The following is a 62,315-nucleotide window of genomic DNA, read 5'->3' as shown; positions in this document are numbered from 1 at the left end:
TTTTCAGTAACCATGCGTACAATGTGTACTCTTGAGTGTGCATGAATTGTGTCTGTGGGTCGATCAGTTATTGGGAAATATTTCAGATTTAAGGTGAAGTGGCGTGAGAATTGGACCCATGGATCTCTATGTCTCTGTCTCTGTCTCTCTCTCTCTCTCTCTCTCTCTCTCGTTCTCTCGCTCTTTCCCACTGCCAGCATGCACTATGGCCTGCCATTGCTGATAATTATTGTATGAAAAATAAAAGAACAGAAAAAGGTATGGCGTTTTTTCTCTAATGTGAACGGTAAGTGTGCGCGCATACTTGTGTATCTGAATGTTGTGTGTGAATTTTTCTCTCTGTCTCTGTCTGTCTGTCTGTCTGTCTGTCTCTCTCTCTCTCTCTCTCTCTCTCTCTCTCTCTCTCTCTCTCTCTCTCGTTTGGTCACCGTATAGCACTAATTTTGTTTTCATGCGCAAACGAAATCACGACTAACAGGCCCTTGGTGTCATCGTCACAATCAAAACATTACAAATGCATAGATTATTTCACTAACTGGCTCGCGCACTGTTTAATCACTGTGAAGCACTTGTGCGAACACACATGCACATTCACGTGCACACACAAGCATATGCACACACGCATACGCGCACGTACGCGCGTGCGTGGTGCGCACACACACACACACACACACACACACACGGGTGTGAGCAAGAGATGGCATCCAATACCCGTTCTGCAATCCCCCATCCATATCTTACTGCTAAAACCACCCGCTTCCCAACATGACATTGCCTCACACACTTCCAACTCTGTTTATTTATTTATTGTTGCTGGTAGTCCAGCCGACGCAGCAGGGCCATATCTGGAGTGTGAAGCCATACAAATAGCCAGCCGCGTCAACACGAAACAGTCACATCTACAAAACAAGAAAAGACAAACATACAAAACAGTTCATGACACAGTTATTATCCTAACCATTTAGCCCCTTAGAGCAAATAAGACTTGGCCATAGGGCGTCAGCCCTTCCGATCAATTTACCACTCCTTGATCACTGATAAAAAAAATCTTTTTTTTTTTAAAAAAAGAGAGAGAGAGAACGACACTTCAAAGCCAAACAAAAATACTTCTTTTTTTTTAAAAAGGCAAATTAGGCAAACTGAACTGCAGAATGGACATAATATGAATATTATTTTCTTGGGTAACTGCGAACTATTCAAAGACATTAGAGGAATTCATTCACAAAATTCAACTAATATTCCTTCCAATTACTGTTAAACCCAGTCTGTTCATACTGGAAGAGACAACTTGCAGAAACGTCAAGGAAAATTGATGCAATTTCTTGTTCTATTTTGTTTTATTCGTTAATTTAATTTCGTGTGTGTGTGGTATGTGTGACGGTTAAACTTTGTTAAGGTTTGGTTGACAAATTTGATTCTGATTCTGATTTCTGATTCTCCAAGCCCCAACACACGAACTAACCCTCTTTTCTTTTCCTGCGATCCGTCGATGTCATGCTGTTTGTGCCAAAGACATGCCCTCTGCCGCACAGTTATCGTGAAACGTGCAACACGTTTGCTCCACAGCGCCTGAAAAACGGTTTTCACAACGAGTTCTGTTCATGAAACCCACACACATGTTCATCGTTCAGCTCAGCTGAGGTGAGAAAATCACAGAATATTTTTGGCTGAGGTTTGCAAAGTTACGCATTTTCTTTGGGGGTTGCATGTTGATAAGCGACTTCGGCTGTTGTCTTCTCAAAGGTGAAACGACAGTTGTGACAAAAAAACAAACAAACAAACAAAAACAAAAAAAAACACCTGAAAACATTGATTCAGTGTATAAGAAACATCGTTGACAGCGTCTACATATACAGACTTTGTGGACAACAGTGTGTGTGAATCGGCAACATACACGCTAATAGCAGATTTTTCATTGTTTGAAAGCAAACGCGAAAAGAACTGGATGCGCTCATGCTCCGGACACCTTGATTTGGTCAGACACCGATTGACATGTGCAGTTCTGGGTCGTGTGCTGTCTACGAGATGTGTGCATTTATGGAATGCTTCGGCAGTGTCCACAAATTTCTCCCTCAACACGGAATGGTGGGGGAGTGTGGATGAAGATGTCAGTGCCTCTGATTGAATTTCAGTGTTCGTTCTGGGGGATACTGGCCATGGTGAGTTTAAACAATGAATTCAAATGTGCGTGTGTTAGTGTGTTGTTTTAATATGGTAAAGTGCGTGTATCCTCTCTCTCTCTCTCTCTTTCTTTCCGTTCACGACCAACATCGACTTGCCGATGGCTCTGTCGTGGTTCATGCATGCTGGATATTTTCCATAACCCACATAATACTGACATGAGTTACAGGATCTTTAACGTGCGTATTTGATCTTCTGCGTGAGTATACACACGAAGGCAAAAAAAAAAGAAAAAAAGAAAGAAAACTTCCGTTCTCTCTGTGTGTATGTATGTGGAGGGAATCGGGGTTGAGTACGAGAGAGACAGAGTGTGTGTGTGTGTACCTCGCCTCTGTGTGTGTCTGTGTGTGTGTGTGTGCCTCTGTGTGTGTGTCTGTGTGCGTTTGTGTACGCGCGGTTGTGTGTGCATGCGTGTGTGTTGAGTTTTGTGTAGGTACTAGCAGGTCTGTAATATGCTGACCTGGGAGATCGGAAAAATCTCCACCTTTAACCCGCCAGGCGCCGTTACCGAGATACGAACCCGGGACCCTCAGATTGAAAGTCCAACGCTTAAACCACTCGGCTATCTATCTATCATTCTATCTTTCACTTAAAAAAAATGCAACAACAAATGTTTATCATTTTGAACCCCTTCATGGTAATGATTAATTGAAGCGTATTGATAGCCTTTGTCCGCTGCTTGTTCCTCATAGTCCTTATGCGGATAAACGAACGAAACGATCAAATATCGTTTATAGCGCTTTCCTACTCAACACCAAAATATTGCACCTGTTGTGTTGCGTGGAACGAAGTATTGATAGATATAGGTGGATAAATAGATAGATAGATAGACAGATACATAGGTAGACAGATAGATAGGTAGACAGATAGATAGATAGATAGGTAGACAGATAGATAGACAGGTAGATAGACAGATAGACAGATAGATAGATTGGAAGGTTTACATACTTGAACTTGCTTCCAGATCCTCCAAATTTGAACACGTTACTCATCTCTTCCACTATCTTCACTGGCTACCGGTTTCAAAAAGAATTGAATGCAAGCTTTCTACTCCGACATTTTCTGCCCTCTCAAGCTCTGGTCCACGCTACCTGTCTGATCTCCTTGAAGCGTACATTCCAACTCGTCACCTTCGTTCTGCTTCTGATACCAGGCTTTTAAAACTCCCTGTTGTCAAAAAGAAGCAACGGGGTCAAAGGTCTTTTTCTTTCCAGGCTCCGTCATTGTGGAACAAATTACCCGCAGAACATTTGCGTCATTCTGTCTCTGAAATCTTAAGTCTGCTATGAAAACATCTTTTCCAACAGCAGTAACAGCAGTTTTATTTTATTTTTTATTTTTTTATTTTCTTTGTTGTTGTTGTTTTTTAATCTTAGTGTGATCTGGTTTTCGGTGCATGTTTTGTTGTGGAGAGGCTGTTTGCCGTGTGTGTGTGTGTGTGTGAGTGGGGGGGGGGGGGTTATGTTGGTGAGTGTCCGTGCGTTCGTGTGCCTGAGTGCGTGTTGCAGGGATGCATTTTCTGGAGGGCGTCATAGGTGCGTGGGTGAGTAGTTTCCAATGTTCAGTTGCGTGAGTTTTTCACGTGCTTCCGTGTGTGTGAGTGGGTGGAGGTAGGGGGTGGAGGGGAGCATTGATGGGGGCGCGGGGAGTGGGGAATGAAATGTAAAGTGCTTTGAGCAGTATTTCTGGAGAAATGCGCTATATAGATGTCCATCATTATCATTATTATCATGCAGTGCAGACACTACTCAATGTTGACGAAAAAGAAGGGACATCAAAAAGGCCGCGAGGCCTACTTCGTCCCTATTCTATACCTATACCTGTACCTATACCAATTATTATTCACCATACTCCTACTCAGCACCGAAATATTCCACCTGTGTGTTGCGTGGAACACAGGATAGATAGATAGATAGATAGACAGATATCAGATAGGTTTACAAACTTGGACTTTCCAATGTCACATTCACCATTTGTATTTGTATTTGTATTTCTTTTTATCGGGCTGCTCTCCCCAGGGAGAGAACGTCACTACACAACAGCGCCACGCTTTTATTATTTTTTTCCTGCGTGCAGTTTTATTCGTGTTTCCTGTCGAAGTGGATGTTTCTGCAGAATTTTGCCCAGGAACAACCCTTTTGTTGCCGTGGGTTCTTCTACGTGCGCTAAGTGCATGCTGCACACGGGACCTCGGTTTATCGTCTCATCCGAATGACTAGCGTCAAGACCACCCCTCAAGGTCTAGTGGAGGGGGGAGAAAATAATGGCGGCTGAGCCGTGATTCGAACCAGTGCGCTCAGATTCTCTTGCTTCCAAGGCGGACGCGTTACTTCTAGGCCATCACTGCACATGTCCACTGAGTCACCGCTCATTCCTTTCCCTTTCTGCTTTCCTGCAAAGCTCTTTCATAATTTTGGTCAGGTTTTTTCTCGTAATGTTGACTTGGAAGTGGTTCGTTAAAAGACATAATACGTGTTTTCCGAGGTAACCGTTACCAGGAAAGACTATGGTGTTCATGTTAATGCACATGGGTGTTTACAAACTTTGTAAAACCGCATTCCAGTTTCACAAAGAGTATAATCTTAGTAATTAATCTTTTGTTCAAGGAACACGGAACTGCCCGTCACTTAGTTGCGCACACGCGTTATACACATTCGCGCGTGTGCACATTCACGCACGCACACACACACACACACACACACACACACACACACACACACACAAGCAAGCAAGCAAGCGAACGCACGCACGCACACGTGTGCACGCGCGCCTACACACACGTCCTCAGTCGTTCAGTGTTATATGTGATTTGTTTTTTCGTGTTTATTTAAACAAATCCGACGCAACAGATGTTTGTTTGCCCCTTGTTCATATGAGCTATGGCATAATGAATGAATCATCACTATCCCTATCGCTATGCTGTCGTCCTCGATTAACCAATCGCCGCCGTTTGTTTTTTGTTGTTGATTTTTTTTTTTTTTTTTTTTTTACGAGGGAGAGGGGGGAGGTGGGTGTTAAAGACTAGCACGCTCAGCGTATAGCAATGAGGCCCAGCACAATAACACCACAACTGGGTGAATCAGCTCGAATTCTAACTGGCCCGTCGAGTGCAACACGGCAAGCAGCTGTCTGCAGCTTGAGACTTTTCTGTATGCTGCTTACCATAGTAACAAAAACATGTCAGAAATCTTAAGTATATTTTAAAAGCATCTATGGCGGCGAAAAGAAAATCTCACACAGATGCACACCGAACAGTTTGGGTTTTTTTGTTGTTTTTTTTTGTTTTTTTAAAGGTAGTGTGGGGTGCTTTATTTTTAAACGAGATGTGTGTGTGTGTGTGTGTGTGTGTGTGTGTGTGGTGTAAGATACGTGACTGGAGAATGATGCCCAATACAACTGAGTTAACTGGCTACAGTTATTTTTTTCGTTTTTGTTTTGTTTTGTTTTTTAACTGAAGGATTTCTGTGCAGTCGTAGGTTGCTGATGATGACATTCCGATGCGACAAGATGTCTGCAGTCCAGATCTCTTTGAGGCAGAAGGTACCAAACGAATCACCTATAATGTCAGGTTCTGGGAACGATTGTTCTCTGTCGTGTTGCTAAAACAGTTGACGGTGTTTGTTTTGTTTTGTTTATTTGGTTGGTTGATTGGTTGGTTTTTTGTTTGTTTGGTTTGTTTGTTTGGTTGGTTGGTTGGTTTTGTGTTTGTTTGTTTTTATTTTTGTTTTGTTTGGGATTTTTTAATCACTATGATTGGACTTAAACATTCACGGACAAATTGTCGGCATTAATCGATACTGTCTTTTCCGGAGCATTCAAGTCTTCGGATTTATCAAGGACAGTAATTAAGGGTCACATTTACGTCAGCACTATCGTCAAATATGTTGATACACACAAGCGACAAATAAATCCGATGTGTTAATCGAATCAGATTTTAAGTCTTCATCTTCTTTTATGCGAGATGGGCTTGAGCGGCTATACAACGTGGGGCAATACATGTATTTTCTTCTAAATTTTGGTGGATGAGAATGTAAACGATACTATTATGGAGGTCCCTCACATAGATTTGGGACTAGTAGGCTGTACTCTGCGCTTCCTTTCATAATGTATCCTGATGTTCGAGGTACAGGTACCTGCAGTGTTGGCCAAGCAACATTTACCAAAAGTCACCCGTGAAAACACAGCACAGGATACACGACTGTGTGGTTTCAGCCACACCCTTTGAGCGCATTGCTTATTCAGCTCTGGGAGACAGCCGACAGCAAAACTCTGCAACATGTACCTTTGGTGGGGTCACGAACCGCCGTCGCCAATCTGCGACGTCTGCTCAGTCCATTTCCTTTTGTCTGTCAACAGGGTTATGCAAAAAGTTAGTTGTAGTAGCAGGAGGATAGCGACAAGGCAAGCTCTGAAGCTTTTGATAGTCCCTTCTTTGTTTCACAGCATTATTTTAATGGAAATTTTGGTCAAGGTTCAACGCTTCATAATTCAGTTTATTTATTCGTCAAACTTTCTAAAAAAAATAGTTGAGAATTTTGTGGAACTGTCCCGTTGATTATTGAATGAATTAGTAGATGGGGCTTGTTTTAGGTGAGGTGGCAGTTCATGCCAATCATTAGTAAATCTGTTACTGAGGCAAACCTTTCTTGTAGTAGTATTTGAACGTTGCATTCCATCTGTGTTTCTTGTGTAATCGTACTGATGTGCAGAGAACTGATCCCAAGATACTTCAACATGACCGTCATAAAGTTTACATCCCTCAGTGAGATCACCACATATCCTTGGGAAAAATAATTTTAGATAAGATCATTATAAGTCATGTGCCCACATTCGTGTACAAGCTTTGTGGCTCTTCTCTGCACCATCTCAGTTGCAATAGGTTGTCGCTTCAGACAGGGGGCATCACACAGTGTTTCCTTACTCCAAGTGAGGTCGCATTAGACCTTTGTATATATTTACAACAAAAATATAACGGTCAAGATAGGTAAAAGCTCTTTTAATTATTCCAATCACTTAGTTTGCTTTCTTCATGCATTTCTGAATGTTCTGGGAGTTATGTGTCAATTCCTTGAATCTTTGTGATGAGTCAGTTATGGGCGAAAGATCGTTTAGATTTTAGGGATTCTTCGGATCAGCATCCGAATCATTGAAAGGTTTTGATGGATTCCTTACATTTGGGAGGACAACTTTATGTAATTGTCTATCTGTATTTTTTTTTAAATTTCGATACTATATTCGGATAGGCATCTGGTGAAGGGAGTTTTAGGACATATATATATTATTGTGTTGTTGTTTTTTATACTGTTTTTGATAGGCCTTAAGTGGGGAGACTGTGTAGTCGGCAATATCCACAATGTTTCCACTCAAGACGAAATGAGTAGTATTCAAACAGTGCGTGGGCGTGGAGTGGACAGGTCTCCGGGCCAAGACCGAAGGGCGAGGTTACCCCGACAGAAACCCCACGAGTGCTGAAGACGGAGGTGTTGGGCCGCACGGCGCACTCCAAAAAACCACAACACCACGCACCATCACCCATGACTGTGTCAGACTGGAGTGGAGGGGATGAAATGTAGCTTGTGCCCAGGACTAAACGGCAATTTTGAGCCTATTTTGAGAAAACTTCTCCATGAAATTTTATCGAATCCCCAGGGATAGCGTTGGCGGGGTGAGCACTCCACAATGTGCCCACGATTCTTGGTTATAGGTGTGATTGTTGAGTAGATTATTCTTTTTCACCTTGGACTTTTTTTTTCAGGAAGGGGAGTGTTCTGATTTTGTCTTCACCGGCAGTCAGTGTTTCCATTGAACCTAAATGGGCCACTGAGCTGTGTTTTCTGGCAGAAATGTGTGCAACACATCAATCGGAGGTTGGTTGGTTTGTTGTTTCTCTCTTTCTCTGTGTCTCTGTCTCTGTCTCTCTCCCTTTCTCTGTCCACATGACGAGAGTCTGAGGGTTCCCCCTGTATCCAGGATTACAGCTGTAGAGGTGCATTCCATCCTGATGCGTCTCCTCTGGAGGCTGTCATAGTCTGCTTCAACTCTGTACAGCAAATCGGCAATGCAACAATTCAATACATGACACAATGAAATACATTTCATCAAGTAAACAAATAAATGGATATTTCCTAAATATATAACAAAGCGCTTTTTTTTCTTTTCTTTTTTATATAGAAATAAACTGGTATGAATATTCATTAAATATTGAATCCCTTGTTCATCATTATGGAAAACTTTTTTTTTCTTCTTTTTTAAATCTACCTTTGTATTTGTTTTGTTTTTTTTCTCTGTGTGTGTCGGTCACTGGTGTATTGTCAGTTTGATAATTGGTCAGATGACATAGATGACGGGAATCGCAAAGTGAAATAAATATAGAAAAAAAAATCTGAAAGCACACGAGGCCCTCCAGGAACTGTAACCATAAAAGTTTATATTGACATGTCACCTTACCTCTTGGGATAACCAGACTGACCAGTCCGCTGAATGGTGATGCCGTGAGAAAACACAGAATGAACTGCCATGTATGTGCTTACCTGGTGCCGGAGAACGGTGGTCTTGCACGTGCAGCTCGTGGCGCGGAGCTGGCCTTGATGACAGGTGACACTGTCCCGGATCACCACTGACTGTCCTTCCCTCACTCGCTTCTGCAGTCAGCACTGACGTTCACTGGGTTGGTCCCCGTCACTGGTGTCAGGGGGGCGGGTCTCTGTCTGACTGTGCCAATTCAAAGGTCTGCCCAACAGTATAAGACAAACTGAATAATAATGATAATGATGATAGTAATGATTATGATGATGATAATGATAACTATTTAACCATTATTATATTGGGCATCATCTTGCGACACGAAACACTTCCCATCAGTATAATACTCAACTGGAATTAATAAATAATAATAATAATAATAATAATGATAAATCCATTCAACCGTCATGACCGAAACCGGGGTTTCTGAACTCATACGACATTAAGGAGTTGTACTAAACACACACACGCACGCGCACGCGCGCACGAACGCGGGCATGCGTGCATACATATTAGTACAACTTAATGTCGTGTCAGTTCAGAAACCCCTGTTTCGGCCATGTTGAGTGCCAGCGTACAAAATTAATCTTTCGCGAAGTAATCAAAGGGAAGTAACCCCATTAATAGGTCAGCCCGGTGAAGATATATCAGTGTTCCTTCCCTTTAATTGTTCCAAGCAATTTTTGAGGGGGAGGGTGTGTGTGTGTGTGTGTGTGTGTGTGTGTGTGTGTGTGTGTGTGTGTGTGTGTGTGTGTGTGTGTTATAAATCCCTGAAGTTTACAAACACGTTTTCCGCTATCCACTGTGTGTCATGGACTGTCATTCCAAAATCTGTCTACTAGTCGTAACTGTGAGTAATAAACGTATATTTTCAGGTTGATTACATACTGAAATGTTTTGTGGTATTTTTGTAGTTTCAGATTTTTTCTTTTTTTTCGAATATCACCATAACAGTTGCAAACATCAATCAATCTTATTTTCACATCATAGCCTAGAGTATAAGAAAAGATAGAGCCCAAAATTGGACATTTTAATAAGTGAGCCACTAAAGTGAACAGTTTAGTTATCCTACTTCACATAAAGCAACATTTTGCCCTGGCACACATTACTTACAAAGAATAATGCACTGTGGCAATAGAGGGGGGCTTAATTCACCTAAAGACCGGCAGACACAGGAAACGCTCAATTTGCCTTGGTGTGAAAATAAGTCTGGAGTATCGTTTTCCTGAAAATCTCTGTAGCAAGATGCATTAATTTTTTTCCCCTTGCAATATATCTCTTCGGAGGAAGAGTGGGGAGGCAGTATTCAGTAACAGACCTAGACCTACTGAAATTCGCATTGAAATTCTTTTTTTGCTAAATGTACTTGATGGTGCCGAAGATTGGGAATGCACAGTTGACCTACCAGAGGGGAAGTGAGAAACACCCGGAAACCATCAGATGTAAGAGCGGCAGGAGACCTGACATAGTACTCCACTCCAAGGCAACGTCGGAAACAAACGATTCTGATTGAGCTCACTGTGCCATACGAAAGCAGAATGGAGGAAGCCCACATCTACAGGAATGAGAAGTATGCTAGTCTAGCCAGCAGCCCGAGAGAATATGGCTTCCAAGCCAAAGTCGGCTCGCCATAGTGATTGGTGCAAGAGGGTTTGTGGGCGCATCTGCCTATAGCCTCATGAAAAAGCTGTCGATTTCTGCCAGAGAGAGGACACGGGCTCTCAAAGCAATGACAGAAACAGCAGAAAAGAGTTCCAGCTGGATATGGTCGAGAAGGAATGAAAGTAAACTTCATATGGGTTAAATTTCCCTATTCAAACTTGGCGTACGTCTGCCAGAAGAGGTGACCGTCAGTCCTGAAGTGGCGACCACCCTGGAGGCGCAGAATCGAACCTGCTGAGGACCGGGAGGGGTGGGGGGAGAGAAAAATAGGCGGCAATACAAGCGCATCCAGGAGTCATGGCCTGGGTGCGACCCGGTCCCTAAGAGTGTAAGGAGTTTAGGGCTAAGACTGAGGGGGGTTTCTTCTCTGAAGACCTTGCACTGTCCAGCTCTCCTTAGAGTTTCTTATCACTGCCGCTGATTTGGTTATCATACCAGAATGTTGTCCAGTTGTTTGAGATCTTTGATGAAGAATGGGAGCATGTAAAATAAATGTAATATTAGTAGCATGTAAATTAAATGTAATATTAGGAGCATGTAAAATAAATGTAATATCAGGAACATGTAAAATAAGTGTAATAGTAGCATGTAAAAGCTTCATGGCACATTGCTGTCCTCTTGCTGCCTTTAAAAACAGTTTGTCAGGGGAAGTAACATCGATTGTTATCGATCGGAAGATGAGGAAGAGTGACGTCCCTTCGGACCTCCCCTTTTTCTTTCTCATATATATATATATATATATATATATATATATATATAATTTTTTTTATTTTTTTTTTAAATAATAAAATGGGAACACACTTTCCTAAATGTTCCGATCCATAAGACATTCGTTGTTACTTCCCCTGACAAGGAGACATAAAAGATCGAATGATCTTTACAAGAAAAAAGGGAGTGGGGAAACGCATAACAGATCGGTTTTCAGTTTCAGTTCCTCAAGGAGGCGTCATTGCGTTCGAACAAACCCATATACGCTGCACCACATCTGCTGATCAGGTGCATGACCAGCAGCGTAACACAACACTCAGTGAAGCCCTGTTGTGTGCACTTAAGCACACGCACACACCGACCCAAGCGTGAACACACCGCACGCGCACTCACTCACACACACACACACACACACACACACACACACACACACACACACACACATGTGCTTTTGCCATGTTATGTATGTTTCATGTGAAGCACTTGTGGGAAGTTCGGGTTATATTTTATAAGTATGTAGTATTTGATGTTGACCTTCACGATGATAACAAAAGCAATTCTTGAATGTGGAACTGGATGGCAGTTATCTTTTAGACCTTCCTTTATTATTATTATCGTTATTGTTATCATTATTATTATTACTATCATCATCATTGTTATTGTTGTTAGTAGTAGTAGTAGCAGTAGTAGTAGTAGTAGTATCATTATGATTATTATGTTTATTATTATCATTATCATTATTACTATAACCAGTTGTAGTAGCAGTAGTGGTTGTAAGTAGTTGGTGTTTTTTGTTTGTTTTATTGTGCCAACTGCTGTGCAAGGGAATAAAATCTTGTTTTACTCAGGTTATTGAGTTGGAAACAGAGTTGTTTCCCTTACACCACGCATGCTCCGTATTTTGTCTTGTCGCGAAGGAAAACTAAGATGGCGGCAGGCTGAGCGCTCTCGGTGTGTCAGTGGGGTGTTACTTTTGTTTCATTAGCAGTTACAGATTCTGCCCATATGATGGTCTGATTGTTTATTATGACTGGACCCATTTCCTGATTTGAAGAAGAGAGGTGGAGCTGACCTCGTTTGATTTGGCTGTTGAATAAGTCGAGTAGGTGAGCCATTTCATTCCACATCTACCAGCGTAACATTCATTTTGTTTTGGGCAAATGATAAACTGTTCGATTGAATTGCTTCATCTTTCCATTCTGTATAGTATTTGATGTAATTAGATTATTCTCTACTTGAAAGTTGTTGTGTGTTTTTTTTAATCAGAAATGACATGTAATGTGATTTTGTTGTCTTCATTGTTTGTATGATTTGTTAATAGATGTTATTAGTGTCAAGAAAATAGCATGCAGTATCTGCTTCTTTTTCCATATGTGTCAAGCTTTTATGTACACATTTTCTGCACACAGAGCACACACACACACTCAAACACACACACACACACACACACACACACACACACACACACACACACACACACACACACACACACACACACACACACACACACACACACACAATGTTCATGAATACAAATAATGAAAATATTATTATCTCTTCTTCTGAATCTTTGGAATTGTCCATCCTGAAGAAAAATTATGCATAAGCTTGAGAGAACATAGCTGTTTAAGTGTGACATTTCTTCTGTGTAACATGATTATGTCAAAAGCATTGCAAATATTTTTTTGTTCATTACAAATCAAAGTGTGTTTATATATGTAAATAGTGTTTGTTTTCGTTGACCTTCATGATACAACTTGCCCTAGCAAAAGCAATTCTTGAATGTGTGGATCTGGACTGCTGTTAATTTCCAGGTATAATTATGCTGGGAGATTTTGGCTTTGTTTTAAACATAACTATTTGTGTGTGTGTGTGTGTGTATGTCTGTGTGCGTGTCTTTGCATACATGTTTATTGTTTGTCCATGTTCTGGCAACACTGATGAACACATTTTGTCATAGGATATGAATGTATACATATTTGGGGCATTTCTATCTAGACATACACTGTTTGTAGTCTTATTTTTGTTTTTATTTAGCATTACACTATTACTGCTCCACCTCCCTCTCTACTCTCTCTCTCTCTCACTCTCTCCCCCCCTCTCTCTCTCTGTCTGTCTCTCTCTCTCACCATTGATAAAAAAAAAGAGGTAGAAATAGGATGGAAATGGAAACAATAATACTCTATATTATAACAAAAATGCCTAGGGGATGAATCAGCTTCCTTGTTAGTCAGGCGCTCCTGTGGCATGCAGTGAACGTATGAGACATGGTATTCCACCATGTTCAGTTTTCAGCCGTCTTCTGATGTCACTCCAACTCTGTCATGAGACAAAGGGCCCAGACTACCTTCAGAGGGTCACTCTAAATTCTAATGCTGCACATTCTGATCAAATATGCTACACACATACAAAGGCAGGCATGCCTTCTAGTCACAGTCATCTGGATTTCTAGGCCAAGAGGTGACAAAAGGAAAGAACTCCTCTCTATATTAATTGATTGTGAATATAGACTCAGTGATTTTTCGCTTTCTTTATGCATTTTGTCAGAAAATTATGGAATGTCCCAGGGACCCATTTAGTGAATACCCAGCATGTCCTTTCCTTGTTTAAAGCATCATTCATCAAAGCCCTTGGACCCATGCAGCTAGAAGATAGTGGCTGAAACAGACATCTGCTTGGATCTCTGTCCTCGTTCAATACCGTTTGATGCCAGGGATCTTTTCAGGCGTACGGTGTCCAAGGCACCCAACTTCTTGTATGGTTTCAGTTGCCACGTTTCACAGCAATGAAGGGGTTTGGATAACATGTTGGAGTTGCAGAGATTTATTTTAGTCCTGAGAGTGTTGTTCTTGCTGTTTTCAATCTTATACAGTTGTTTAAAATGCTGCTCATGTTTTTTGGGTTTTTTTTAACAGTCTAGCAGATTAATTCATGGTCAGTGTTTCTGTCTGTGCTGATGAAACTGCAAAAAATTGGAAGTCAATTTACTTACTTATGTGTAACTTATGCGTAACTTAACAAAGTTGTATTGCTGTTTCCCCCCACCCACCCACCCCACTGCACCATTTCACTGGCCATACTCCCATGCTGCTCATTCCGAGTCCCCATGCACAGCCACACACAGGGTCATCTGTCAAAGTCCCAGTGTCGGCAATCCATAGGGAATCATCGAGTAACTTAATATTGTCACTTTTGGTTTCTCTGAATGGTAAAACTTTTTTTTTTTTTGCCTCCACAGATTTCTTAGCAGAGTGGTGCCACAATGTTGTCCAGAGCTCATCTTCTGATTGAAAAAGAAATCCAGAAGATAAAAACTTCACCTCCTTGGGTAAGTGTGCAATATGTGAAATAATGTTTACATGTTTCAGACTTTAGAAAAAAAAAAAAACACCATGTGATTCCTTGTCCCAAAAGTGGCACAGAAGGCAGAGTTGGTTTTAGTACATGCTGCAATTTGGATAACTATAGATGAAGATATCTGAATAAAAGAAATTGAAAATGAAAATTATTGACAAAACCTTTTTTTGTGCTTTCTGTCGTGTTGTCAAGGCACATAACCATGCATGCAGGTGTGAGTTCACAGGTGTATAGACACATGCATGTGTATGTATGCCACATTCATTATTCACATCTTGTGTGCTGTTCACAGGGAGTGGACATAGAGCCAGTCAGCGATGACAACTTCTTTGAATGGATGGCCAAAATTCAGGGCCTGAGAGAAACCATCTGGGAAGGTCTGTTTTGTTTGTTTGTGTATGTGTATGTGTGTGTGTGCGTTTGTGTGTGTGTGTGTGTGTGTGTTTGCGTGTGTGTGTGCGTGCGTGCGTGTGTGTGTGTGTGTGTCTGATAAAGATACCTATTTACATGTACAAATAGATTTATAAGTGCACAAATGCATATAAGAAACCAGTTGTACATGCATGCTTATGGCTAGATATATATATATATATTTATATAATTTGTCACATAGTGGGCATTTGTTGTATGTACACAATGTGTGTGTGAGTAGTTGTGTGTCTGTGTTGTTGTAATTTCAACCTACATGGTTCACATGTGGTATTTTGAGCATGCTGTGTCAGTGTATTAAGTAAAATGAAACTTCAGACCTGATAAGGCAAGTTTAACATGGGTTGGGTTTTTTGTTTGTTTGTTTGTTGTTGTTTTGTTTTGGTTTTTTTTGGGGGGGGTATGTTTTGCTGTTTTTGTGTGTGTGTGTCTTGTATCATTTAAAAAACAAAAAGAAAAAAACTTTAATGTAAAGATTTTGTCATCATTTCTGTTGAAGGTGGGGTTTTCCAGATCTACATCAAGTTTGATGAACATTTTAATGTGAGGCCTCCAGAAATATACTTCCAGACCATTCCATTTCATCCTAATGGTAAGTCTGTATGTCTTATAGAAGAGTGTATATTTTGTTGAATGCATCATGCTTCACGGGGGGAAGTTGGGCTGTTTGTGTGTGTGTGAGAGAGAGAGAGCAAAGCCAGATTTGTTTTTCAAGGACAGTTAAGGAGTGAGTGTCATGGTTCAGTTCCAAGTGAAGTTTCACCCTGCATGCTTGAATGGGCGGTATTTTGTTGTGAGGGCGGGGCATCATGAATGCAAGGTAGTTGGTTTGGGTGAGTGTAGGTAGACTGGAAATGTATCAGTGGTATGATGATGTCAAATAATGAAAAGTACAATAGAATTCACAAACAGTGATGTATGTTATGCATGTCTTGAACTATTTTTCTTTGTGTTGAGTTTGCATGTGTGTGTGTGTGTACGTGCATGCTTACAGACTTGTGGGGTGGGGGGTGTCAACGTGTTTGTTTGCTGCTGCACTTTTAGTGGGCATGTGCTTGCATTTATATGTGTGTGTTGGTTTTTTATGTATGTGTGTGTGTGTGTGTGTGCATGCATGCATGCCTACATGGTCGTCATACCTTACTGTAGAGGTTGAACTGTGTGTCCATACATTTGACATGAACTTTTTGTCCAGCTGTGTATCCCGTTGCAATATCAAGCATTTGACATCAACCGTTTGCCTAGCTGCGCACCCCGCAGCAGAATCCCCCAATAATAACCAACAACAACAGATTTTGTTTTAAAAAGATGTAATACATGACCATCCTCTGTGAGGGAAAAAAAATGTTTCATATACTCACACATGTCAGTGTGCTGCTGAATTATTGTGACTGCTGAAAACACCCAGATCAGCTGTGCATGTATGTACAAATGGTCTCCACACTTCTTGATACACTCTGGTCTTGTCTCTTCAGCACATCAGACATTTACCAGAAATACTTCGTAATTTCACATTCTTGGCACTTGCAGAGTAGTGGGTATATTTTAAGACAGATTCCTGCATAAAGACACTGGTGGTGAATAAGATGAATATTCTCGCACAGGTAGTCGTGCTTTGACAAACATGTTCTGATTGGCAGGATAGAAATGAAATCCCATAACTGTAACTGAATGCAGAAACAGAAATGCAGCCAGTTATGTTACAGTGGACATGAGGACTGGACGCCCATGTGTTGACTACTTGGACAACCTTGACCTTTGGCAGCCAACCTTCAGCCTTTCCATGTTACTGGTGACCCTGCAGGTACAAAAGTTCATTTGAATAGGAAAAGGATTGTAAAAAAAAAAAATTCCAGTTATTCTTTTCCTTTTACTTTCTTTTGTATTGTTTTATGCATGACGGGTGCAATAGCTGAATGGTTAAAGCGTTGGACTTTTAATCTGAGGGTTCCAGGGTTCGAATCATGGTGACAGCGCCTGGTGGGTAAAGGGTGGTGATTTTAACGATCTCCCAGGTCAACATATGTGCAGACCTGCTAGTGCCTGAACCCCCTTCATGTGTATACGCAAACAGAAGATAAATACGCACATTAAAGATCCTGTAATCTATGTGAGTGTTCGGTGGGTTATGAAAACAAGAACATACCCAGCATACACCCCCCTGAAAGCAGAGTATGGCTGCCTACATGGCGGGGTAAAAATGGTCATACACGTAAAAGCCCACTCGTGTACATATGAGTGAATGTGGGAGTTGCAGCTCGTGAACACAGAAGTTTTATGCAAAAGGAAATGGTTTGTGGTTTGTTTGGGGGTGGGGGGGGGGGGGGGGGGGGGTTCAAAATGAAGCAGCATGCTTTATCCATTGAGCCTCAACTGTATTAGGGTTTTTTTGTTTGTTTAGGTGGGGGTTTTTTTCTTTCTTTTATTTTTCCTCATCAGCCAAAACATGTATTTTATCAGAAGTCTATACGAAGTGATATTTGCCTAAAGTCTAATTATAGAGTTACACTTGAGTTTTCTTCCAGTTATCTGGTTGACAGTGTCGCAGATCATGTCCACACCCCCTCCTCCTAAAGTATGGAGTGTATGGGTTCAGACCTGACTGTGTGTCAGTCTGTCATCAGTTTAGCGTGACATATGCCCCTGACAGTGGCCTGATGGTAATACGCCTTACTAGGAAGCGAGTGTTCGTGGGTTTGAGTCCCATACATGGACCTGGATTTTTACTACCCTTCCACTAGACCTGGAACTGGTGGTCTGGCTGCTACCCTTCCACTAGACCTGGAACTGGTGGTCTGGCTGCTAGTCTCTTGGATGAGACTAGAAACAAAGGTCTGCTGTACAGCATGCACTTTGTGCACATAAAATAACCCACCGAAATAAAAGGGTTGTCCCTGGCGAAATTCAGTGCTTTCAGCATGTTGCCTTTTGATGACAATATGTGAAGTGTGGTTTTGACAGTGTACTCAGCTCTTGTAAGGCTGGTCATCAGAAACTGCAGTGCAGCTGCACTGAAGAAATGTGAAAGCCCAGAGTTGAAGGGTTTGCTGGGTAGAACCTGGGGTGTTGGCAAAACGCTGGTGTGTTTTTGTTTTTGTTGTTGTTTTGTATTTGTATTTGTATTTGTCTTTCTTTGTATCACAGCAGATTTCTCTCTGTGAAATTCAGGCTGCTCTCCCCAGGGAGAGCGCCACCCTTTTTTTTTTGTATTTTTTCCTGTGTGCAGTTTTATTTGTTTTTCCTATCGAAGTGGATTTTTCTACGGAATTTTGCCAGGAACAACCCTTTTGTTGCCATGGGTTCCTTTACGTGTGCTAAGTGCATGCTACACACAGGACCTCAGTTTATCATCTCATCTGAATGACCAGCGTCCAGACCACCACTCAAGGTCTAGTGGAGGGGGAGAAAATATCGGCGGCTGAGCCATGATTCGAACCAGCATGCTCAGATTCTCTCTTGCTTCCTAGGCAGATGCGTTACCTATAGGCCATCACTCCACAAAGGCCATCACTCACACACTTCTGTGTGTGTGTTGTTTCTGTTTTTTTGTTGTTGTTGTTGTTGTTTTTTTCAGGTTTAGGGGGAGATGGGGGGTATCAAGAAAAAGAGTATCAGTGCTGCTTGTTTTGGGTTTTTTTTGGGGTTTTTTTTTGTTTTTGGTTTTTGTCTGAATCTGGTTTTATTTGGTTTTTCTTGATCTTTTTGTATGTGTGTGTGTGTGTGTGTGTGGCATCAGGTTTTGCTCTCGAACCCCAACCTGAACAATGCCATCAACCCAGAGGCCATTGAAATGATGAGTCAGTCACCACACACTTACAGACAGATGGTGGTGGAGTGTGTCACTGCCAGTCAGCGAATTGATGGTGAGCATGTGCCTGTGTTTTCTGTTTTGTTTGTTTTTGTGTGTATACATGTTTGTCCAGAATTATCGTCATTTTGTTTTCTAGATTCTGACCTTATGTTTTCTAGATTCTGATGACGATAGGGCTGATAAAGATGCTGCTGTGTTAATTTAGTTTGGGGATTACTTGACAAGGCTGTACTGTGATGATACGTATACCATGGCATCGATCAGGCTGAGAGACACAGTCACCTGCTGTGTAGGTCAGGAGATTTGAGCAGCACTCCCAGAGTCACATCCATGAGGTGGGTGACCCTTCGACTGTGGTTCCAGTCTTCCCGCTTGGCCCATAGCCACACTCAGCTCGTTCCAGTCTTCCTGTTTGGCCCATAGCCACACTCAGCTCGTTCCAGTCTTCCTGCTTGGCCCATAGCCACACTCAGCTCGTTCCAGTCTTCCTGTTTGGACCATAGCCACACTCAGCTCGTTCCAGTCTTCCTGTTTGGACCATAGCCACACTCAGCTCATTCCAGTCTTCCCGCTTGGCCCATAGCCATACTCAACTCGTTCCAGTCTTCCTGTTTGGCCCATAGCCACACTCAGCTCGTTCCAGTCTTCCTGTTTGGACCATAGCCACACTCAGCTTGGTGAAGGAGCCAACCATGGGCCAAAAAAAAAACAACTTATCTGTGATGGGGATCGAACCTGTGTCTTCCCACTCGTCATGCCACATCACTAACTACTTTGCCATGTGTCTGTGTATGTTTGTTGCAGATTGGCATGTATGTGTGCGTGTTTGTGTGTGTGTGTATGTGTGTTTTGTGTGAGTGTACACACACACACACACACACACACACACACACACACACACACACACATTAATCATTTAGGAATTGAGTTGATTTGGATTTAAAAATGGTAAATAGTTTAGACTAATGTGTTATTGAAGTACAGATCAGAGATTTGACACTGTGTGCAAGATTGATTAATCACTGTAGAACAGAACAGACTGAGGTGTGACAGAAAGGTGTGTGAGATTGATTCATCATTAAAGAACAGAACAGACTGAGGTGTGACATGGTGTGTGAGATTGATTCATCATTAAAGAACAGAACAGACTGAGGTGTGACAGAAAGGTGTGTGAGATTGATTCATCATTAAAGAACAGAACAGACTGAGATGTGACATGGTGTGTGAGATTGATTCATCATTAAAGAACAGAACAGACTGAGGTGTAGCATGGTGTGTGAGATTGATTCATCATTAAAGAACAGAACAGACTGAGATGTGACATGGTGTGTGAGATTGATTCATCATTAAAGAACAGAACAGACTGAGGTGTGACAGAAAGGTGTGTGAGATTGATTCATCATTAAAGAACAGAACAGACTGAGGTGTAACATGGTGTGTGAGAACTCTTTCCCCACCATAGGCAACTTTATTTAACCAGGCAGTGCACCGCCACAGGTGAATTAAGTTGACATCGAGGGTCATGTTGATAAGACCATTTTTCACATTGTAGCAAAGCTTGACAGCTGCAGCCGGTTTCCTGCCAATAGAACAATAACTAAACCTTTGCCCCCTGACCCAGTATGAAGTGAACAAGTCCATTGTGTTGTGTTAGACATGAACCAAAGCCTGTGACTGAGAGCATCAGATCGAAAATATTTGGTGCTGGGGGGCATTTTTCACACAGAAACTTGGCGGTGGAAGAGTTAATCATTGAAGAACAGAACAGACAGGTGTGTGACATGAAGGTGTGTGAGACATCAGGTGTGACCAGGTGTTCCGACTGCCCTGTACAGCTGGAGCGTCCCCTCACCTGGAGGACACAAAGGTGAAGTTTGCCCAGCTGCCAGAAAACCAGGTGAGACAGTTACCCGCCCCCCGCACCGGAGGCGGTGTCCTGCGGTCCACCAAGCTGTCCTTCGAGGACTACCACATGACCTGGAGGTCCATTGCCACGTCCAAACCTGAGGAATCCGTGCAGAACCAGTGTGAGTCATGTGGGAGTGATCAGTGTGTGGGTGGTGGCATGATCATAATGTGTATGTCTCTGACATTATCCAAGTTGATGTTTCCCACATAATATGTAGATATATGTGCATCCATTACATGCTGGGACCAGATTCTAATGCAGTAGTGTTGTTTCTTAATAATGATAATAATGATAATGATAATAATAATGGATACTTATTTAGCACACTATTCAGAAATCTGGTCTAGGTGCTTTACAAAAACACTTTTGTTAACATAACACATTACATCAATGTTACATACACACACCAAAATGTGACTAAACACACACACACACACACACACACACACACACACACACACACACACACACACACACACACACACACACACATTATGCATACATACATTTTAACATACATGTGTACCTAACAGCTACCCTCAACACATACGCACACATAGGCACGCACAGTTTCAGTTTCAGTAGCTCAAGGAGGCGTCACTGCGTTCGGACAAATCCATATACGCTACACCACATCTGCCAAGCAGATGCCTGACCACGCACAAACATACATATACACATGTGCGCACGCTCATGCACGCGCGCGCGCACACACACACACACACACACACTACACATTCATATATATGCATGTAGTTATGTACACATACATGTGTATACACACATAGTCAAGCACAGCTAACGCAAAGGAAGTGGACCTGCCACAATTGAACTTATTGCTGAGGGAAAAGGTGATTTTTTGACGAGATTTAAAAGATGCAAGGCAATCAGAATGACAGAGGTTATCAGGGAGCTTGTTCCACGTCTTTGGCGATTGGAAAGAAAACGATCTGTGTCTATAGGTCTTACTACTAACGTGAGGTATCCTGAGAAGCCGAGTATTAGAGGAAGAATGGAGCTGGCGAGACGGAGTATAGATATGACTAGCATAATGACTGATGACATCTGACACAGGAGCCGCATACAGCAAGAAAGATACTTGGGGCCAGATCCATCGACTACAGAAAAGGTCAGAGTGGATAGCTTATAGTCTGTTCGATCAGAAACAGGCAACCAGTGGAGAGACTGAAGGAGAGGAGAAACATGGTCAAATTTAGAAGCTCTGCAAATGAGTCTGGCAGCGTTATTCTGAATTCGTTGGAGTCTGTCTAATAGATATTTCGGAAGGCTGGCCAAAAGAGAGTTGCAGTAATCCAATCTTGAGAGAACCAGAGCGCATACAAGTGTCTTGGTTGCATCAGCTGAGAGATAGTGGCGGATAGAACTGATTCTACACAGTTCCAAATAGGCAACTTTACAGATATTCGAAATGCGCTGTTGGAAGAAAGACTGGTCAAGGATTACACCAAGACTGTGAACAGAAGAAGAAAGTGAAACAGGTATGCTATTGATCAGAACATAGTTTGGAAAGGAAGGATGTTGACGAAACTTCTTTGGACAGGCTATCTTAAATTCAGTCTTATCATTTAGTTGCAGCTTATTGAGAGTCATCCAGTCCTTTAGGCCAGCAATGCACTCCCGTGTTTGAATCACCAGTGCATCAAATCCAGCTATTGAAGCCGATTGATAAAGTTGAGTGTCATCAGCAAAGCTCTCATGCAGCATAGCATAATGACTGATGACATCTGACACAGGAGTCGCATACAGCAAGAAAAGAACAGGACCTAGGACGGACCCCTGTGGGACACCATATTTTAAGGCAGATACTCGAGAGTATCTACCATTTACACACACTTTCTGTGTACGATCTGACAGGTAAAACATGATCCATGCTAGTGCAGTGTCACGAATACCAAAGGAAGTTTTAAGTCTGTTCAAGAGGATAGAGTGGTCGACAGTGTCAAAAGCTGCTGACAAGTCTAAGAGAGCAAGAACAGATATCTTATCCTCATCAGATCCAGAAAGGAAATCATTCACTATTCTAAGAAGGGCCGTTTCGCAACTATGTAAGCTGACTGGTTGGAATTAAGTAAACTATTTTGTTCCAGACGAGCTAAGAACTGAGACAGTATGATCTTTTCTAGCAGTTTTGATAAAAATGACAGATTTGAGACAGGTCGATAATTTTTCAAACAATTATGATCCAAAGATGGTTTCTTGATGAGTGAACGTACAACAGCAGATTTGAAACTTTCAGGGAAACAACCAGACAGTAAGGAAGAATTGATGACATAAGTAATATGTGGCAGTAGAACATCAGAACATTCAACCAACAAAGAAGACTGGACAGGGTCAAGCTCACAGGATTTCGGACAAGTGCTCAGACAATTTTTCTTCACAAAATCTTCAGTAACCGATTGGAAACAATGTAAAACAGGACCACTGTACACGTTTTCTTCAACGGGTAAAGAAAGACACAACAGAGTCAAGCTTCTCACGAATGCATGATATTTTGCCGGTGAAGAAGTCAGAAAACTTTTGAGAGAGTTCCTGCACCGAAAATATTGTAGGGAGAGGGGTGTTTTTCCTTTTACCTAGTAGATTGTTTGTAGCGTTGAAAAGCTGTTTGGCTGTGGTGCATGCAAGGATTTTAGAAGTGTAGAACTTTGACTTTGTTCTGTCAACAGTGTTTGTTACACTGTTTCTGGCTGTCTGAAAAATGTCCCAACTGATGGTCAAACTAGTGGTACGCCTCTCAGCTCTCTTTCTCTCCCGCTTGGCCTCCAACAGCTCTGGTCCCACGGTGTTATACCAAGGTGACGGGGGATGATTGGAGATCAGGCGCCGAGTCGACGGGGCGTGCCTGTCGATTACAGCATGCAGGACAGTGGATAGCTGGTCAGCAGTCAGCTCAAAAGGGATATCAGTCAGCAGGTCAACTTTAAATAAGTCTAAGTCAATTGAGGTCAGTGTGCGCACCTCCCTGTACACACGGGGGGGGCGGAAGGTTTGGTGAGGTTCAGATGACACATCACACTGTAATGGTCAGAGGACAGGGTGTGATGGACTGTGGTAGACTTCAGGAGGCAGTCCTCATCTCTGTAACACCCAATCAACGATGTGACCACGACTGTGTGTAGGCTCAGTTACAGACTGGTTGAGATCAAACATACTGACAACTTCAAGTAAGTTGGAGGTATAAAACTGTGTGGGTGAATCAAAATGAAAATTAAAGTCACCGATAGTGAGTAGGGAGCCTGGTAAACTGTTAGCATATCCTAACAAGTCCAGAAACTTTTTTATGAACAATGTATCGGAAAGTTTATTTTTCTTGTTTGGTGGTGGACAGTAAAGGCAGAACACACTGAGGTGGGAATGTGGCAGCAACAGTGAAAACTGAGCCAGTTCAGAGGAGGCATGGTTGAAGGGGAAGTCAGTTGTGTACGTTGTGTGTGGGAGCAGTCTGTCTGACACAACGAAGGCGATTCCTCCCCCACAAGTTGTTGTAACATGAGGGAAGGAGATGGTAGTGTAGCCATGGGGAGCGAGATCTCGACACTTAGCTTCATCCCCAGTACTGCGAAGCCAAGTTTCTGTGATACACAGGACGTCAAGGCTGATCGAAAGCAGATGTTCATTGATAGCCAAGCGTTTCAGGTGAGGACCAACTGACTGGGCGTTGAACAGACCTAGAGAAATTTGAGCTGAGCGGTGGGAGGGAAAGCAGGACAGAGGTACACAAATAAGGTTATTAAAGTTGATACATTTAACAGTATGGTCAGTGGAAGTTACACGTCCAGTACCACACACAACAGCTATCTTCCTCTGCTTGCAATGTCCTGCACGATGAGTGCGAACACAGGGGGAGGTGACAACCTATACCCACACCTCTGATGGCGTCGATGACAGAAGGGTCAAGTGCTGCAGGAGGCACGGACAGGAGCTGGTCCCGTGTGTAAGACACACGGGGAGAATGAACGTCAAGCAAGGGCCTGTGGTAGAGGTCAGCTTCAGGAACACGCGGAGCGGGCTGCGCGTGCGAAAGGGGATGGTGAAGAAATGGCGTGCTCTGACAAGCAAGAATACTTGCCAGGTTGCACAGAAAGCATGTCCAAATAACTTGAAGTTCCGGTGGCAAAATTGCACAAAACAAGCACCAACGCATACTCCACTCCATCATAAAGCACATACACATCTTACACGTCGACGCACAATCACATTCCAACACAACTGACAAAAGAAATGAGAGCTACGACTATGCTGCCTGTCAGGCGTAGCCCTACTCACTCTTATACCGAGTTTCTTTTTTTTCTTTTTTCTTTTTTTTTTTTTCTTTCTATAGTCATTGTTTTTCGTTGTCTGTTAAATGTGTTTCTGTTCTTTATTCAATTTAATAATTGAATGAGAAATAATGTTTGAAAAAAAAATGGGTGGGTGGTACCATCAAAGCTGATCATGTGTGCAGTGCCAAGTAGCAGTGACTGATGTGTGTGTGGTATCATTATTGATCATATCAGCAATCCATAGTAGCATTGACTGATGTGTGTGTGTGTGGTATCATTATTGATCATATCAGCAATCCATAGTAGCAGTGACTGATGTGTGTGTGGTATCATTATTGATCATATCAGCAATCCATAGTAGCAGTGACATGTGTGTGTGGTATCATTATTGATCATATCAGCAATCCATAGTAGCAGTGACATGTGTGTGTGGTATCATTATTGATCATATCAGCAATCCATAGTAGCAGTAATGGCTGTGTGGGTGATACCATGATTGATCTTAATAGCAGTCCATAGTAGCAGTGACTGATGTGAGGGTGGTATCATTATTGATCGTATCAGCAATCCATAGTAGCAGTCATGGTTGTGTGGGTGATACCATGATTGATCTTAATAGCAATCAATGGTAGCAGTGACTGATGTGAGGGTGGTATCATTATTGATCATATCAGCAATCCATAGCAGCAGTAATGGCTGTGTGGGTGATACCATGATTGATCTTAATGGCAGTCGATGGTAGCAGTGACTGATGTGAGGGTGGTATCATTATTGATCGTATCAGCAATCCATAGCAGCAGTAATGGCTGTGTGGGTGATACCATGATTGATCTTAATGGCAGTCGATGGTAGCAGTGACTGATGTGTGGTCACAGTGCTGGAGATGCTGCAGCTCAAACCGACCCTGCAGAAAGTGCACTTGGCCCTGCCCCCTGAAGAGTTGGAGGAACAGATGAAGAACCAGATGGAGGAGTGAGAATTTTATTTTCAACATAATTATTTTCAGACTGTTCTTTAAAAAAAAACGTGTATACATTGTGAATTTAGTCTTCTTTATAAGTTATAGTGTGGTAAGTGCATGCATGTGTAAAGAAAAAGAAAAACAGAAAAGAATGTTTTTATTACTATGCGCACCAGGGTCTCGAGAAATATTGTATACCGGAGTAGAAAGAAATATATGTGTGTGTGTTCATGTTCTTCAGTTTGATATCAGTTCACCAGAAATATCAGATGAAATGAAGTGAGTTAGTATGTGTGTACACAACACTGATGGTGTATACACCAAGATTGTTATTGAAATAAATGACAGTCTTCCTCAGACACTCAGCAGTGTGTTTGTGTATACATTAAGTTAGTTATTGAAACAAATGACAGTCTTCCTCAGACACTCAGCAGTGTGTTTGTGTATACATCAAGTTAGTTATTGAAACAAATGACAGTCTTCCTCAGACACTCAGCAGTGTGTTTGTGTATACATTAAGTTAGTTATTGAAACAAATGACAGTCTTCCTCAGACGCACAGCAGTGTGTTTGTGTATACATTAAGTTAGTTATTGAAACAAATGACAGTCTTCCTCAGACACTCAGCAGTGTGTTTGTGTATACATCAAGTTAGTTATTGAAACAAATGACAGTCTTCCTCAGACGCACAGCAGTGTGTTTGTGTATACATCAAAATTGTTATTGAAACAAATGACTCTGTCTTCCTCAGACACTCAGCAGTGTGTTTGTGTATGCACCCAAGATTGTTGATGAAATGAATGACTATTTTCCTCAGACACAAGCAGCTGATGTTTGGACGCTTCAAGAACAAGCTGTCTTTCAGTGAGGAGAGGGATGCCAAGCTGGCACGTCTGCAGCGCATGAAGAAAATCTACCTCCCTCCTCGCCACTCGCCCAGTGAGTTCTGTTATTGCTTTGATTTACTTCGTTCTCTTCCCAGTGGCACATAAGGTGGCCATTAGAGAACTCCACTGCTGTTTATCTTGTGCAGTCTAAGCGAACTTCCCCTGCAGGTGCAGCTCCTTCAGATTTCCTTTCTTCTTGTTTTTTTCAGTTCAGCACCCTCTCTCCATTGGTCGTCTTTGTACTGTTTTTCTGTTTGGTGTCCAGGGAAAGGCAACTCTCAAAAGTGTGTGTGGGCATTCCAAGGATGTGTCCTATCCAGCACCATTTTCTTTGCTTTATCTTGGTCATGTCCAGCATCTTTTCTTTTCTGGAGTAGTTTGGTGTTGTATCGATACCACATCTTTTCCCCTGTATTCATGAAAACTAAATGAACATTTTGTTGTTGTTTTTCTTTGTTCTATACATAATCCCCAGACACATCTGAGGTTTCAGAATACATTATCCCAGATGTTTATAACTACAAATAATGTAATTATATGTGTAAGAGAGTGGTGCTCAAAAGCGGACATACCCAACAAACAGTATGCAGAAAAGTGTGTATTTCAGTGTCTTGGCATCTTTAACAAATGCCAGACCTTACAGAAAGGGTGATTGCAGAGGTTTTAGTGCAGTCAACATGTGCTAAATGTAAAAGGCACATACCTACTTTACAAGTTTAATTTTAAGAGGTTTTTTATTTTTAATAGATTTTATTGTCCAACACGGTTTTGCCCTGACGGCACGTTTTCAGTCCCACCTAGCCCTGCGCAGTCAGTATGGCACCAAGTAAAAGTGAATAGAATTGATGGGCACCTTAGCCGAGTACTTAGTGCTGGACTTTCAATCTGAGGGTCATGGGTTTAATCCTAGTATTAGATATCTGACGGGTTATGGGTCTAATTCGTCCATTGGTTACCTGATCAGTTGAAGGTGGAGATAGTTTTCCTGATCTCCCAGGGGCCATATTCAAGAGACCATTGTGCCTGTGGGTGAATGTGTGCCTGTGGGTAATCTGCCTGAGGCAAGGCAAACTGCCTGAGGGTAAGCAATGACCAGTATTCAGGAACACCAAATGTTAGAGCGGCCCCTAGATTTGACAAGTTGCTGACTCTAATTGTTGATGCTTTGCCTATGAAGCTTCTTTTTTTTTCTTTTTCTTTTTCTTTTTTTTTTCAACTGTCACATTGTGGCGCAGTGCGAAGTAAAAGAGCATGTGCAGAAGGGAATCCCCAGGATTTTTATTTATAGACTAGCTGCCTGAGTGCACTTTGTGTTTCATGAATACAAAGATAACCTGGTCTTCAAGGTGAACTGTAACCATGGGTCCCTGCCCTGCCAAGGGTAACTTGCCTTCAGGCAAAATTATTTTTGTCTTGAATACAGCCCCAGGTCACGGATATGTGCAGACCTGATTGAGCCCAAATCCTTTTCATTTGTGTACACATACAGATGATGAGATACATACCTTAAACATATCATAATCAATATAAGTGTTTGGTGGATTAGGGGAATAGAAATAATTATACCCAGCATGCAAACCCCTGAAAATGGAAATATTAGTGTTTAAAGGGTAAAAATAGTTGAACACAAAGTAGCCTGCTAGCAGATACTGTTGAGTTGCAGCACACACCTGCAAAAGAATAGAATTCCTCCTAGAGAAAGAAAGGATTTTTCTTGATTTGGTCTTCTTTTGCAATAGCCGAGTGGTTAAAGCGTTGGACTGTCAATCTGAGGGTCCCGGGTTCGAATCACGGTGACGGCGCCTGGTGGGTAAAGGGTGGAGATTTTTACGATCTCCCAGGTCAACGTATGTGCAGACATGCTAGTGCCTGAATCCCCTTTGTGTGTATATGCAAGCAGAAGATCAAATACGCACGTTAAAGATCCTGTAATCCATGTCAGCCAGCGTTCGGTGGGTTATGGAAACAAGAGCACACCCAGCATGCACACCCCCAAAAACGGAGTATGGCTGCCTACATGGCGGGGTAAAAACAGTCATACATGTGAAAGCCCACTCGTGTGCATACGAGTGAACGCAGAAGAAGGAGGTCTTCTTTTGATACTTTATTTTGCAATGCAGTTGGCTGGGTTCTGAGTTCTCAAACTGAATTGAACTGATCAGTTGGTCTGAGTCTTTACTAGTGTTTTATGTGTACAGGTGTATGTTTCAATATTTTAACATGTCCATTAGGTTATGACAATTTAATGTCACCATGAGGACACAGTAATTTAACATAACTGTAGTACTGAAGGTACACTGTTAAAAGAACCAAGGTTTAATGAGAGATTCTGCTCAAACAGTGATTTAAAGGCATGGGGGTTGGGAGAGTGGGGGGGGCTGCCCCTGTTTGGGAAACTTTTAACCCCCATGTCTGTTGCCTTGAGCAGCACCGGCACCCACAGAGGAGATAGTGCTGGACCCTGCATCGGCAGGCATGGAGGGCAAGGACTGGGAGAAGGAGGTGGATGACCTGGTCAACTGGTCCAACAACCTGGACGCTGCAGCCATCGACACATGACAGACATACGTCATCTGTTTAGATCACCCTGCTGACCGTTTTCATCTCTCTTGTGGCTGTGATTACACTGATTACTTTTGCTGAGACATTGTTTGTTGAAAGAAGATTCACTGGTAGCACACCAAACATCTGTATAAAGGGGAAGGGGTGGTTGTGATGACACTGATTACTTTTGCTGAGACAGTTTGATGAAAGAAGATTCACTGGTAGCACACCAAACATCTGTATAAAGGGGAAGGGGTGGTTGTGATGACACTGATTACTTTTGCTGAGACAGTTTGATGAAAGAAGATTCACTGGTAGCACACCAAACATCTGTATAAAGGGGAAGGGGTGGTTGTGATGATACTGATTACTTTTGCTGAGACATTGTTTGATGAAAGAAGATTCACTGATTACAAACCAACCAGATCTGAATAAAGAAGTTGGGGTCATACGAAAAAAAAATAAAGGGGGTAGGGACCTCTTTCAACTTTGTTCACATGCAATATATTTGAACCAGACAAAAAAATCAAAACAAAATCAAAGACAGAAATGTCTTAAGTGAATGGAGAATCAATCGTTCAGCCACACTGTAGTTAGTTTATCAGTCTGAATGTAATTTGTCCATTTTACCAAGACACTGAAACTGTTTTCATATCTGTAAACTTCTCAGTATTATTATGTATTTTGAGGTTTGTGTTCAGTTGTCTTTTTGAATCCCGTGGTGAAAGTTTGATGAAGTGGTCAATGTCAGAGGCATGACTAAGATTTATTTGCCCAATTTTCTTTTTCACACGTTTAGTTTCTCTCTTCTTTTTTTTTTCTTTCTTTTTTCTTTTTCTTTCTTTTTTCTTTCTTTTTTTTTAAAATTTTCTATTGAATTATTATTTTCAGCTGTGTGGTCAGCCGAGTTATATAAGCAACAATTATATATACCCAGTTTTTTTTTTTTCTTCCTGTCAGTTTCTCATGTACCTGGACATTTCTGTCTCTTTCATTCAGTGTGCTGGAAAAACAAAATACTTGAGATTTCTCTATGAGGCATGATACTACAACTTTTACTGATCAACAGTCTGGTGGCTTCAATCACATTCTCACCCTGTTTAAATGTTGCTGCAATGGGGGAATGGTGGGTTGGTTCAGCTGGATCAGAACATTTCCTATCAGTGCTGAACTATGTTTTGTACAGTTTACATATATATGCTTGTTTGCATTAAAAAAAAATCCATATCTTTCTTTATATACACAGAGTGGTTTATATGCAGAGATGGAAAAAAACAGTGCTTCTACAGAAACATAGACCATGTGGTAGAACTTTAGCTAAGTATATATGTATTAATATACAACTGAATATGTACCCTAGGAATGCAATACTGTTGTATCATTTTCTTTTCCTGTGTGCAAACTGAAATGTCGAAGAAACAATCGGTGAAAGTGTGTTAAAGAATCTGCAGTGCACAAAAGGGGTGGAAAAAGAAAATGATAGACCTAGCCATGCAACAAGCTACATGTTTGACATTAAACTTTGAATTCAATAGGTCCAGTCTGGATCCTGGCAGCTTAATAAAAAAGTAGAGATTTTTCCAGTCTTCCAGGTGTGCAGACCTGTAGTGCTTTGACCCGAGCTGCAAAATCAAATGAACGTGTAAAATATCATAACACATATCAGGTGGTTTATGAAAACATGAATCCATCCTGAAACAGAAAGGGCTGCCTAAATGTTGGGGTAAAGATGGCATAGAAGCAAGTGACCATTTTCAAGCAGAAACATTGCTTACAATATCTTTCAAAGGATCGTGCACATCTGTCACACGGTTCTCCATGTGAGACATAACCTGTGGCTAAGAGTCTTGCCTTTAGTATAATGTCCTGGGCACCAGAATAATACTTGGGATGGAATATTTGAAAATATTTTGCATTTGTGGACATCAATTCCCACCTTCACTGGGTAATTTTGATTGCACAACTATTTCAATGCCAGAGTTTTGGAAGCCCAGGTAAGTTTGAGCGTTTCCAAAACCCATAAATGTCAACTCTAGCGTGGGTTAAAGGATCTTCTACATGCATCTATGATTAAGGTTAAAGCATCACAGGTCTGCATGAAAAATATTTCTAAGCATCGATATATGCCAGATCACCCAGATACTGTGATTATGATGTATAGGAACCGCACATTTGGTAAGAATCTACTACCATGACCAAAATGTGTTCTAGCACTACATCTTTCCACACTGATGGTAGGCTTTGACAAAATCAATGAACAACAGGTTGTGTGTGTGTGTGTGTGGATGTGTGTGAACTGTCATAAAAAAGTTTCTGCCCACAAAAAAAAATCCCAATGAACCAGTAGGTTTCAGCAGCCATTCTGCCTCCTACTTTTCTACGTTTCCTGCAGCTGAGAACACAGTGGAACAAGATCTCGGGTGGTCAAATCAAGACACTGAGGTTCTTTCCTGCTTTACCCTTGCCCTTAATATTCCTCAGTTCACATCTGCAAACAAAGGAGGGGCCTGGAAAATGCCACTTTTTGACTCTCCATGTAAAGGCTGCTACCCAAACGTGGTGGTTTCCACAGGAGGGCCCCTTTCAGCTGCGAAAACAGAATGCTGAAACCAAACTCTGCTTCTTGGCAGTTTTAGTTTTGGATGTCCAGCCTTTAAATTCATCCCTCTTCCCTGCTGCAAGTCTTGGATGGTGGATGCTATCATGCTGACCCTGGCTTCTCCACCTAGTCTAAGATCCCATCTGGCTCAGTATCCCAACTTAACTGGCCCCCCTTCCATACAGGAAATTCCCAAAGCTTGGAGAGGCTACCCTTCTGAAGAAGCACTCCACTCTCCCGAAAGGGAGTCCATCCCTCTTGTGTCACTGGCACACACTGCTGCAAGAACAAATCTTGGCTGAGGAGAAATTTTACAGGGGAGAGGGGGGAGACTTGAGGAGGTCCATGCTCCCTCTGGTAGCCAGGAATTCAATGTTCCCCTAGACTTAAAATCCCTGCCTGCCCAGGCATGGATCTCGTACCCTTAACCAGGTCTGCATTTTTTCACTGCCTCCTTCACTTTCAGTTTCTCAATGAGGCATTACTGTGTTTAGACAATTCCATATATGATAAATGCTACACCACATTTGTAAAGCTGATGCCTGACCAGCAGCATGACCCAACACGTTAGTCAGGCCTTTACAAGTGTCCACATGGATACAGTCCTGGCGAGACGGGATGCAGCAGATATATCCTGGCTCTGTAAGTCTTTCAGATCCACCTGGCCGGGAAGTACAGGCACTCCAAAGTTCAAAACCAACCAGGTGATCTTTGCCACCTGCTTTATGCAGATCTGCTGTCCTCTGGGGGAAAACCTGCTCTAATACTACAAACCAAAAAAATATGAGAACAGAAGAAAACATACTATGATGGGCCTTTCAGTATGCTATTCTTCTGGTCCTCTGCTTTCCTTTACCAACACAAAATTAGTGGACTGGTATTAATGTTAAGGTGGGAAAAAGCCCCAATACAACATAATGGATCTGAAATGTGGCATGGAAATTCAGTGCAACAGCAAGCAAGCTGGGCGACAAGAAAAATTTTAGAATATGAAAAAGTTCAAACCATCCAAACAGATCATCAAACACCACAAACTTGCAAAACTCTGTACAAAAATTAATACATGTAATAATAAAACTGGATTCCTCTGTGCAGGTCATTCTGTCACATTTCTCACCAGATTAAACTTTTTTCTAGGCACCAAAACATACCTAATAAAGTTGCTCAATTACCAAATCTGGAGATGAATGCCACAGAATAATTCCACAATACTTTTGTCAGAACACTTTACCATATCACTGAAAGGAAATAGGAACTACTTTTAAACAATGCAGACTTCCAATGCACTTCTAACACTAGACCCAATTTTCAAAATTGAAGTGTCCACCTATCTGAACTGAAATAAGGCAGAAAGAGCAACACAGATATATTGAAAGTACACAGGACTATGAAGTCTTCTATAGTATTGCCTGCCAATCTCCCAACTGCAGCAGGAGCAGGGGGGTGCTGCATACTTGGCTTCCCTGTCCATCCTAGATGTTCAGGTGACAAACCGGGGGGAAAACTCTTGGCTGACAGCACTGGGTGCTGTAACTGCGACAGAAAAGTCTTGAAACTTCTTGCAACGAGACCTGGTGCTGTCAGGCAACGTTACATGCACACATATTTATTACCGCTACATATTACTAAAACCTAAATGTATAGTTATATTTCATCAGTCCCTTTTTAAAATGAGACTGACCTCACAAAGGTTTGCAAGTGCATGTGAGCAAGTGTATACACCTGTCACATTGCTATAATCAGTAGGCACCAGTCAATAAACAATTCAAGGAGCCAAAGTCAGCTCTGTGATAAATCTGGTTCTTGATTTGATGAGATGTGAAACAGTCAGCGACGGAGATTCATCTTTGCATCACACATGTGTATATCATGGCTAGAAAAAGAAAGAATTCACTCGTATTAATATGTTTTGTAAATAAAAACAACTGATGCTGATCTCTTGTTGAATGTAATGAGGCATTTCATGATCTCACACGGTAACTATATATTTTTTTGTCGGTGAGCCCTTTCAGAATTCTATCAACTGCAGGGAATATTACCAACATATCAAAACCAAGACAGTCCTGTTCAAATGAAGGTGTAGGAACCAAGTTCAGAAAGACATTACTGCTAAGGCTCATAACAAATTACTTTTTCCTAAATAATTCAGACAATATGAACATTATCAATCAGCAACTGAATCAGATAATATATACTGCAGGACAGAGGATGAAAAAAAAATGACTTGAACCAAAATTTCATAGAATTACCTTTTTTTTTTTTTTTTTTGCTTTTTTGTAAAGATACCATGTCAACCAATCAAACATACAAAAACACAAAAATTCTCAGAAAGCATCACAAATGATTTCAGTTTCTGAAGGAGACAGAACATAATGAAATGTTCCTCTGACCAACACATTTCATTCAATATCCCCAACCAACCCTCCTAATTCTTCATGGTCAGCAGTACAGTTACATGTGACATCCTTCAAGATTACACCTCCTCTCATTCTATGATGGATAAGGCAACATTCACACCAAGCCCAGCTAGTTGCTGCGAACCAGTTGCTGTCATCCTGACACAGCAACACACTTCAGTCAGTTGCTGTCAGCCTGGCACAGCAACACATTTCAGTCACACAGTCATTAGCTGTCTGCTATTATCATTGTTAATGTTGCTTATAGTCCAGCTGACCGCACAGGGCCATAACAGGACTGCCCAATCACATACATTCAAATGTGTTAAACCCAACATATATAAAATAAAAATAAATCATTAAGATAAACCTACAAAACACAGTTCATGACACACTGTCCATTTTGTTCCTTAGGGCAAACAAGACTTAACTGTGCTGAGGACGTCAGCCCTTCTGTTTCAATTTTCATCCCCAGATTACACACACACAAAAAAAAAATCATAACAGAGAAAAAATACTTCAAAGCTGAACAAAAAATACATAAAAAGGCCATATAGGCAAGTAACACTGCAGACTGGACAGCTAGTGCCCATCCCAGAGTGTACAATCTCACTATTACAATTTTGACGTGGTGACTCCCAGAGTTATGAATTGTGGTGGAATCAGCTAGTGAAGTTACAGCGTGAGGGTCACCAACCAGGAGACATTGCCAACGCAATCAGAGCTTCTCTTCAGAGAAAGGGCAGACTCCTGCTGGTCAGCTTAGGCCCTCACACCACTGTGGACAGCATCCTGGCCAAGCTGGACAGCATGTGTGGGCAGGTAGATGAAGACGCTGATGTGCTGGCCACTTTTTACAGTGCGTGGCAAGGACACAGAGAGAGTGTGGCTGACTGGAGCTGCTGCATTGAGGCATTGTTTGCACGTGTCCACAGGGTCATGGATGTTGGCTGCAGGACAAACGAAGCTTTACGCCAAATGCTTTGGATAAGTCTGCGACAGCAACTGAAAGATGCCTCGTCGTATCTTTTCAACACTATCCCAGACTCTGATGAACTTCGTAAAGCAGTACATCGCACTGAGAAACATCCTCCTCCTCATGTTGCTACACTGCCCAAGAATGATACATCATGCAATGCTGCACTGAGCCAGCCCAGCTCCAGCAATACTCTAGAAGCCATGTTGAAGCAGTCAACATCAAGGCCATGAAATAGGAGTTGAAGGTGCAGCTCAACCTTAGAGATGAGACCACTTTGAGATGCACAACATCGATGGATTGCTGAAAGTGGAAGTCCTTTGCCATATCAAAGCTTCATGCGAGCAGAACTAGCAGTTCCAGAACTATCGTCTGGCAAACTTTATCCATGTCTTCTTCTTGTGGTACTAGACACATCTTATAACACCTCAATCTCACTGTTGTTATGTACAAATTTTCTTTCAAGAGTTGCAGGAGACTGCCAAGAAAGTCACAGCACACAGTATCAACAACAAATCTATAGGACAGCATGGTATGTGGCATTATGGTGTATCACACTTTGCGAGAGTTAACTGGCTAAAAATAAGTACAAAATAGCAAGAGTAGATTCTGCTGAGACTAAGCAAAGAGTGGCAGGATCATATGCATCATTTCATATTGTAGTTTCATGTTCACTAGCCTAGGATTGTATACATCCTTTGTGTTTAGGCATATTTACTTGATTTATTCCATTCTCTTCTCTTTTATATATTTTCTTTCTTATTTCAAAGGCAAGCTATGCAGCCTATTATGCAAAATTTGCGGAGTATGATATTTATATTAACATGACATCATCCGTGAATTGCATCACGCCTTTAGACTGTCTCCAATTACATCACGCCTTTTGACTGTCTCCAACAGCATCACGCCTTTTGACTGTCTCCAATTACATCATGCCTTTTGACTGTCTCCAACAGCATCATGCCTTTTGACTGTCTCCAACTGCATCACGCCTTTTGACTGTCTCCAACAGCATCATGCCTTTTGACTGTCTCCAACAGCATCACGCCTTATCACGCCGTGTCAGTCTCCAACAGCATCACGCCTTTTGACTGTCTCCAAATGCATCACGCCTTTTCACGCCTTTTGACTGTCTCCAACAGCATCACGCCTTTTGACTGTCTCCAACTGCATCACGCCTTATCACGCCGTTTGACTGTCTCCAACAGCATCACGCCTTTTGACTGTCTCCAACAGCATCACGCCCTTATCACGCCTTTTGACGGTCTCCAAATGCATCACGCCTTTTGACGGTCTCCAAATGCATCACGCCTTTTCACGCCTTTTGACTGTCTCCAACAGCATCACGCCTTTTGACTGTCTCCAACTACATCACGCCTTATCACGCTGTTGTATAAACACAGAAAAGACAGTGGCTAAGAATAGCTGAGTATTCTCCCTGCGATGTATAAAAAATATGGCCTATCGCCTATTACCGTCAAACATTAAGAGCAGTAGGTTCATGGATAACAGACCAATGAATGGTCACCTTTTAGTGACACGGGTTCTCTACCACGCCTGTGCATAAATGCGAGCTTGGTGGTGAAAGGGTTAAAGTGGTAGATACATGAACTATTACTGGATCCTATTCAGCAAGTGCAGTGCTCCAGTTTACCTGTTCAACCTTCAATAATTCCCCTTGCCCTACCTTGTGTTCCCTTTCCCCTACCCTACTCCCTTACACTCCCTTTCTTTACACTACCCTACCAGTCACTGTTCAAGAATATACCAGCTGAAAAAACATTGCTGTGTTCTTTTTTGTGTGTGTGACTCAACAAGATCTCTCCCCGTCTCTACAACATTAGTACTGATGCTTTTAGCCCAGCTGACTGCTATGGGCCATATCCAGTTAAAAACCATTAATAATGACACTGTGGAACCTGAAAAGAAACAAAAATGGAAAAGAAAACTGGCAGAAACACAGTCATTAACATGCACAAAAACCAAAGACAAGCCTCTAACAACCTTTTTCTTTTTATCAGAGGACTAAAAAGAAAAAAGGGGCGGGGGGGTCCATAACACAAAAATAATCATATATAATACACAAAATTACATGATATGCAAAAGAGTGCCTAATAATCAAGTCCGTAATAACAAGGGAAAAAAGTCATTGTTTTTGTGGTTTTTTTTTTTTTTTTTTGTTGTTTTTTAATGAACAAGAAAAAAGGGAAGGGTGAGACAAGGAAAAGGTCAGACACAAAGACAGTGACAGCAAAGAGGAAATTTCTGATGTCAAAACTAAAAAAGATAGCAATCAGTTCAACTTCTCCGTGGAGTATTGGTCGCTGACCCAAGAATCCCACTGCAGCATTTGTTATCATCACCGAATTGTGAAATATCACAAACAAAATTCAGAGAAAACACACCACTGTGGATTCTTGTCATTAAAAAGACGAGGGAAGAGATTTTTTTAAATCAGTAAAACCCACTAAAGCTGATGAAGCATAAAATTATTACCCTTTACAATTGTCCTAAACAAAAACAAGTCACAAACAGAAACCTTCAAACTATTAGTTCCTGAGACACAAACTCTTTCGATGTCTATATGTGAGCAACAATTACATATCTGGCAACTTTTTACTGACAGTTTGCCCAAATAAATCTGAATTATCTGCTCTTACAGCCCTCATCAAACTGCCTCCTGATCATCCATCCATTCATTTATGTGTACCAGTAGATATCTATTTTTATCTTTGTGTTTTTTTAAGAGTTAACTGGTTCTGCCATGGTTTCAGTTTCAAGAAGGTGTCAAGGTGTGAATACTAATCCACATACATGTCTGCTTTTGAAAAGAAATATAAAAAAAAGAGCATACGCATAAATTCAATGTGCTGATCAAGCCTTGACAGCATATCACCTGCCATGTCAAACCAGTTATTTACATAACGATTTTTAACCATCTGTGTTGTTTCAGAGGTTGTAAAATGTACTAAGAAATATTTCACATACTGAAATAAAATATCTGAAAATTACATATCAAAGCAGGAATGAAGACTATTTGAAAAAATATACATGAAAATAAATAATGGACAAGTCCTCTCCTTTAAGGCTAATTTACACTAGGCATCTCAACTCCCAGCAACTAGTTGTGCTAGCGTTGCCGAGCTAGATGAGGAAGGATACTGTGAGTTGGTGGCAGTTGTCGACCCTTTATTTTTAGATCTAGCCTATCTGGTTTTCCCGATCAAGATGCGCTTCAAGTTGCCGTAGCTGAAATAGATATCACCTCCCACCCAATATCCTATGGAGTTGGCCGCCAACTTCGACGTTGGCGCCAGTTGACATGCGCGTTTACACAAGATGCGCTGAGTTGAGGCAACCTTTTTCTCCACCGCGTGGTATTGCTCGACTCGCAAGCCAAGCCAAGCCTCGCTCGCAAGCACGCAGTGTGTGTTTTTTGGACGCGATAACTACGATTTAAGTTGACTTACGTTGACAGAGGTTGTGGCAACTAGTTGGTGTGGGTTACTGCATCTTGTCTCAACTTGTACAGTTGGTGTGCGCACAGTATATAAACCAGACCATCACACGATATCTTTGCGCGCATTTCATTCAAATCTTTGGCTGCTACTAGGGTTTTTCACTGTCGACCCTGCAACAACAAGATGTCGAGTCCTGATTCCGCAGTTGTTCCTGATGATGTGCCGTCGACTCCTGGAGATGCTGCAGAGCACACCCCGGGGATCGAGTCCACCCCCACCCAGACTGACAAGAAGGGCAAGTTCCTCAAGCAGCACAGGCTCACCGAGAATCAAAAGGAGCAGGTCTTGGATTTTCTGAAGAGAAATCCCTTTCTTTTCGACAAGAGGCAAGATGGACTGAATAGCTACCACGAGAGCTTTATTTATACTATCTTGGAAGTTGAGCCAAGACCCACACCAACTACATGTCAACTTTCCAAGTTGAGCACAAGTTAACGCAACAGTTGTTGGCAGTTGGTGGTAGTTGCCAGTAAAAATGCTGTATAAAAGCGCCCAGCGCTTGCTGCGCGTGTGACGTGGCGGGGAGGCGGGGCTTATTTAAAAAAAAAAAAAAACTGCATTCGCAAGGGAGTTGAGGCAACCTGAATTCGGTAACTAGTTGACCAACGTTGAGCGGAGATATCGTTAGTTGACGCTCAACTTAGCTCAACTAGTTGAGCTAAGATACCGGCCTAGTGTAAATGTAGCCTTAGTAACAAGTTCCACGTACTACGTATGTATGCACTGCATATATATGTGTGATCACAAACCCAATTTTCTCAGAAACAGCATGTATAAAATGACCTACACTCACATTAAATAATACAATTGCTGTGTATTTTGAAAATAATCATATGTCCACAACAAGACAATCTGCCTGCCAGACTGTATAACACATGCGCAAACAATGACATTCTTTTTTTTTTAGAATGTCTGGTTCCGTACCATATTTGCACACACGCACATTTACACACTTCCTTTCAAAACTTTAGTGGAGAACTCAAAAAACTAACCCCCCACCCCCCAACCCAACCCCACTGAGAGGGTAAAAAAAAAAAACCCACCCAAAAAACCCATCCCAAACAAAAAAGAACAAACGGCAATCTCTTCAGGACAACACAATGTTCTGGTGATGTTCAACACACAATCACACAGCCACTGCCCGGGACCAGCAGCATGGGACGAATGTCTAGGTGGTGTCCCCTGCCAGCCTGCGCCAGGTGTTGGTGATGGCAGTGAGGCATCAGTGAGGCTGTGGAACATGGCCGTCGACGTAGAAATTGCGAGTCGCAGGTGGTAACATCACTTCCATCCCTTCCAGCTCTTTAGTCAGAATAATCTGACAGCCTGAAGGTTGAGTGGGGTGAGGGCAAAAAGGATTTGTGAGTGATGGACAAAATATAACAACAGAAATAACAATACAAATAATATCAGAATAACACATTTGTTTAAGTCTCTCTTTCTTGGTGTTCACAGCTAAACCATCAGTCTAGTTCTGTTTTTTCGAGCTTCATTCATTTAACCTTTCCCGTACGTCATGGTTGTGCTCACACCCACACACATGGTTTTTGCTCTGTAACTCAAGCAATTTTGAAGCCACTTCCATTAAATTTCATGACTTCGTTTATAATGTATCATCCTACATTTCAACTGAAAATTATTTTGTTTTATCCATAAACAAAGAAATGAATATACAATAAATGTCCCAGGTCGTGGTGGGTGTGTGCACACCCATACTCTCAAAGAATAAATTTTGCGCGCTGTACATCACATGGGTGAGGAGCCACCCACACTTGCAATGAACAAGCCTTGCGCGCTACACGTTGTTTATGTGATGTCACTCATGCCTGCTAGAGAGAGAGAGAGAGAGGGCGTTGGCATGAAAATGCTTCTTGCCCACTGTTCGGATTTGGTGCCACAGAGATCGGGCCTTTTTGTCTGTTGTGCATCATATCCTGGTTCAAGTCTGCGGTTTTACTCTGAAGTTTTACTCATTTCAAAAATGGATATTTATTGGACTAGATAAAAAGAACTGAAGAGCCAAGAATGCTGACATCTCAGTCAAGGGAAAGGGGACTGGTACCAGTGCCGCCAGCATCAGCTGAACTCCAAACAGTAAACACACCGTGCTCTGTCATCACATCCTGCGATAAGGGAGGAGGGGAGGGGGAAAGAAGGGGAAGGGCTAAAAAGAATCACTTACACTTGTGTCAGCAATTTCACAATCCTTTCTGATGGCATACGGAATGGACGCACGTGTGTGTGTGTGTGTGTGTGTGTGTGTGTAGAGGATGGGGTGTGTGTGTATGCACATAAACACATAAAAGAACTGTGTTTCCTTTTAGCCTACAATCTGATACAAAACAAAGCAAAAAAAAAAATTCTGTTTGTAATGGATATGCATCTTTTGTACTTCATCTATAGATCCCTGATTTAAATAACATCTACAAGCTGCAGCCACGAAATGTATCTTGCAACATCAGCTGACGTAATTTCATCACACACACACACACACACAGCATTAGTCAAATGTTGTGGTTTTCGTTCCACAAAGAGTGGCCAGACAGGGACAGAGATCGCGTGCGCGCATTTATGTGTATGTGTATGTGTGTGTGTGTGTGCGCGCGTGTGTGCATCAGTGTGTATGCCAGTGCATGCATATGTGCACAGGTGGTGTGTGTGTGTGTGTGTGTGTGTGTGTGTGCACATGTGTATCTCAGGTGGGGGTGTCTATGAACACAACTATATCAGTGTGTGTGTGTGTGTGTGTGTGTGTGTGTGTTGCCTGGCCATGAAAACATCGATACGCTCCAAAGGGCAGGAGTGAATCATTATTTGTTTGTTCACTGTTAATATAAAGCGCATTTGCTTTGTTCTTTTTAATTCAAAGCGTGCTATATTTCATCTAAACAACTCAGAACTAACTCTCAGTAAGATCAAAGTAATACATAATGTTTGGCACAAGAGAGCTGCCATCAACACATACAGAACAGATCAGACCGAAACGGGCCTTTCATTAGAGTGTGATTATGGGTTAACTGTACACCCACAACGTACAGCAATGGATTAGTTCCTACACAGAACCCATGGGCTGTTGTGCACCCACAACGTACGGAAAGGGGTTAGTTCCTGTACAGAAACCATGGGCTGCTGCACACCCACAACATATGGGAAGGGGTTAGTTCCTATACAGAAACCATGGGTTGCTGCACACCCACAACGTACAGGAAGGGGTTAGTTCCTATGCAGAAACCATGGGTTGCTGAACACCCACAACGTACAGGAAGGGCTTAGTTCCTGTACAGAAACCATGGGTTGCTGCACACCCACGACATATGTGAAGGGGTTAATTCCTGTACAGAAACCATGGGTTGCTGTACACCCACAACGTACAGAAATGGGTTAGTTCCTTTTCAGAAACCATGGGTTGTTGTACACCCACAACGTATAGGAAGGGGTTAATTCCTGTACAGAAACCATGGGTTGCTGCACACCCACGCCATATGTGAAGGGGTTAATTCCTATACAGAAACCATGGGTTGCTGTACACCCACAATGTACAGAAATGGGTTAGTTCCTTTTCAGAAACCATGGGTTGTTGTACACCCACAACATATGGAAACGGGTTAGTTCCAATACAAAAACCATGGGTTGCTGCACACCCACGACGTACGGCGAGGAGTCATTCCTTGGTAGAAAGCATGGGTGTCTCTAAACCCATGACACACAGTGCACAAAATTTTAGGCGACATACAGGAAAGGTTAAGTAACAAACATCAATAACAAAAGAGGTTAAATTTTGACTAACATGTCCTGACAAATATCCTTTTGGTGTTTAACATTTCAGGACATGTCATATTGCTAAGTACACCCCATTGTTCAGTCTAGAAAATAAAATAAAATTTAAAATTAAAAAAAAAAAAAAAAAAAAAAAAAACCCACTCAGACTGTGTAGGAAATATGTTTTTATTTTTCTTGTCTTTGGTTGTAATAAGTTTAGTAAGTTTGGGTGAGTGAAAAAATAATAATAAAAGAAAAAGATAATTATGTTTCAGTTTCTTTTGCTTTGGTCATGCTTTGAGAAGTATCTCCCAACTTTCACCAGCATACATTAACTTGTTCTGCAGCTATATGAATTCAGAAACATTCATGTGTACAATTATTACATAAACTTTTGAAATCTCCTTACTGGTATTATTCATTCATTCAACTTACCCAACCTGCTGTTTGGTTTGAGAAAAGGGGCCATATCCAGCATGTCTTCCTCTCTGAAAAGAAAAAAAAAGTGTTTATGCAGCCATCAAAATAAAACAGCTCTGCAAGCCAAATAGGACATCCACTGTAACTGAATAAGGAAGATTCCATTCACACTACAGCTGTCTGCCAACTCAAATATGTCAAACATAAGCACATCACTTATACACTGGCACTAAGTGCAACATATATTCTGTTGTTTTCTTTTGCAATATGTTTACCTGTTTTCTTTGCTATTCATCTAACTGTGTTGATGCATGTACCCACCCAGATATAATCTATTTCGTATCACGAAACCTAAGAGCAAACATGTTTATCTAAGCCGATCTAGGTCACAAGTTCTGAAGACTTAAAAATAAAGTAACCATATTCTGTGCAATTGAAGTCCAACATACATCTGCTTAACAACAAAACCCCAGAAAATTACATGTATAATAAAACACTAGCCAACATATCCGCGAGTGGTAGAAGAAGCCAAGAATAGAAACTGCACACATTTATGGCCAGAAATCATATTAACCGATCACAGCAATTAACTCTTTCACCACCATGGTGACGTTTGTCGAACAGACAGTTCACCACCATATGCGACTGTAGTTGACATCAAGGGGCCATGTTAAAAGGGCTGTTTTTCACATGGTAACAACGCTTGAAAGTTGCAACCAACTTTCCCATGTACAGGGCTAAACTTCCACCCTTGACCAAATTTGAAGTGAACAAGTCCACAGTGTTGTTCTGACACAAACTGAATTGTGTGACTGAGAACATCAAGTCTAAAATATTTGGTGCTGGGAAGTAATTCCCCCCCACCCCCCCTTTTTTTTTAATTAAAATATTACATAGTACAAAGAACAAAAAACATTCGTCGAACGATTAACATTAACGATTAACAAACATTGACAATAGCAGTGGGGAAATGATCAAAAGAAAACAACAACAAAAACAAAAAACAGAAAAACAACAACACCAACACAAAAACCCAATATAACAGACTAATCATCAGAAACTGGTCCCAGTATGGAATAGATCTATTTTCCTAATCCCGCTTCCCACATCCCTCCTCTCACACACACTCTTCCAATATTGTTTTCCTTTCTCCAATCACTGAATCTCACCCTCTCCATTTTACATTTTGTACTCTATCTTTTCCACATTCTGTTCTCTCTCTTTTCCTTCCTCAATCCCCTCCCCCTCGTGACCAAACCTCTTCCCATATAATATGTGTATTGATATATTTTTCCCAGTTCAAAAAGGCTTTGATACTGGATACCTCTATCTTTTCAATAATAATGTTGTAATATGCCTTTGATCCCTTTTTAGAAGTGGATATTTTTTTGCAATGCGCTGGGTTTCTCATTGTTATTCTGACATTCCGCCGTTATGTTTCTTTTTCTCAGGTAATTCTTAATTGATTGAATACAGTTGATACAATTAAGAAAGTTGGTTATGATTCCCAGTTTTTCTAATAACTCTTCATAGCTAATGAATCTGGGTGTTTTTTTGTTGTTGTTTTTTTGTTTTGTTTTTTTATTAAATGTTTAACTAAGAACAGGTTCCTCTGTATCCATTTCTTATAGCAAAAAATTATTTCCCACTTTCAATTCATCACTTTAAAGATAGGTTTGGCACTTAATTCTTGATAACTGTTCAGATCTATTTGTTCACAGACAATTTCATAAGAAAAAAAACACCCTTCCAAAATCTATTAATGTTACTTCCTAAAAATCATTTTGCACCAAATGTGTCCAAGCGATCTATATCAGGGCAAAAAAAGTAGTATTTTTCTCCATTTGCGATTCTGTGTGTACACTTTATTAACCCATGACTATGTTAACTGGGAAGGATATCTTATGGCTTTTTTTTTTTAATCAACTCATGAGAATATGATTCCAAAATCTAGCTAAAACCTATGATACATAAAAATATGTCAAGACAAGAATACACAGCAATTACAATATATAAATGCCTTCTCACTCACTCTTCTTTTGGCTCAGGTACAGAATCAAAGAAGTCTTCTTTCACATACACATGGCATGTACAGCAGGCCAATGATGCTTCACAAGCACCTGCACAGCCAGCTAAAATATTACAGATTCACCAAAAACATATTCAAAACATAGCACCTCCACAGTCATATCACAAAAAGCATGAGCTAATATATCACAGGTTCCCCGAAACATAATGAAAACAAAACCTTAATTTTCTACAGCTGTGAAATATGGTCAAATGAAGTAACCAACCTCAACTGTTCAACAAGTTTGTGCATATGGAATGCCCTACATGTGGCAATATCCACACCTGTGGGACTGTGAGTGTTGGTAGGCGAGAGAGTGGGGAAGGGACTGCACCACTCCTCTTCACTAAAAAAAAAAGTCACCTGTGCTGGTCAGGCAACCAGGCTAATGTCGGAACGTACACACCGACAGATGAGCCTGCCTGCCTACTCGTCCATTGGTCCGACGGGAGACTTCACTGACGCATATAGAATGAAAGGTGTGAGACCTGTGCGGTTACAGCACTAGAACTTCACAGGTCTGTGATGTCCACAATGTCAATCATGGCAGCACAGGGCGGGTCTAAGGGCAGATTTTTTTTCCCTTAGTCTCCAAATGTGTGTGCAGACAATTAAGAGTACTAAACCTCTTTCATGTGTGGATATAAATGAATACACAAACAGTCAAACAGGCACACATTACATGTAATTCATGACAAGATTATGGAAATATAAACACACACAGCATATATCCAACCATGAAAAGAGAATATAGCTTCCTAATAGCAGGGTGAAAACATTTCTGTGTTGAAAAGCCCCCCACCCCCACCCACTCCCACCCATTTTTTGTTTTTTTTAAAAACAACTGTACATGTTACGTGTAATCTGCATCTGCAGAACTACTTCACATAGAACACCACTACAGCACAATACATGAGTGGAAACATCTGTTTGCTTTGTACCTACATGGTAATGACCTAAAGGTCTCAACCTGGGCACTGATATACCATTAACAACTCTACTGCAAGCCATTATCTATCCGTGGATGACCCTGAGAACTCCCAGTGTACATTGAAACAAAAGTAGTTGTGCGGAGATGGGAATGATAACATGAGAGGTGGTTTCGTTTTCCAAAGGCTTCCATCAAAATTTAGTCCATTGCTTCAAAATGAAACAAAAAATCAGAAGCCCAGCAAAATGACATGTCCCTGGCCACTGGAATCTGAGCTGATGATATGATGATGATATGGATACTTATACAGCACCTATCCACAGTCAGAGACTAAGCTCCAAGCCCTTTACAAACACAGAGTCATTTACACATAAGACCACCTACCTGGGTAGAGCCGACTAACAGCTACCTTTGGGCACTCATCATTCATCTTCTGTGTCGTTCAGTCAGGTTTCAGTCAAGTGCGTGTGCACGTACACACACACACACATACACACACACTCAACATATGTAACATTGGGCAGCTACACTCCATTTTCAGGGGTCTGGGGGGGTGCATGCTGGGTATGTTCTTGTTTCCATTACCCACCGAACGCTGACATGGATTACAGGATCTTTAACGTGCATATCTGATCTTCTGCTTGCATATACACACGAAGGGGGTTCAGGCACTAGCAGGTCTGCACATATGTTGACCTGGGAGATCGTAAAAATCTCCACCCTTTACCCACCAGGCGCCGTCACCGTGATTCGAACCTGGGACCCTCAGACTGACAGTCCAACGCTTTAACCACTCGGCTATTGCACCCGTATGAATGCTGACATAAATTACAGGATCTTCAGCGTGCGTATTTGAACTTCCGTATGCATATGCACATGAAGGGGGTTCAATCACTGGCAGGTCTGACCTGGCTGATTGGAAAAATCTACATTTAACCCACCTTGTGTGATGGAGATCCACTGAGATGGTAACATCAATGTTCTTAGAGTCACAGAAGAAAGGAGACTGTGGATGAGGCTAATTCTGCCAACTGAAGAAAATCAGTACTGGGAAGAGACAACATTTGCTAGGACTGTTTCGGAACCCCATGCTAAGCAGTTTCAGGATTTATTGGTTGAAGACAAAATAGGTGTTTCTGGAGGCTGCCAAGACCAGCCAATCATTTTTAAGTTGCCAAGGCCAACTCAGGTACCACCTTAATGAACAGAATTGGTACAAGAAATATGACAAATGGAAAGCCACAGCTGATCAGCCTTGTCCCAACAGATGAACCTCATGTACTTCCTGCACAGAGGCTGGATGTGGAGGTGAATGTGGGCATCCATCTGGTCCACAGACATGGTCACGTCACTATGCGAGATGGACTCCCTACTTTGAAGGGGCACTCCTATTCTGAAACCTGACAAACAAAAAGAGATATCCAGGATAGCAGGGTAGGGTGTCAGCCTCTGGACACTTTCCAATGACAAAACCCCCGACACAAAAACCTCGATGCTTTTTGAAAAAAATTGGACAAGGGCTTCCTTGCACAAATACCATGCACCTTTCCCTAGACTGCTGGTAAGATAACATGGTGGGGAAGACAAGAAAGATCGCTGGTATGATAACACCATGGCGAAACCAGAAGGAAAGTCTTGGTCCTCTCCACAGAAGCTGTGTACAACTCCATCCTGGTGATGACCTGTTCAGTATGACCCAGCTCAGGCCAAGGCAGTGCATGGTGGCAAAGGAAACAAGCCTTCTTTGCTATTGCCCGGTACAGTACAGGGTATGATGCTGTGTGCAATTTAAATAATACCAGCACATCTGTTGAAAGTAAACATATGTTAATGAAGTTCCATACCCTCTGATACTGCACATTTCTGCATTACTTTTCAAGCAAACAAGTTCCACTTGTTAACACTGATCTCCATCTGACACAATCCTTTTCATCTGTCATTTAAAAAAACATATAAATAGATGAATTAAAAAATAAATACATATTTTTTTTTTTTTTAAATATATATATACAGATAGATAGATAGATATATAAATGCAGACACAAAAACATACAAAAACACAATCAGCCTCACATGTATTAGTTAACACATTACTACCTGCTCACATACACAAATTAACCAAAGCAGTCAGTCTTCCCACCTTCTATTTCAATGCTGTGTCGATGGGCCAGATACATGACGTTATCTCCCACTTTGCCCTTCACTGGAATCGCCGTCCCATTTTTGTCAATGTATGTGATGTTCACTCTGCAGATGAAGAAAATTAATGTTAAAAATAACAAGCATTTAAATCATCCAAAGGTTTTGTGAATAAAATCAAATACCCTTATGCTGCCCTCAAATGGACACCAGCAAGGAAAAGAAAGAGAGGCGGATCACTGAGCACATGGAGAAGAACTGTGGAAGAGGAGAAGAAAACAGCAGGTAAGGCCTAGAACGAAATCAGCTGGCTCGCTCAAGACTGAAATGACTGGAGAAGATTTGTAAATGCCATATGCTCCAGAGTGAAGAGGATCACCTGAGTAAGCAGGTCTGGAGACTTGTTAAAGTGAAGACAAAATCTTGAATCATAACTGTACAGATATAACTTGACACCACTGGTTTGCCTTCGAACCATGGTAAAACCACGGCAAGGTGAAGTGAATCTGTCATATTGCTTATCGCCTAACCTGTCCTATTCCATGGGTTGCTTTTTTTTTCTTTTCTTTTTTTCTTTTTCTAAATATTTATTTTTAATCTGCCATCCACTCTACTTACTGTACTGTGATCATTTTCTACCAAACTGCCTATTCTGAATTAAAATAAAATAAGATAAACTGAAATAAAACAATATAAACTAAATATATCTTTGAAGTTTTTATTCCATATTTGGCTTTCAAATCTTAATCTGAATTCATAGTACGAGAGTAAAAAAAAAATGTTTTTTCATGTTTATGCTTATTTGAACAGCTCATGCATTAATTCATGTGAATTTTACTAATGTGCTCGAATTTGCTTATGCATGGTGATCATTTGAGTCTCAACCTTGGTTCAAAGTTGAAATGGCTAACAAACTATTTCTTTGCATTTTTTTTTTTATCTCAGCTGTTTCATTTTATGATAAAAGTCAGCAGACTGGTGAAGAAATACAAATTCTTGAAACTCATATTTGCTATAAATGACAGGCAAATATCAGATTACCCCGAGGGAGTATGTATCTGTTATGCATACAGCTGTTTCACACACACACTGTTGGAACCAATTTCATTGTGGTAGGGATGTCAAAATCCCCCCCAAAGAACTTTTTTTTTTCTTCAAACCAAGGCCTTCATTATATTATGTGTTATTTCAGATTTGTTTAATGACTATAATAAATTAGATTCAAAAGCTTCTGATACAGATTCAGCAACACAAAAAAGTGAAGGTAACCTGTGAACTTCTGCTGTTACTGACACCAACCTGTATTGCTTGAAACATCTAATAAAATAAGTGCACAGAGTTTCAAGAATATGCACAATAGCAAGATTTCTCATTAAATAGATAAATAAATTAATTAACAAATAAATAAATAATTATGCACTTTTCCTTACATTAGAACTAAGAGATACTTAAACTTTTTGCAGAATATGGTATTTCATTTCTGAGGTACTAAGGTAGTCATTTCTTCTCTATTTTTAACCACAAACAGCCCTTTTGTAGAGGTCAGATAATAAAATCAAGTAACATTAAGATTATAAATTACAATAAATAATTCCAAGTTTCAAAACAAAAACTGCAAAAACTGGTATGTGACACTTTGATGGTGTATGAACATTGCAAAAACTAGTCAATAATACCTTGTTTTAGTTGTTGGCAATTAAAGTATAAGTTTCCTGGCTATGTGGCTGAAAACTATGCATGTGAAATATTTGCATAGGATTTTGTCATGGCTTTTAATATCATTATCTTTGCTGCTTGTAGCCAAGCTTATCACACATGGCCATATCAGGACTAAAAAACCTGGAAATAGCAATCCTACTGAACTGTGGGGAGGGGAAAAAATGGAAAAGAAAAACAGACACAAATACATCATAAACCTGGGGCATGCTTCAGAAGTTGACCTTTCCGTCAATTTTTCACCAGAAGATTAAAAAGAAGTAACCTGTACATAAACACATTGTATACAATGCATAAAATCATATATAACAAGTGCCATACAAAACATGGCACTCATTGAACTGCAGATGATCGGGCCAAAATTAAGCTTGTCATTCACATACAGAGCAAAAAAATTTGCTTTGACTAGTTGCTTTCGAAAATATAGATATCAGTGGATGGGTGCAATAGCCAACTGGTAAAAGCATTGAACTTTTCATTTGTGGGTCTTGAGTTCGAATCTTGGTAATGGCATCTGGTCTGGTGGGTAATGGGTGGAGATTTTTCCGATCTCTTAGGTCAACATATGTACAGACCTGCTTGTGCCTGAACCCCTTTCGTATGTATATGCAAGCAGAAGACCAAATACGCACAGTAATGATCCTGTAATCCATATCAGTGTTTGGTGGGTTATGGAAACCAGAACATACCCAGCATACACACCTCTGAAAATGGAGTATGGCTGCTTACATGATGGGGTAAAAATGGTCATACATGTAAAAGCCCACTCGTGTGCATACGAGTGAACGTGGGAGTTGCAGCCCAAGAAACGAAGAAGAAAATCAGTCAAGCTATTATTAGCCCATTTCAATGACATGCTATCAATTGAATTGACATGCTCTAAAATATTCCATTCAGAATACAGAAATACAACCCATACAAATGTTGATGATTTTCCTGTGTCAGGCGAAAACCAAATAGCCACAGCTAGCAAAAGACTTTTTTTTTTGGTCAACACAAAGAATTTTTGCAAGCTGGAAAATTTGAAACAGGAACTGATGCATTTTGGAGACTGTTTTCTCTTTCAAAACACATCCATATCAGAAACAAACAGTGTCATTTTCATACAAACTGAGCTATGAATTTTTGCTGTTCAACACACATTTCATCATCTGACTTGGGATCCTGCCATTCATATCCCCCAGTTTGTAGAGGACCATCTGAAACATAATATAAGCTTTAATAAAATGATGAACAACATTCCAATATATAATTTTTATTCATGACAGCTTTTTCATGAACAAAGTGCACAGATAACATTGAGAATTTACAAGACAACATCAGGAATACTTCAAGAACGCATGGATAACATAAAGTACGCACAGATAACATTATGAATACATAGATAACATTAATTACCCAACAGATAACACAAATTCATAGATAACACCAATTGCAAAACAAAACTCCCATAATCATTCGTAATGTGTGCTCTAAAGCATCATACATGAATTAAAGACACAAGTCAAAGTGTGCTGTTGTTGTTTTTTGTTTTGTTTCAACTGGCTGAATCTTGCTGTGAATGACAACTATAAATCAGGGTATATTCATTATCATTCAAATGATACATGTCACTACAGGTTGCATTGCAAAGAGATGGAAGATTACATTCTGTTCCCACTCCCTAATTATCAACTGATTACTTAAGTAATCTAGGGCGTATATAACTGCTATGCAAAACAGAACTGATCATATTTCCCAAAAGATGATGACAAATATTTTTTTAGCCTGAATCTTATTTTTATATAGTTAATAAAATGGTCTAGTGCTGGTGTTGTTCCCTGTACATTAACTAATGGATGAAGAATTTTGCAGTTAATGATATGTAGTCTAAATTTTTATCCGTCTTTACATTTTTTGTACAGCAAAACAAAATGAGCTGTTCTCCTCATGTTAATCTACCACAATGGCAACATCTGTTGTGCAGCAAGAATACAACATCCTTCCAAAACTGCTGTACAATCTGACAGTCCAAAAGTGGTGCTGGATTGTTTGTATTTATAGACTGTAAAAATTACAAAGTGGGGGGAGTTGGCATGCTTCCACATATGATGGATTTTTTGGGTAGGGAGGATAAGATGAAGTAATCTGTACTGAAACAATCTCAGTTGTGTCTGTTGTTGGCTTAAAAGGATGAAGAAAGATGTTTTTCCACTCAAGTTCCATGTATAAGGTGTTCCATTTTCTCACAGCTGTGGGAATGGTTTCAAACTTGGGTAAGATAGACTTTACAGTCTTGTTACCTTGACACCATACTTTATTTTCTTGATCAGTTCCATTATCTAAATTTTGCATGAAATTAAGTCTTTCATATTTTTTTTTACTGCTCTAATAATGTCAGTAAATGTTAATAAGTTTGTTCTTCTGACAGTATGCTGAGTAGCAATCTTTGTTTAAACTCATCCAATGAAAGACCTTTGTTATCCCTGCATCAACCCATTCCTTCCTATAAACTACTTTGTTGTCTCTTATTATGTCAACATTATAATGTATCTTTTCAGATGAAAATTCCTTCAAATCCTTAGGTTTACATCTTGAACAGCAGTTTTCATTGTTTCTCCAGAAGGGTTATTTATTCTATTAATTAAAACATTGGAATATTCTCCCCAAGAACATTCATTTCTTTCTGCTCTGGGTACAAGTTATGCATGAAATCTGTGAAGTTTGATTTGGACTATAGGCATCTCAACCAACTGGACAAGTTATGCATGAAATCTGTGAAGTTTGATTTGGACTACGGGCATCTCAACCAACTGAACAAGTTATTCATGAAATCTGTGAAGTTTGAGTTGGACTATAGGCATCTCAACCAACTGATCTTTAATGCTGACGGGTGTGGTGGCTGAATGTTTTGAGCGCTGGATTCTTGCCTGAGTTTCCTGAGTTCGATCTTTGGTTTGGTGCGCTTGGTGGGTGAAGGGTGGAGATTTTTTCAACCTCCCAGGTCTTCATATGTGCAGACTGCTAGTGCCTGAACCCCTTTCGTGCACACATGCATGCAGAAGATCAAATACACACTTTAAAGTGGCGCAGTTCGTGGCAGTCTTTGGTGGGTTATGGAAACACAAAAATACCCAGCATACATCAACCACGACAGAGTCATCAGTAAGCTGATGTTGGTCATGTAATGGAAAGAAGAAAAAAGAATATTTGACACATCTTTAAACCACTTTTTTCATATTCCTGGAACAGAACAGTCCCTTTTATATATATATCTTACTTGGTTTTCCACTCCATAAACACTGGAACATTTCTGACTCTATCTGTTTCAAGAACTGGTTTGGAGGATCTGGAAGGTTTGCAAATAAGTAAGTCAACTGAAAAAGAACTAATGTTTTCATTATGGTTATTTTACCAAATGGTGTAAGATTTCTCCAATTCCATTGTTTCAAACTGCAAAATATCCGTAGCATTAAATATCAACAATGGCACACCAACCTGTACCCACCCTTACAACCCAACATGTGATCACCCTCTGCATGAGAGACACTGAATCACTCTCTGCATGAGAGACACTGAATCAGAGAAAATTTTACAAATACACAAACTGAAATACATCCATGTTTCACTACAATCAAGCGCATACACACCCGCATGCGCGCGCGCGCGCGCACACACACACACACACACACACACACACAAATTCTTCTTCTTCTTTCCGTTACACGACCAACATCCACTTGCCGATGACTCTGTCGTGGTTCATGCATGCTGGGTATTTTCGTGTCTCTATAACCCACCGAACACTGACATAGGTTACAGGATCTCTAACATGCGTATTTGATCTTCTGCGTGCGTATACACACGAAAGGGGTTCATTCAAAAGCCGGTCTGCACGTATGTTGACCTGTGAGATCGGAAAAATCTCCACCCTTTATCCACCAGGCGCCGTTACCGTGATTCGAACCCGGGACCCTCAGTCCAACGCTTAAACCACTCGATCGGCTATTGCGCCCGTCAATTAACTTACACCGACACATAAACATTACAGTAGCTGTGTGAGAGAGAAGAAAAAAAAATCGTTTCAGTGTGTACACAATAATCTTGTGTCAGGAGAATTAAATTTGAAAAAAATTAAAAAGAAACTTTACGTAATACTAATGCTACGGTATCACAAACTCGTCACTGGGGTCACCGTTCACTGAAAAATACAAACTTATATAACCTCAGATATTACGCTGTATTATAAAACTAGAATAATTACTCTGTAGTCTGAGTCCTCTGACAGCTGTGAAATGTGGCACACTCTTTGGACGCTGTGACTTCGCTGTCAGTGCTGAAAAAGAATTGCACAGTAAGCATCGTCTGCAAACAGTCCTCAGCAAGGACGCTGCCATCTTGCAATAGCTTTACTTGTTCGTTAACGCTGCGCCACAGATTCGTATTTGAGGGATACCCTGATCGAGATACGAAACTGCTGATAAATGCTGCTTCTAGCTTTGTGTATTAGCATGCATCAATCATTGTTGAAGAGAAAATCGTCTGGACAGGAGTACTGAAGATGTAGAGTAAATCTTTTGTCAAAATGGGCCAAGAATCATGGATATCTTTCCTATCGCATATGTGCAGACGCCTGGATGGTGTTTAAAGAGGAGTACAACGGATGTGTTTGCACCGATCGCGCATTGTAGAGTACTCAGTGTGCCATAGGCCTCCAAAGAAGCATCGCTCGCTGTTCTCCTAAGATTTCAACATGGCGACTCGACGCATTGAAAAGACATGGAAAAATTCTGTTTGGTGGTTACTTTCTGTGATTACTGTGTTTATCCAAATTAGTGTGTCTGTGGAAGATGGCCGACAGATGATTGGTAACAGTGTGGATGAATCGGGTGAATTAAATGTGAGAAATCTGGACGGTACGACTGACCGTCGGACGTCTGTGGACGACGGGTATGTGACCGACAATAAACAAGACCCTGTCAGTCCCGAAATGTTGGGAGGCATTATTATTCAGCATGAATCTCAGAAACTCTCAGCGCGGTTAAGATGGCTTAGCAACGATGAAATTGGAATAACAAATATGCAGGTAAGTCTGGATCATGCATGATAATTATTTTGCAGTGTATCTCCCTCGCCCTTTTGATATAGTCAACAGACTGGTTAGCACATGTCCTGTATTCAGAACCAAATTCAGTAGCAATTAAACGGATTTTTAAAAATTAAGCTTAAAGTTGTGTTTCATTTATGAATTTACGTTGTAGTAAAAACGAGTTTATTCGGTTTTCATTAATGATTGTCATTAGATTTTCACGTTGTTAATGTGTTGTTTTGATTGTGTAAGTAAAGTTATTTATAAACTCTGGTAAACCACAAGAGAAGTTAGCATGTGGTTGTGAGCATAGTATGTACTAATACTAATAGTATGAACGTGATCTCATGAAATTACAATGATCAAATCTTAGAAGATTTTATATATTTAAGAACAGATAGCTTTTTTTCTTTTAACCTAAAGAGACATAAGCTTACAATGTGCAAGAATTCAAAGAAACCACATAAGATTTTACTGACATATCTAAGATCATTTTACAGACTCAAGGACAAATAATGCTTTTTTTAAAACCATCTAAGAACAGTTAATTCCAACTATATCAGTCATTTATGCTGAATATATAGTACAATCTATAAAGTGGCCAGTGACTGTTTTAAATTGCACTTTTTTGTAGTTGTAAATGGTTAAAAATAAAAAAGTTGTTCAGTTCCACAAATGAATTATTCTAATTTTATGATGGAATTGTGGGTCACTTACTGTGTGTGTCATCCGTCCCAAAGTTTCCCACTAGTATACTATATAGTAATTAGTATATTACCAAAATTGAATTTATCAATATTTGAAATTATTGAAAATGTCTACTGCTGTTCCAGAATCAGAATACTTTAATTATATCAGAAAAGGAAAGTAAGTCACATCTGTTATTTTTAACAAGCAATAACAATGTGTTGTGGTACAATTAGATATTCATGAACACTTTGTCTTTTTTCATGTCTTTTTCTTTTTATATGTGTATGAAATTTACAAAATATTTCTGAAGCGAGTATTGTTTGATTCAGAATCATTATTTCCACTATTACCAGTAGATTTAGAATTTAGATCACCATAAAAAAAACAACAAATAAAGCAAAATGTTGTTGTTTTTTCTCTCTTTTTAACTTAAGTATAGATCTGTAACACTAACAGACATTTGTTGTGTGTTTTTTTAAGTATCTGTTATAGAACCAAATCAGCACTGTATTTTTATCCTCAAATGTTTCATTTATTTTTCCTATAAAATATTGCTTGTTGTACATGAATGCATACGCACACTCAGTTGATTTATGTACGTGCACACATTCACACACACACACACACACACATGCACGCGTGCTCATATTGTTATATTAGTAACTTGCTTTTTAAACACATTCATGCATATATATGCATTTATTCACATGTATCATATGTATGCATGCAGTGAGCATACATATGCACTCACACAAAGCACAGCCACACACACATGCAACAGTGACTGAGAGTGAGAGATTGTCACTACACACATGTGCACTCGCATTATGACTAGTACTAAACAAGGTCTTGTGCCCATTTGGATTCTTTTGGTTACTCTAAATCACGTGCATGATACATACACAAACTTGGTTTATCATTTCATCCTAATGACTAACAATACTTAGCATCCACACTGTACTATACATATCTAAATGTTTATTAAAAAAAAAATATATATGTGGTTTTATTGTTATTATTGTTGTGTTTTTAGATTATCATTGTTGTGTGTCTTAGTTAAGTACTATTATTATTGTTTTCTGTCTGTCTATAAGAGTGAGTGTGTTAGTGTGTGTACATGTTTTGTTTTTCATTTCCCCTCCAGCTAAGCACTCCTTTTTCTGTTTATAATTTAAATTAATCATTTTTATTGTACATGAATACACTCTCACTATGCCAGTATCATTCAATATCAATCAATGGGCACCATTTGATATAAATATGCTGAACTGTGGACCCCCTTCATGTGTATTTAAATGTGCATGCAAAAGATAAAATACACATGTTAATGGTTAAAGATCCCGTAATCCAGTGTTCAGTTGGTTATGGAAACAAGAACATGCCCAGCAAGTAAACATACCCAACAGGCAACCCCTGAAAACAGAGTATGACTGCCTGCATGGCATTGGTAAAAACGGAATACATGCAACAGTTGATATGACTTTTTTTTATGAGTGAACGGGGGATTCGCAGTCCATGAACGAAGAAGATGACTGAGCTTTTATTAATTATCTCTGATTTCATACCATTTGAATCTTTCAGATTTGTATTGATTTTTTTTTAGAGAACTTTTTATTTTGATCTTTCAGTTGATACTGCCTTTGCATGGAATGGATCTAAACTTAGAAAACATGTATAGTTTTTTGGAAAGAAATAGTTAGAGCTCAGAACTGAGACCATTGTTATCAAATGGCTGATGGAGGCAGACACTTTAACTTCAAGAAACAGACATACATTACATATTTAAACCAATTAAACAAAAGTAGCTCTTATTGGGTTTAGTCTGAACTCTAGAAAGACAGATTTGTACTGTATACCTTATAATGTGGTTCACTTTCCACATCAGAATATGATTCAAAAATCAAAATAGAATAAGTACTTTTTGGCACTTTCTGTCTCACTCTCAGGATTTGAGAAAAACCCTTGACTGTTCCCTAGTTCTAGGATTTAGTACAAGTACTGTAATTCTCTCCTTGCAGGATGCCCCACTTACTTGTTATCCAGACTTCATAGAGTCCAAAACCATGTTGTATGGCTTATCTTTCATTCTCCCAAATCTGCTCATGTCACTCCTCTTCTTCATTCCCTCCACTAGTTTCCTATGTTGAGAAAATAATAGATTACAAACTTTCTGTTTCTCTGCTAATGTGATATGCCACAAATTTATGAATAGCATGGCTCTTTGTTACTTTTCTGAGCTCCTGTATTATTATACTTGGTAACTTATTCTCCATCTTGCCAGCTCTGGTCATCAGGTGATGACTGCCTTTTAAAAATTTTCCTCCTATGGAACCAGATTGTATAGAAAATGCACTTTCTCTTTCCAGTCTCCTTACTCATGGAATGCACACCCATTTCCTGTCCACCATGCTGTTTCTAGCCCTTATTTCAAAACCTCTTTGAAAACTCATTTATTTCCTGCCATTCATTGTGTTCAAATCAGTAATTTATTTCTTGTCTTCACCAATATTTTTCATTTTGCTGTCCATTTGTATTATTGTTAGTATTCTTTAAACATGCACATCCATGTTCATGTACCTTGAGCAGCCAAGGTGAGCTTGTGTATGTGTGTGTGTGTGTGTGCGTGCACGCGCGTGCGTGTTTATGTGTCTGCATTTGTGTTGAGTGATTGTGGGAGGGTTGGGGTATTCAGGTGCATAGTGTGTGTTTTTAGTATGCATACAATATATAAGTTATTGTGCTTTTCACTGTAATCATTTACTGATTTTGGGCTTTTGTTTCATTAGATTGGATTTTTTTTTTTTTAATGTGATATATGAGGAATCTTATTTTAAAAAATTAGATGCACCAACGCATGAAAAAAGTGTCTTGAACAGTGTCTGCAAGCACAAGTCTGTGCATAGTATAACTGAATGGATAGAAATAGATCTGTATGAATAACACCAACATCCACACTAATAGTAATACTGTGATAGGTATGACAAAGACCTTGAACTGTTGAAGTATTTAAAACAAAAATTATAGGATAATAATATTAATATTAATAATTAAGAAAAATAAATAAAATGATCAGTGCTACAGATAATCCCATCAAAACATAAATGGATGGAAAATGATAAAACATATCAAAGAGTTTGAAAATGTGAGGAAAAAGAAATTATTATTTAATTCATATCTGCCAGTGTTTATTTTATTCCTCTTTTATACTTTTTACATTTAATAAATCTTTTCAAAGTTATTTTGTAATTCACAGAAGAGTTGTTACCTGCAATGATGTACTTCTACCATCATGTTCAGGAGGGTGGCTATTTCATTATATATAATGTGTTGTATTTTGCAAACATTTTAATGGAGGAAAACAAAAGCAGGTAACAGCTTTTACGATTGATCATTACAAAATAACTCATAGAAGATTTTTTTTTTTTTTTAAGTGGATTTTTTTTTTAAACACTTTCATCAAAATGATCACAAAATATTACAGAATAACGTTTTAGAATTGTCTAAGCTAAAGTCAAGAGGAATAAAGCGAGTAGGTAAACATAATTATAATATGTTTATAACAATGATAAATTGATACTGAGGATGCAGGTACCAGCTTACTAAGTTTTCTGATATTTGTGAACACTATGACTGTAGTTAATATATATATGGAAAATATTATGATTAATTTGATTTTGATACTTATCATATTGAATAAAACTTTAGATTTACAGATTTGATTACCCAAATTTATTAACACTTCTTGCAAGAAAATATGGTTCAAATTGATGCATGATAGTATTGAAAAATAAATGGGCATGCTGTAGCCTGTTTCTTAATTTTATCATATCTGTATTATGAAAATAAGACAATTTCAAGTACACTGTGTTAGCATCACACAAACCGGAGACAAGCTGATGGAAACTGGTCTTAAATCAAGCCCAGTCCAGAAGGGCAGCCGTTGTTGCAGTGCCACAGCAAACTGTCGGCAAGCAACCAAATTATCTGGGGACTATTTGCACAGGCAAGGGGGACTTTCATGCTACTGGCCCTGTTTGGCCAGGCTTACCCAAGAATTGAACTGAGCTCCCATGCAAGGACAGTTTGAGTAGGTCTCACTCTTCTCCACCTAATCCTTTCAATCCCCATGTGGCTTCCCTCCTGCTCATGGCTGCCTTGAACATTCTTCATGCCTCTGTTTTTCATCTCCGTCTGTGTTTCCATATTACCTCTTTTCTTTCTACCCATGCTTTACACAGTCAAGCACCTTGTCAAACAGTCATATAAAAATTGAGTCATATATATATATATATATGTGTGTGTGTGTGTGTGTGTGTGTGAATTTAACATTTTCATACTTTGATGAGTTGGTCAGAAATGTTATTTCATTTATAAATACTTCAGAAATGCCTCTGTTGGCTATGAATTGTTGGTCTCTTTGACTTAGTTCGAGCCTTTCTGTAGCTGTCCCACTGCCTCCCCTACTCCTACTCCCTTCTTCTCCCTTTCCCCTTCCCTCTTTCTGTCTCTTGCCATCTCTCTCTCTCTCTCTCTCTCTCTCTGTTTATCTTTCAGTTCTCCTACTATCTCCTCATTTTCTCATTCTTTTCCTTTCTCTGCACCTCAGCTACTTCTGCAGTATACATTTATATTATTTTAGATATAGTATACATATATAAATTTTTCTATCTGTTGTTATCAGGTTTATGTGGATTCATAAAAGCTTAAAACTGCTCTGTAAATAAATGTCATTTATTCCTTTGAGTTGGAGGTTTTATATTTTTTAATTCATGTTAACAATGTTAATATTACTTCTTTTTTTTTTTTTCTGTTAACTGTCAGTTTGTGTTGGTTTTTTAAATAAAATTTGTGTTGTGCAGAAATTTCAGTTAACTATGTTAGTGTGTATGTGGAATTCAGAGTAATAACTAATATTACAAATGCAGTAAAATTTTTATGTATATAAAATGTATTTATACATCTTTATATAAAGGTGTATGAATATATTATATATAATATACATAAAAATCTCTATTTTGAGAGAGATAAAGATGCTGTTTCCTTTGCAAGCTGTGTCACTGCTCACAGGGCAACACTAGCCACACTCGGGAAACATGGAAAGTCAGTCAAAAGAAATGCCATTTTTTACGGTCAGAACAAAGGCAGACCCAAACACCATCCCATTCCCTCATTCCCCTCACCCACCCCAACATCAACTGATATAAAACGGACTTTTTTCCTACTACGGCCAACGGGCAATTCATCATCCGTCAATAGATCAAGGTCTCTCTCTCCCTCTCTCTTTCTCTCCCAACTCTTTTCTCTCGCTCTCTCACAATGGCACCCCCACACACATTCTTCAGGTTGGTGAGGTCAGCTCCAGGCGACTGGACCGACCGTTCCCCCCGACCCATTGTTGCGGGTCACACAATAAAGAGAAGGGAGGGGGAAATTTATAGGGCACGGGCGTGCGGGAGTCAAGACAGAAACCCGGGCGCTTGAAGAGGTGAGCCAACAAGGCAGGCCTTTCATGTGGCGCCCGTAAAGAGCGGGCAATGAGGGCCGAGTTACCTGCTACGATGAATGGCGGTCCACAAGCCGGCTCCTGGCCCTATTTGCCATGCCCTGGCCATGGGCCGCGCTGTTTGTTGCTGCTGGACACGAGAGCTCAGCCACGGGCTTAAAAATAGTATTTTTACAAGTCCGTGGCCTGAGCTCAGCACTTCACTCTGCCCATCTGCCTCCTCCTCCTCAACCCAGTCCTCCATTTTGACCATAAGTGGCCCATACGTACTTCAGTTTTTTGAAGGTGCTTGGACAGCACATACATTTTCTTGCTAGTAACTAACGTAAATTTTATATAGATAGATCTACGTGTCCTATGTTTTCTTGTTGCTGCTCCAGGTTCGAAGTGCTGTGTGATTTTTGTTTTTATTGCTGTTGTTTGTTTTTTGTTTGTTTGTTTCATGCTGTTTGGCCAGGGCTGCAGCTTACTTTTTTCGAGAGACGAAAATAGGAAGATTAAAAAATGTCTGTATTTCTTAACAACTGGTAAGCTTAATGCAGTGATCTTCAAGATTCCTTAAGTCGCAGAAAGAAAAATAAACCCGTCTTTGAATGTTGTGGGTGCAGGGCGCCAGAAAAATACGTACTCCTAAACGGAGCACTTAATGATAATCCTACAAATGGAGATCTTGTATATCTTTTGCCCCAATGCAGATCGTGAGGAGTATGGAGAATTACACTAAAAAGTAGTTGTTGTTTCTTTTTTGTTTTTTTGTTTGTTTATTTGTTTGTTTTTTGTTTGTTTGTTTTTGTTTTGTTTTCAAATCAAAGAGCAAGCACAAAACCATGGACTCTAAAAATGGGGCTGTCAGGTATATGAGACTTCGCCCCACAGGGTCTGAGCATTCAGTTTAAGAAGAGAGTTGTGGTTAACACTCTAAGTGCTTCTCTCTCCGCCAGTTCGTCAGTCTGGTTATCTTTTTAGACACTGGCGACTGCTCTTCTCGCTTCAATACGCCAAGTCTTACAGAGGGCTGGGGGGGGGGGGGGGATTATTGCCGGTGCCGACAGAGCTGGCCGATTGTGAGCAGTGGAGTTTGACACAGAAGCGAGAAGTTTTGCACTTGAACGCCAGAACGGGTAAGGCTTGAGATGAAAGGCCCGCACCGCGGGCTTTCTTCTCTGCCGCCTAATCCGTTTGCCCGTCTCTCTCTCTCTCTCTCTCTCTCTTTCTTCACAGTCTCTCTCTCTCTCTCTCTCTCTCTCTCTCTCTGGTGTAAATTATTTATTTATTT

At 40.4% G+C, this 62,315-nt stretch overlaps 3 protein-coding genes across 4 annotated transcripts in view; 2 read left to right on the top strand and 1 right to left on the bottom strand.

Moving 5' to 3' along the window:
- Positions 1-12,025: 12,025 nt before the first annotated feature.
- On the top strand, positions 12,026-30,409 carry LOC143295294 (ubiquitin-conjugating enzyme E2 U-like). 2 transcript variants are annotated; one of them, XM_076606915.1, is made up of 10 exons: positions 12,026-12,175; positions 14,312-14,401; positions 14,723-14,807; positions 15,359-15,451; positions 16,566-16,663; positions 18,596-18,722; positions 20,506-20,697; positions 25,738-25,834; positions 26,640-26,761; positions 29,138-30,409. In XM_076606915.1, exons 2-10 carry the CDS (start codon positions 14,336-14,338, stop codon positions 29,266-29,268), a joined length of 1,011 nt encoding a protein of 336 aa, XP_076463030.1. In that variant the 5' UTR covers positions 12,026-12,175; positions 14,312-14,335; the 3' UTR covers positions 29,269-30,409. The 2 variants fall into 2 exon arrangements, with proteins under 2 accessions (XP_076463030.1, XP_076463029.1); XM_076606914.1 differs by having other exon boundaries at positions 12,026-12,179.
- Positions 30,410-39,807: 9,398 nt separating this feature from the next.
- Positions 39,808-54,156, bottom strand: LOC143295014 (adrenodoxin-like protein 1, mitochondrial). Its single transcript, XM_076606550.1, has 6 exons — positions 54,022-54,156; positions 50,920-50,977; positions 48,064-48,170; positions 44,957-45,044; positions 42,940-42,992; positions 39,808-40,071 (listed from the first exon to the last, which is right to left on the bottom strand). The coding sequence occupies exons 1-6, from the start codon at positions 54,152-54,154 to the stop codon at positions 39,968-39,970; spliced, it is 543 nt and encodes a 180-aa protein (XP_076462665.1). The 5' UTR covers positions 54,155-54,156; the 3' UTR covers positions 39,808-39,967.
- Positions 54,157-54,295: 139 nt separating this feature from the next.
- Positions 54,296-62,315, top strand: part of LOC143295292 (VWFA and cache domain-containing protein 1-like) — a 75,455-nt gene continuing 67,435 nt past the window's right edge. The window contains exon 1 of the mRNA XM_076606913.1: positions 54,296-54,843. Coding sequence (XP_076463028.1) covers positions 54,511-54,843 — 333 coding nt within the window. The 5' untranslated portion in view covers positions 54,296-54,510. The remainder of the gene's footprint in view (positions 54,844-62,315) is intronic.

Source organism: Babylonia areolata, chromosome 20, assembly GCF_041734735.1.
Source record: "Babylonia areolata isolate BAREFJ2019XMU chromosome 20, ASM4173473v1, whole genome shotgun sequence".
Taxonomy (NCBI): domain Eukaryota; kingdom Metazoa; phylum Mollusca; class Gastropoda; order Neogastropoda; family Buccinidae; genus Babylonia; species Babylonia areolata.
This window is presented reverse-complemented; position numbering and strand designations above follow the sequence as displayed.

Coding starts and splice junctions, on each gene's coding strand:
- LOC143295294 (XM_076606915.1), top strand. CDS start 14,336: ATGTTGTCCAGAGCTCATCTTCTGATTGAAAAAGAAATCCAGAAGATA. Junction 16,664..18,595: donor TGTTACTGGTGACCCTGCAG/GTACAAAAGTTC, acceptor GTGTGGCATCAG/GTTTTGCTCTCGAACCCCAA. Junction 18,723..20,505: donor TGCCAGTCAGCGAATTGATG/GTGAGCATGTGC, acceptor TGCCCTGTACAG/CTGGAGCGTCCCCTCACCTG.
- LOC143295014 (XM_076606550.1), bottom strand. CDS start 54,154: ATGGCAGCGTCCTTGCTGAGGACTGTTTGCAGACGATGCTTACTGTGC. Junction 50,978..54,021: donor CAGAGGACTCAGACTACAGA/GTAATTATTCTA, acceptor ATTATGTTTCAG/ATGGTCCTCTACAAACTGGG. Junction 48,171..50,919: donor CCCAAGTCAGATGATGAAAT/GTGTGTTGAACA, acceptor CTTCATCTGCAG/AGTGAACATCACATACATTG.